We start from the raw sequence: 72,089 nt of genomic DNA, 5'->3' as shown, positions 1-72,089 counted from the left end.
AAGCCATGAAAGTAAGAAGTGGGTCAATTTTGTTCTTTGGCAAGTTCTCTGCTTTATTAAACTGCCTGGTACACAGTAAGAAGACCATGTATATTTGGTGAAGAAATGAATTAGTAAACACTCAAGAATAGCCTGGATAGTTGAAGGTTTGAAATCAAATTCTCTGAAGACCGAATTTACCTAAATTTAATTTTCTTTAATTTTAAAAAATCAAAGTTGTGAGAGCAGCCTTGCTAGTGGTAAGAAGAGCATAAAAGGAGTATCAAGAAACACAGTATAGATTAGGATTGACATGTTATAGATACCATAGATACTGGGAACTGACTTTAATATGTTCTACTGAAAAGTGCTTAATGAATGGATGTTTTCTCTACCTATTCCAAGTTCAGTGTTTTTTCTAATTTTTCATAAAATGAGAAAGATCTTGCCTTAATGAATTTTCCCAGTTTAGTGTTCTCTGATTAAACCTGATCCTAGAGATGATAAAATGTCCAAAGAGTAAGTAAAAAGAATTCCTGGCTTGCATGAATAAGGGCACCTGTAGTAACTCACAAAATGTGACATCAGACTGGTTTTGTACACATAAAGCAGGATATACTGATTCAGCAAAAGACATCTGCCTGAGAAATATATGACAGTAATGAAATTAGAAGTTCTGAACCAGAATTCACTAACTGACAAATGTCAATTCAGTTGTGTGCTGGTGGAATATTTCTTATAAACTACCTGATTTTTTTTTTTTGCTAATTCCCTGCCAATAAACTGCTTATACTGAGTAAATAGGGAACCATGAAATTCAATATCATAAATTAGTACATATATTTATGTACATATATATATATACACATGTACATACACACACATACATGTATTTATATATTAATACTCTGAAGTCAGAGGAATTTTTGTACCTTGAATTATATGCAAATTTCTTAATTTTCCCTGTGGACACAGCCACCATAACAATATACCTTGTCACATAAATTCTGCTGGAATAATATAACTAAATTAACACAGTGCTAATTTCACTATAATTTTGACAGCTTTTGAAGTAATATAATAGTTCTTAATCAACTCTCTTACCTAACTTTTTCAAATCTTTTATAGAATGAGTCAGAGAAGAAGTATTTAAAATAACATGCTACTTTATTTTGTTTAATGAACATTATAAATGAGGTCCTCACTAAAATATATAAATCATTCTGCCTGGTGAGTCCTAAGTAGGTTTCTGTTTACCAGATGGAGGTAAAAGACAACAATACATGCAACATGTGCACCAAATCCTGCTGTCAAGATCTTCATAAATGATACACTTCCAAACATTTCACCAGAGCCCAGATATGTTGGGTCTGACCTTCAACAAATAATAAAAACAACTAACTGCAGATGCAGGCAGGAATCTGTTCTTGTTTCTTCATGAAGTCTGCTTGAAACTTCTTAATGATAAATAAAATAAATAGATAAAACAAAATAAATAGGACAGCTTTCCAGAATACAGAGTTAGAGAATATCTGGATCTGCCCTATGCTCAAAATGGCAGGTTGTTCTAAACTTCAATAATTGTGGTCTGGAAGTAAGTTAGTGTGAAATCAGCCATGTTAGGTTTCAGGACTCCTGCCCATCAGAGAGTGAGATCTAGAAAGCCAGGTAGCATTTCCCTCATACAGTAACAGTACTGTAACTGTGTGAGGTAACAGTACTTTCACAAACCTTCTTTAACTTATTTTCCATTGCAATTCTGTGGTATAGATATTGCTCCCATTTTGCAAATGAGGAAAATAAGGCCCCAAAACCCCAAAAGTATCATCACTGCTGCTAAATGACAGAGTCAGCTTTTGCATCCAATTCTTCATAACCCAAATCTGGTGGTTTTCCCACAATATCACTAGCACGTTATACTTACCAAGCTTATGTGCTTAAGAAAATGCTGAATCTTGTCATTATTTACATAGATCACATTTCTCAGACCAGATTAACACTCCTATCAAGAATGAATATATATTAGTGAGTGTGAATGGTGGACAGCATTTGTAGCTGATAATTAATTGGACCATCCTTTGTAGCATCTTCAGCCCTGAGACACACTCTAGGAAAGGAATATGACCTTGACTAAACAAATGTAATTTGCTGAGCCCCTCCAAGAAGATGCAATTTTTGTTTCATTTTGTTAAATTTTTTTTCATTTTTTGATTCTCACAGCTCTTTCCTTTTTCTGTTCTTTACTTATTAAAATCTAATCTATTGTCTTAAGTGAGTCCAGTTACAATAAAATGAAACTAAAATCCAAATACTTTATTCTAACATCACACCCTTTATTTCAATCTGTCCTTTAGAAATCAGATATAATTTTATATTTTTCATAAAATCTTTTCCCATGACTGATATTCTAAGAATTAAGGAGAAAAAGTCCACCCTTGTCTGAAGAACATCAATCTTGGTGTTACACCTCCAGCCGGCATCTCCACTTTACGTTAAACAGAGAAACCAGGAGGGCCCCGGGGCCACCAGTCACCCAAACCCAGACGGCTTGGGAAGACGCAGACCAGGTGAGCTTTGTGGTACTGCGGTACTCCCACAGACAAGCCTGGGCCAAAGCAGCATAGCCCCCTGGACAGACTGACCTCCACCCGGGGAAAAAAGAGAAACTGAGTAATAAGCAATAAGAACAATAAAGACACGTGGGAAAGAGGGTGGGGCGCACTGAGTGCCAAAGATTGGGGGAAGGGAATCCTTCCCAGGACTGTAAATAAACAAGCTGGGCAGGCCAGAGAGGCTCTGGCAGGAGCAGGGGCACATGCCTAGCAACCAGGAGCAGGAAAGCTTGTGAGAGTGGTGGAGGGAGGAAAACTCCACAGGAGAGGAGGAAAGACCCACTTCCCACGTGAACTGTAAACAAACATGGCGGCTGGCAGGAGCAGCAGCACCGCCCAGTAATCAGAAGCAGGAAAGCTTGTGAAAGTGGTGGTGGGAGGAAAACTCCACAGGAGAGGGGGGAAGACCAACCTCCCACATGAACTGTAAATAAACATGCAGGCCTGAGAACACGGGTGCAGTGTCACCTTTCCCAGTGCTTGGAAAGGGGAAAGCTTGTAGCAGAGGCTCCCAAACAGGAGAACTCTGAGCAAACAAAGCCTTCAGGGCTAGGTGAGTGCTAAGGTCATGCCAGAGATCTGCATAAATAATGCCACCAGCAACAGCAGGCTGACGGCAGTGGGCAGGCAAGCCACAGCTGCAGTTACCATTCTCAGAACTGTCTCCAGACTCTTTTTTTTCTTTTTCTCCCTACCCTTGATGAGAGAACAACTGAATTACACCTGCATGCTGGAAAACTTACTGAAACTGTATTGCATTTGAACTTGGAACACTTGGTGGGGTTTTTTTTTGTGTGTGTGTATCTGTGTGTGTGTAGTTATGTTCTACTTTATGCATCCCCTTTGATGAGACAACTACAGAACAACATCTGAGGCACCATCTCCAGGACTGGAGACTGAGATGGACACCCAAATTATTAAGACTGAAACTTCATTGCATTTGAACTTGGAGGTTTTTTGGTTTTTTGGTTTTTTTTTTTTAATTTTCTATTTTTCATTTTATTTTAATTCATTTTTATATATAGATATTTCTTTCATGTACTTATTTTTTATTTTTAGTCTTATCTTTTTTTTAATTTTTGATTTTCTATCCTCTCTCTGTCTCTCTAATGTCTCTTCAGCTTACTGTCAATTAGTACACTAACGCTCCTTGTTCATACCTTTGAAACTTTCTTATCTGATACCTTGTTCTGTTTTCTCCTTCTTGTCTATGTATTTGTTTTCCCCCTTTCTTTAACTTCTTGCTTTCCATCTCAGCTCACCCTTCCATTCTAAATATTGCCATTGTTATTATTACAAGCTAGAAAATACTTAATTGCACACAGTACAGGGACAGTAACAACACCAACAACAATGATGGGAAGACAGAAAAAACAGGGAAACCAGTTTCCCCACAGAAAAAATTAGTACAGGAACCAGAGGGGAATGAAGAAAACAGATACTCAGATCCAGACTCTAACAAAATGAAGATAAACTATGCCAAAGGACCCAATGAAGCCCACAAGAATAATTTAAAAGAAGACATACTACAGGTACTCAATGAGAATTTTATAGAGATGATACGGGATAGGGTCAACCAAAATGTACAGGAGACACTCAAGAAATTCCAAGACAACAAAAATAGAGAATTTGAAAAAGCAAAAGAAGAAATAAAGGAAACCATAGAAGCACTGTGTAAACACCAAAGTGAAAGAGAGAACACAATGAATAAATGGATAAATGAACTCAGGACAAAAATAGACAACATCAAAGAGGAAGCCACCCAGGATATGGAAAACCTCAGAAAAAAGAACGAAACAGAACTGCAAAACAAAACAGAAGGCCAATCCAGCAGAATAGAACAAACAGAAGACAGAATCTCAGAACTTGAAGATGAAATGGTAATTAAAGGAAAAACCGAAGAACTATTAATTAAACAACTCAAGACCTGTGAAAAGAAAATGCAAGAACTCACTGACTCCATCAAAAGACCAAATTTGAGAATCATGGGCATCGAAGAAGGAGAAGAGGTGCAAGCGAAGGGAATGCGTAATATATTCAACAAAATAATAACGGAAAATTTCCCAAATATAGAGAAAGATATTCCCATACAGATGCAAGAGGCCTCCAGGACACCAAACAGACCAGATCAAAATAGAACTACCCCACGACATATCATCATTAAAACAACAAGTTCAGAAACTAAGGAAAGAATATTGAAGGCTGTAAGAGAGAAAAACCAAGTAACATACAAAGGTAAACCCATCAAAATCACAGCAGACTTCTCAACAGAAACATTAAAAGCAAGAAGAGCGTGGGGTGAGATCTTCCGGGCACTGAATGAAAATAACTTCAACCCCAGGATACTCTACCCAGCAAAGCTATCATTCAAAATAGATGGAGCAATAAAAGTCTTCCATGATAAGCAGAAACTAAAACAATATGTGACCACAAAGCCACCATTACAAAAGATTCTACAAGGGATTCTGCACACAGAAAGTGACACCCAACTTAACCATGAAAAGGCAGGCAGCACCAAACCACAGGAAAAGAAAAAGCAAGATAGTAGAGAGTAACATCAAGTTAGGTACACACAATCAAACCTTCAAACAACTAAGACAACAAAATGGCAGGAATCACCACATACCTATCAGTACTAACACTTAATGTTAATGGACTTAATTCACCCATCAAAAGACACCGTTTGACAAAATGGATTAAAAAAGAAGATCCAACAATTTGTTGCTTACAGGAGACTCATCTCACCGACAGAAATAAGCACATGCTTAGGATGAAAGGCTGGAAGATTTACCAAGCCAATGGCCCCAGAAAACAGGCAGGAGTAGCAAAATTTATCTCTGACAAAGTAGACTTCAAACCTACATTGATCAAATGAGATAAAGAAGGACATTCCATACTAATAAAAGGGGAAATAGACCAAAAGGAAATAATAATTATCAACCTGTATGCACCCAATGTCAATGCAGCCAATTTCATTAAACATACCCTGAAAGACCTAAAAACATATATAAACGCCAACACAGTGTTTGTGGGAGACTTTAACACCCCATTATCATCAATAGATAGGTCATCCAAACAAAAAATCAATAAAGAAATCCAAGATCTAAAATATGCAATAGATCAAATGGACCTAGTTGATGTCTACAGAACATTTCACCCAACTTCTACACAATATACATTCTTCTCAGCAGCCCATGGAACTTTCTCCAAAATAGATCATATCCTAGGGCACAAAGAAAGTCTCAGCAAATATAAGAAAATAGAAATTATACCATGCATACTATCTGATCACAATGCAGTAAAAGTAGAACTCAACAACAAAAGACAAAAAACATGCAAACAGCTGGAAACTAAATAACTCATTACTTAATGAAGAATGGATCATCGATGAAATAAAAGAGGAAATTAAAAAGTTCCTGGAAGTCAATGAAAATGAAAACACAACCTACTGGAACCTATGGAACACAGCAAAAGCAGTCCTGAGAGGAAAGTTTATAGCCATGAGTGCATATATTAAAAAGACTGAAAGATCCCAAATCAATGACCTAATGATACACCTCAAACTCCTAGAAAAACAACAACAAGCAAATCCCAAAACAAATAGAAGGAGAGAAATAATAAAAATAAGAGCTGAAATCAATGAAATAGAAACCAAAAAAACCATACAAAGAATTAATGAAACAAAAAGTTGGTTCTTTGAAAAAATAAACAAAATCGATAGACCCCTGGCAAACCTAACTAAAATGAGGAGAGAAAAAAACCCAAATTAGTAGAATCAGGAATGCAAAAGGGGAGATAACAACAAACACCATGGAAGTCCAGGAAATCATCAGAGACTACTTTGAGAACCTATATTCAAATAAATTTGAAAATCTTAAAGAAATGGACAGATTTCTAGATACATATGACCATCCAAAACTGAACCAAGAGGAAATTAATCACCTGAATAGACCTATAACACAAAATGAAATTGAAGCAGCAATCAAGAGTCTCCCCAAAAAGAAAAGTCCAGGACCTGATCTGATGGATTCTTTGCTGAATTCTATCAGACCTTTAAAGAAGAACTGATACCAACCTTCCTTAAACTGCTCCATGAAATAGAAAGGGAAGGAAAACTGCCAAACACATTTTATGAAGCCAGTATTATACTTATCCCCAAACCAGGCAAAGACACCTCCAAAACGGAGAACTATAGGCCAATCTCCTTAATGAACATTGACACAAAAATCCTCAAAAAAATAATGGCAAACCGAATTCAACAACACATCAAAAAGATTATTCACCACGACCAAGTAGGCTTCATCCCAGGGATTCAGGGGTGGTTCAACATACGAAAATCAATAAACGTAATAAACCACATTAACAGAAGCAAAGACAAAAACCACTTGATCATCTCAATAGATACAGAAAAAGACTTTGATAAGATCCAACACCATTTCATGATAAAAGCTCTAAGAAAACTAGGAATAGAAGGAAAGTACCTCAACATTATAAAAGCTATATATGACAAACCTACAGCCAGCATTATACTTAACAGAGAAAAACTGAAACCATTCCTTCTAAAATCAGGAACCAGACAAGGATGCCCACTATCTCCACTCCTATTCAACATAGTACTGGAATTCCTAGCCAGAGCAATTAGGCAAGAAGAAGGAATAAAAGGAATACAAATAGGTAAAGAAACTGTCAAAATATCCCTATTTGCAGAGGACATGATCCTATACCTTAAAAACCCAAAAAACTCTACTCAGAAGGTTCTAGACATCATCAATAGCTATAGCAAGGTAGCAGGATATAAAATCAACATAGAAAAATGATTAGCATTTCTATACCCTAACAATGAGCAAACGGAAAAAGAATGTATGAAAACAATTCCATTTACAATAGCCTCAAAAAAATCAAATACCTAGGTGTAAACCTAACAAAAGATGTGACAGACCTCTACAAGGAAAACTATACTCTTCTGAAGAAAGAGATTGAGGAAGACTATAGAAAGTGGAGAGATCTCCCATGCTCATGGATTGGGAGAATCAACATAGGAAAAATGTCAATACTCCCAAAAGTAATCTACATGTTTAATGCAATTCCCATCAAAATTCCAATGACATTCATTAAAGAGATTGAAAAATCTACTGTTAAATTTATATGGAAACACAAGAGGCCACGAATAGCCAAGGCAATACTCAGTCAAAAGAACAATGCAGGAGGTATCACAATACCTGACTTCAAACTATATTACAAAGCAATAACAATAAAAACAGCATGGTACTGGCACAAAAACAGAAAAGAAGACCAGTGGAACAGAATAGAGGACCCAGATATGAAGCCACACAACTATAACCAACTTGTCTTTGACAAAGGAGCTAAAAATATACGATGGAGAAAAGACAGCCTCTTCAACAAAAACTGCTGGGAAAACTGGTTAGCAGTCTGCAAAAAACTGAAACTAGATCCATGTATATCACCCTATACCAAGATTAACTCAAAATGGATCAAGTATCTTAATATCAGACCCCAAACTCTTAAGTTGATACAAGAAAGAGTAGGAAATACTCTGGAGTTAGTAGGTATAGGTAAGAACTTTCTCAATGAAACCCCAGCAGCACAGCAACTAAGAGATAGCATAGATAAATGGGACCTCATAAAACTAAAAAGCTTCTGTTCATCAAAAGAAATGGTCTCTAAACTGAAGAGACCACCCACAGAGTGGGAGAAAATATTTACCAACTATACATCAGACAAAGGACTGACAACCAGAATATATAGGGAACTTAAAAAACTAAATTCTCCCAAAACTAATGAACCAATAAAGAAATGGGCAAGTGAACTAAACAGAACTTTCTCAAAAGAAGAAATTCAAATGGCCAAAAAACACATGAAAAAATGCTCACCATCTCTAGCAATAAAGGAAATGCAAATTAAAACCACACTAAGATTCCACCTCCCCCCTATTAGAATAGCCATCATTAGCAATACCACCACCAAAAGATGTTGGCAAGGATGTGGGGGAAAAAGGAACCCTCTTACACTGTTGGTGGGAATGTAGACTAGTACAACCACTCTGGAAAAAAATTTAGAGGCTACTTAAAAAGCTAGACATTTATCTACCATTTGATCCAGCAATACCACTCTTGGGGATATACCCAAAAGACTGCGACACAGGTTACTCCAGAGGCACCTGCACACCCATGTTTATTGCAGCACTATTCACAGTAGTCAAGTTATGGAAAAAATGTGTTTAAAAGGGCAAGAGTTAGATGGCAACTAACTTTTCAAGAATAACAATGAAAACAAGAAGACAATGCACAGATAAATACGCTAGACTAAGAGAAAAGTCGAAAACATATTTCTCAGGAATGTGAATGAAACTCAATTTCAAAGCATACAACAGAGTTTCACTGTAATAAATTCTCATTAAAGGAAATTTCTGACAGAAAGAAATTATTCCCAGCTAGAAGGTGAAATATGCAGAAAAGAAGGAAGAATAAATAAAGTGACAAATCTAGAAGTAAATATAATTCACTTTTTCTATGTAAGACAATAGTAATTACAATGGTATGTGAATATTTAAAAGTTAAAAATTCACAACAGCAATAACTTAAGAGTGAGATTGAGTTAAGGTTCTGAGGTCCTTGAACTACCTGAGTAGAAAATAAAAAGAACTAACTTGATAGGTCTGGAATTCATGTTATAACTCCCAAGGGAGATTGTTTATAACTTCTAAACTAGCCAAAGGACACATAGACTGAATTTTTTAAAGCTAATTCAACAGACAGTAAAAAAGGAGATTAAAAGAAACAAGTGGGATAAATACAAAACAAAAATTAAAGACAGTTTCTATAAACTCCCAAACAAAGATTAACTATACTAAATGAAAAGGACTAAATGCTCCAAGTAAATGACAAATGTGTCAATGTGGATTTTTTAAATGCCTATAAAGTCTCTTTATAAAACATTTTTAAGCTATGAAGAAAAAGAAGAGAATGGAGCATGGAGAAAAGTGAGCCATGGAAAATATTTATGAATGGAAATCTGGTGGAGCGATGTTATTGTCAAATAGAGTTTAGTCAAATTTTCCTAGAGGGGGCTGGTGGAGTGGCTCAAGTGGTAGAGCACCTGTCAAGCAAGTGTGAGGTCCTCAGTTCAAACCCCAGTACCACCAAAAAAAAAAAAAGATTTTCCTAGAAATAAAGTCTATATCAATTCTCAATTCTTATATATAGTCTAAGAATAAATAAAGCAAAAAATGACAGAACTAAAGAAAAAGACAAAGTCATTACAGTGAATTTTTGAACAGTTCTTTCAGTTATTAAAAAATAAGCAGATAAAAATTAGTAAGGATCTAGATGACATCAACAAAATGATTTCAAAACAGAAGGGATGTATTATAACTGCATAATATACTTTCATTTCAAGCATATAATTCATAATCATATAATTCACAGAAATTTGAAATTGAGTTCATCTATTCTAGGTTAGTCATCATATATCATTGGGCTGTATTGTCTGTCATCTATCAGAACACATTTCAAGAAATGAAATGATGTGTAACTTGCATTGTATATGTGTTATTATTATTATTATTATTATTACTATTATTATTATGTACCAGATGGGGTTGGGGTGTGACTCAAGTGGTAGAGCAGCTGCCTAGTAAGAGAGAAGCCCTGAGTTCAAATCCCAGTACAAGAGACAGAGACAAAGAGAGAGAGAGAAAGAGAGAGAGGAAAAATAGGAATTACTATCCTTGGAAATTAAGATATATACTTCTAAATAATGTCTTGATATATGAAAGAATTATAGGGGACTGGGGCTGTACATAATTCAATGGTAAAGCACTTGCTTAGCATGAGAAGATTATGGGTTCAATCTCCAGCACTTCCAAGGAAGGAAGGGAGGGAGGGAGAGAAGGGGGGAGAGAGGAAGAAAGGAAGGAAGGAAGGATAAAAATTTTAAATATTTTAGTTGAGCAGTAACAAAACTATTAGATACCAACATGTGGAGATACTGCCAAAATTGTGAGTAGTTTATTTTGATAACCACATAAGAGTACATCATTTGAATGTACCAAAATATCTATTCTCTTTCAAGGGACATTTGCATTTTTAAGACTAGATTGCTGAATTGTATGGATTATGAGTATTTAATATTACAAGATAAATGCTGAACTATTTTCTGAAGTAGATATACTAATTTATCGCCCAACAATAAAAAATGCTTCATGTCCTTTCCATCTCTTGAGTTCTTAGACTTCTTAATATTTGCCAATTAAATTAATATGAAATTCTAAGCGTATTGCAAGGTGCATTTGAATTGCCTTTCCCTATCACAACTGAGATTTAATAATATTTCAGGTGTTGATTAGTCTCAGTTTTTCTAGTTCATGGTTTTTATTCCTTTTCCACTGAGCTGTTAATACTTTTCTTATAGTTCCTTTTATGTTATTGATGTAGTCCCTTGAAAGTTATATTTGCTATAAATACCATCTCCCAACTTATATTTATTTTTTATTTTGGTATAAAAATACATAAACTATACCATTTTAGATAGTTAAGTGTACAAATGAGTAACTGTACTTATTCACCACTATCCATCTCCAAAACTTTTTTATTACTCCAAACTGAAAGTCTATTAAACAATATTTTCATATACTCTCTCCCTCAAACCCCTAATAACTAGTTTCCCTTCCTGTTTCTATGGTTTTGTCTATTGTAGATACCTCATTTGATAGAATCATGCAGCATTTATCTTTTTATATCTAATTTATCATAATGTTTTCAAAGTTCATAGATGTTGTATGATAACACTCCATTGTATGCATATACCAGTTTTTATTTATCCATTCACTTCTCAATGAATATTTGGATTGTTTCCAACTTTGGGTTACTGCAAATAATGCTGCATGAACATTGGTAAACAAAAACTTGTTTGAGTCCCTGTTTTCTTTAATGTTTGTTAAAGTTTATTGAAAAGCAGACATGTTAATCGATTCCTATCCAAAAAAGAAGACATTTACCTATATATTTTTCATGTGGCCATATGAAATAATGCACTAGAGTTATTAGCTCCAGAATAGTTTATGCAATGCAATATCTTTTTAATAAAGTTATAAGCAGTTAAATTTTAAAATACTCCTTGAATGGGATACATATATACAATATAATAATATTTTTAAAGATTAAAGAAACAATTGATTAAAAACAGATTTAGGATAGTGGTAGCCTTGGGAGAGAGTTGTCAGAGGCAGAAACATGGAGTGAGGTAGGAAGACATAGAAAAGTGAATGTTAGAAGCATAGGAAAAGAAGAAACAAAACTGTCATTATTCATAGATGGTAAGATCTTATGTGTGGATAATATAAAAATTAAAATTATAAGAGTTAGAGTTTCTCAAAGTTAATGAATATAAAATCCATAAACAAAATTAAGTAGATTTCTATGTATCAGCAGCAAAGCTAGAAAATGGTATTTTTAAAAGTATACCATTTAAGACTACAAAAATATGATAATCACAGGAAGATATGCAAGGTATCTATAGAAAAACTATAAATTTTACTGAAGGACCATAATTAGAATCACACAAAGACTGGGAAAAATGGTATTTTAAAAATGTCAGTTCTTCCTCAATTGATCTATAGACTCAAAGCAATCCCATTTAAAATCCTGAACAAACTGAGTGTGTGCATGTGTGAGCTAAGGACTTGAATAGGCTAATAGTGTATAGAAATTCATAGGACCAAGAACAACCAAGATCTACTAAATATGAAAAGTATTTTAATGTTGTAGTGATTAGAACTGTAGGGGACTAAATAATTATATATTAAAAGATGACAGCACAGAATACAAGCTACTCAAATTATAATCTAGTTTCTATATGCTCCTTAATATATTTTTATTTTTAATATGACATTAGGCTGTTTCTGTTCATTGATACTGACTACACAAGAAATGTTGATGGATGCTAACTTGAAAGGAAGTTACAATATACAGTTCTGCTCCTGGGCTTTTAATATTTAATATTCCTAGTAAAAAATAAGAATAAATAAAATGTGTCTTGACAAAATTATCTTGACAATCATTTTCTTTAACTTTAACAATAATTTTCTTTAACAATCTAAACAATTAGTTTCTTTAAAGTTGCATATACTAGACAATTTATAAAACATTTCATAGCCATAATTATATTTATCTTTATAACAAACTTATGAATTAAGGATGATTCCAGTTGTAATAAATTAGGATCTATTATTTCCTGAAGACAATTGGTCGTAATGGCCTGAATTGGGTTTTAAGATGAATTATACAAATAAAAATGGAAGGAATCTAGCTTAGTAAAGTACTTGTGCTGTGCCATGTGTCTCTTTTTTTTTGCCTAAAAATAAGTCCCACAAAATTTTTCTGTAGAAGGCAAAAGTCTAAATTCCCTTTTTAGTATCTTGCCCAAGAGTGAAGAAAGGGGCCGGGGCTGGTGGAGTGGCTCAAATGGGAGCGCACATGCGTAGCAAGCATGAATCCCTGAGTTTAAACTCCAGTCCCATCAAAAAAAAAAAAAAAGAGTGAATATTGGTGGTTAAAAAGTACCATGGAGGTTATATCTGAACACAAAGGATGACATACTTTTTTGCCATGCTAGAGACTGAACCAAGGGCCTGTACAAGCTAGGCAAACTCCTTATGAGCCCCATAGGATCAATTTTTATAATAAAAATGATAGGTGATGAAGGTTACTAGTACAAGAATTAGAGACCTGAAATGATCCTTTTGTTTCCTTCCTTTCAAAACACACAATTGTCTCTTATTCCTGTACAGCTCTATATTATTCTCGGACGCAAATCTGAATTTCCATAGTGAACATTTACCCTCCAATCTATTAGCCCATACAGTGTCCAGATTTTGAGAGGGACCAGGGAAGTAGTTTTTAGTGACTACTTTGGTTTTGTACTTTTTAAAAAATCCCTCAAAACACTAAATTATTCTACATACATATCCTCATAAACACCAAACCTTAAAGAGGTCTACAGACATACAATGCAAGATGTCTTCATTTTGTACAAACCCCAGATTACTGCTGGACAGTCGTTCATGTTTTTGAATGACTGAAAAAAATACTAGTTTCTAAAACTGTAGTTAACTATTGTTTACTTAAGCTTCAGTCATTAAATTTGATCATGCACCTCTGAATTTATTAATATAAACTTATATTTTGGAATATTAATCACAGAATATAATCTATAATCCTTGTGCACACAATTATAGTAAATTACAGTTCACAAAACTGCTGTACTAAGTGGAAAATAGAAATTGTCATAGATTTCATAAAACAAACACAGTATTCCTAAAATAATTACAGAGTTGTCACCTTAAAAATATTCAGTTGTTTCTCAAAAGTAATCAGTATTAAGTAAAGACACTGTCATCCCATATTATATAACATCAGCTTTAGGGTTACCAAGTCCCTTTTGGGGTTTTTTTGTATTTATTTTAGAAAAGTTAGTTCTTGTTCTTTCTTCCGAAAAAGTAAGTAATATATGAAAAAGAATATAAAGACACAGATGGATATATTAATTTTATTTATAGAGAATTATATGCCACAAAATATGACTTATTATATTTAATAGTTCTAGTTCAACAGAATTATATTTATCACTAATCAGTAATACAACCCACCTACTTGAGACATTGATAGATTTTAAAACTGAAGAAATAAAGTCATTACTTTATTAGTTTTCTTTAGTTTTTGAACTAACATTCTCTCCAGGAAGCTAGTCATAGGAAACAGACACTTTGAGTGAACCTTCACTGTCTCTTGCTAATAATATTTTTTAAATAAATTATCTGTGCATACACAACTCATTAAGGTTCATACACACTCAAAGTTAGTATGTATTGAGTTTGTATCAGGACACAAAGGACACATTCATTTCTTAACCTAAGACTGAAGATAAAACTAAAATCTATGTATAGTCCTGAACAACTGAAGAAAAGATGACTGCTGGTATCTTTCTGGAAGCCAGCAAGTACACAAAGATGGAAATATGAAATTACCTTTGGACTAAAATTGTAATCAAAATGTTAATCAATAAAAGTCTACAGGTAGTTGGGTGGCAGTGGCTCACAACTGTAATCCTAGCTACTCAGGAGGAAGAGATCAGGAGGATCATGGTTCAAAGCCAGACCAGGCAAATAGTTCTCAAGACCCTATCTCAAAACACACCCATCACAAAAAATGGCTAGTGGAGTGGTTCAATGTAGACCCTGAGTTCAAATCCCAGTACCACACACAAAAAAAAGGTTTGTAGGTATATGTCTTAATGACGTACAGAATTAACTAGAAGTGACTCAAGTCTGATTCCAAACATTTTACCTTCCCCCACTAAAAGTTCACCCAAAGCTGATGAATTCAATGGCATATTTGGTGCTTTATATAAGCCCAATGTACAGGGCAACCATCACAAAGAGCTGATTTTTAATGCTAATTTTGATTTCTAATGCTTACAATAAATTAAGTCAACTGCTTTCTAAGTTCTGTACTGCCACACATGATCTAAACTGTTTGTGGGGATAAAACACTTGAGAAGTTTATAATTCCTACAGAGTGTTTTGATTATTTTATACAAACTGAACTCAAACAGCAAAAAATTTCACAAGGAAAACTGCTATGTGGTTTAGGGCCACATAATCTGGTTTCAGCTCTTGTCTTTGCCTTGAGTTTAAGGCATACTCATTAACTTGAAACAATAAACTCAAACCTTAACATTTCTGGAGAAGATTCAATTCAGGATTTTGGCAGTTAGATGGCAAATATTACACACAGGCTCACTGTGATCTTATACTGGTATACAGGGCACATAGGTAATGTAGGAAGTGCCAAAATTTTAAATGAGTAACAGATATCTCACATATATATGTGTGTTGTGTGTGTGTAACCCCCCCCAATACACATGCAAAATTTTCTAGTCTTTATAGTTTCCTAGATTTATCAGTGCTAAATTAGAAGCATGGTTGTAACTTAAACATTTATTTAGACCAGAAATGTAGAATAGAGTTGGAATGGTATTAATTAAACATCACATTATGGAAAGTAGAACCATGCAAAAATACTCTTAAAATTAACTATACATCTGCGGTTCATAGTCAAAAAGAAATGGTACAAGTTAAATAACCAACCTCCTAACACCTTAGTCAGATGTGATGGAATAGGATAAAGCATTAACCTCCCCAAAAAAAGTAGAAAAAAAAAGTGAAAAGTATGAAAGTATTTTCATATACTTAGTATTTTTAAAGTTAAACTATCTTAACAAAGGAAAGACATTATCAATGAAAATGTCATTTAATTAAAAATGGATGTGCCAAAGAGACTCCTCTCATTCTAAATCAATCTTCCCAAATAAACACTATTTCTAAAATTTTACTGGATCATAAACAAAACATCCACTGCTTCCCCCCATCTACCCACCCACCCATGCCAGCTCCTGGCTCTCAATAGTGTGAAATGTGTGTCTGAAAACATTTTTGATCCAGCCTAGTCTTGCTATATTGTCTGGACCTGTAGATACTTACTCTGTGTGTGTGTGTGTGCATGTGTGTGTGTGTGTACCAGACACCAAGGTAGACCCACTTTCATATGTCTTACTTTGTTATTTCATCACTGAGAATAATATGTACCTATATTTCAGGTCTCCAAATGCAACATAGCATATATAATATATGTACTATATATGCAATAATAATGCAAAGTCTTCTACCTACAACTTTTCTACTGTACTCTCATTTACTCACCCATTTTTTACCAGTATTTATTAAGTTCCTATTAAGTGCCAAGCATTGGTATTGTAAATAAGACATTCATGGATGCTGGCCTTGAGGAGCTGACAGCCTAGCAGTGTATACTGATAAGCTTCAATATATTCTATTAATTATTAGGATTATGCACACTATTACGAGAGAGCGTATAAGAGCATCCATTTAATGGGATACACGTTAAGGAATCAAGGTAGACTTCCTGAAGCCTGAGACCAACAGGCTCTTGGTTGTGTGGAGGACAAGAGAAAATGAACTTCTAAGTTATCTCTTATATTCTTTCAAAGTATTATCAGAAACTAAAAGATTCTAAATTCCTTTGGTTTAGTTATACTCATTTATAGTATATCTTGCTTCAAAGTCTTGCTGTTCTGGTCATTTTTTTCCAATGTTATTTTTGTAACTAAAAGTAGTCTACCATCACCTTTTACCTTTTAAAAATATTATTGTCTAACATCAAGTGCTTAAGGAAGACTGATTTCTTGTGCTCAGTTTTTCCCACTATATCTCAATAATTGTTCTGACAACTTTATGATACAGGTACTATTACTGTCTTCCTTCCACAAATGAGGAAAGTGAAGTTTAGAGGGGTAGCTGATAAAATGATGGAGCCAGGGCTTATCTCTGTCTTATTTGAATCCTTAAACCTATATTCCTGGCACCACACTTGACTGCATCCTTCCTTGTCTGAGCTTCAAAGCACAGATCGACATCACTTACACCACGCATTCCTTTCTACGAATTTGGAGACGAACGCCACCCGGGACAGGAATAAAGCAACACTTTTTCTCAAGAAAAAAATAGAGTAAAAATGTTAGTCTGAGGCCATCATTATTCCAATATCAAAATCAGACAAAGATATTGCAAGAAAAGGAAAGTGCAGACCAGTATTTCTCATGAAAATACATGCAAAACTCCTCAACAAAGGTCTGGGGTAAGTGTAGCAATGCTTAGATTGTGCTAGGCACTGACCTTAAACTCCAGCACCAATTAAAAAAGAACAGACATCCCCCCAAAATATTCACAAGTTGAATTCAACAGATCTACAAAAGGAATTTCATAGCATGGCCATGTTGGACTTACTCTTGGTGTGTAAGATAAGCTCAAAATTAAAATCATTCACTGTAATCCATCATCTCAACAAGCTAAAGAAGAAAAAAAAATTACATGATTATATCAATAGACGTAGAAAAGCATTTGACAAAATCTAACACCTATTCATGATTTTTGAAAAACTCTCAGCAAGCTAGAAATAGACCATCATTAACTTCATAAAGAACATCAACAAAAAATCTATAGCTAACAACATACCTTCTGGTGAGAAACCTGAAGCTTTTCCCTGAAGATTAGGGAAAAAGGTAAATATGACCTCTTGTACTTCTGATTTTTAACATAGCACTATAAATACTAGCTAATCCAATAAGACTAGATAGAGAAATAAAATGTATACAGATTGAGGAGGAAGAAATAAAACTTGTCTGTGTTCACAGAGGACACGATTGTAAAAATATCAATGAATCAAAAAAAAAAAAAAAGAATGGGAATAAACCTCCTGGAACTAAAAAGTGATTATATTAAGGTGGCAGGATATAAGGTTAATATAAAAAGTCAATCATGGTAGTTCTCATTCTCACTCTAGAAATGTTCTATTTTTAGTCTATTGGAAGTGTACTCCTTTCCTAATAAACTTTGCTATCACTTTTACTAAAACAAAAAAGGTCATTTTTCTACATATCAGAAGTGAACAATTGCAATTTGACATTTAAAACAAGATTCCATCCAGTACAACAATAATATAATAATTTTAAGACGATGAAAAAAAAAAAGTAGCTTCCAGATAAAGAAAATAAGACTCCATTTACATTAGCATACCCCAAAATGAAATACTTAGATATAAATCTAACAAAATGAGTACAGTATTCATATGGGAAAAACTTTTTTTAAATGATGAAAGAAATAAAAAAAGAACTAAATAGAGAGAAATTTGATGTTCACAGACAGAAGGCTCAATATTATCAAGATGTCTGTTCTTTCCAACCTGATCTATACGTCAAACCCAATTTTATTTTTTATTCCAACTATTGCTCCTCCCATTACTTTTTTTATTCATTTATTCACATGTGCATACATTGTCAAACCCAATTTTAATCAAAATACCAGCAAGTTAATTTGTGAATATTGGCAAACTAATTCCAAAGCCATAAACTGGGAGAAAATATTTGTAAAATACAAGTATATCTGATAAGGGCCAAGTACCCAAAATTGGAAAGAAAAAAAAAAAACTTAAAACTCAACAATAAGAAAAAAAGCAATTCAGTTTTTTTTAAACATGGGCAAAAGATGTGGATGCCTCAACAAAAAAGGTATAAAAATGACAACTAATATCATTTGCAATCTAAGCTGCTCAAAATATAAGCCATTAGAGAAGTAAAACAATGAAATAGTGACACAAACCAATCAGAAAGACCAAAATCCAAAATACTAGCAACAGGAACACTTGCTTATTGCTGGCAGGATGGCAACATGGTGGCCATGTACAAGACTGAGCATACTCTTGCATAATATTCAACAATTGTGTTCGTTGGCATAGACTTACACACAAGTGAGCTGAAAATTTATGTCTACACAAAACCCTGCACACCATGTTTACTACAGCTTTATTCATAATTACCAAAACTTGAAGCATCCAAAATGTCATTCAATAGGTGAGTGGATAAGTAAACTGTGGGACCTCCATACAATGAATTATTATTCTGTGCTAAGAAGAAATGAACTGTCAATCCATTCAAAGACACAGTGGACACCTAAATGTGAAAGAAGCCAATTGGAAAAACCCACACACTATATGATTCCAGCTATACAATACTGTGGAAAGGGCAAAAGTATGAACAGTAAAAAAGATCAGTGGTTGTCAGGGACTATTTGGGTGGGAGAGGTAGAGATAGATGAATAGGGGAAATGAAGATTTTTAGGGCAGTGATTTTTACATTGGTAGATAGATGTCATACATTCATTCAAGATCATAAAGTGTACAACATCAAGAGTGCCCTAATGTAAGCCATGGACTTTAAAAAACAACAATTTGTCAATTGTCACAAATTTATCACTCTGGTACAGGATGTTGACAATGGCGGAAGCTACACATATATTGGGGGAGAGGATATATGGAAACTCTGCACTTTCTACTCTGCTCCTGTCAACTTACAAGTCTACCTAGGACATAGCTGATTCAGAGAAGACACCAAGAGAAAGACATGCAACCCAGGCTATAGAAATTCTATGACAAAATATAGAAAAAAGAACTCTTACAGTAAGGATGAAGAGAGATCCCAGGAAAACTGTAATACAGCAGATTGAGAAAGCAGTCATTCATATTGAATCATTAAGATGCAGAATACAAGGGTGAAATAGTTTCTAGGGGAAAAACATGAAACTTGTAGATTAGCTATGAAGCTTGACAATAATAGGAGACACTTTAGGGTTTCTATAGGACATTTGGGGTTAATTGAATATGAGGTACATGCAAAAGTAAGCAAAAATCAACACGAGACAGTTAACTCCAAAAAGCCAACTATAATTAAAAAGATTATTATATAGAGACCAACTATAATCAAATTTGTGTAATTTAATAGAAAATAAACATAATATAAATACTAAATTATTTAACCAAAAACCAAAACAAATAAATTCAGAAAATAAAACTAGAAGTTTAGTCATAAAGCACAAAAAGCTAAAGACTTGTTTTCCACAGAAGACATCAATATATGATTTCTAAAATTGAAAAAATCAAGAATTAACATAACATGTTTTTTGAGTAAACAGTTTTGACTGTTTACTCAAACAGTCCTGAAATAGGAACTCCCCAAATCTAAAATATAAAATGATAAGCAAGGAGAGTTAAAAATAGTTGCCTCTGAGCAGTAGAAATTGGGGAGCAAGAGATGCCACAGAAGGAGCAGTTACTTTTTCATCATAAGCCAAGTGGCCATGTATCCTAATGTATTCTCAGGAATGTCAGGCTTTATGTGTGTTTTCCTACTGTCCTACCCAGTTAGCAACCCCCTTTCACTCTTAGAGGATTCTGACACACTAAGTGTTGAAGCTAATTATAATATTTGTAGAATTATTTTACTTCTAAATTATGCACATCTATTATTTTATTAAAATAAAAAAATCTCTTTAAAATGTGGGACTCTGTGAAGTCAAAATAACTGAGTTAATATATGTCTTTTAATACTTTCTGGTTTGGGGCTAGTTTCCTAACCTCTCTGGGACTTCTTTTCCTCTTCTACAAAAATAAGGATTATAGTAGTAGGTTTGTTCTGAGGATTAAATGACCATTTTCAGTGTGATATGCATTTAATAGGTGCTCAATTAGATAGAGCCTATTGTTATAGTAAATGCCCATTAAATTTGAGTTGATTTGGAATGAATCAATGTCTTCATAACACATTTTCATCTAGGCATTTAGTGTTATAATTGGAAATTAGTGACTAGTTTAAAATTAAATTCCTTTATTCTCAAATCCAGGAACCAGATTAAATAGGATCCATAGATGATTATTTAGAGAAAAGGCCAAATTTGGATCTTTTGATTATAAGGCAAAGATCCAATTAAACTAAGTTCATTTAATTAATTTAAACTTTTTGAACCTTCAGATCATAACTAGAGAAATAAATATACTGCTTGTTTTTGAATCTTTTTTTCCCCTACTTGTTGATTAATCTTCATTTATGACTTGAGAATACTTTCTGAACAAATGACTGTGGCTGATCACAAGTGGCTAGCTAGTGTGGAAGATTGCCAGCTTTTCCCACTGAAAACTGCAAGATTTTCTTAGTCTTTGCCCTCTCTGGGATTCTGGGAACACAGCATTGTAAGGGATCTACAGTTAAAGGTTAGTCAGACTTGTGAGACCTCAAGAAAATGCATCTTAATGGACTTGGCATTGTTTCCAACATTATTTCATGATTCCTATCAAAAGTTAGTACTACTTTACAAGTGAAATGAGAAGTCAGGTAATAACTTGTAACATCCATGAGAAATCTTACACAAAATTATTCAATATTCTTATGATTATTATTGCAATGAACTGATTAAAGATGATGTTTAATTGGGTTGCTCTTGTGTTTTAAACTTAGTGTTCTACATTATTATGTTCCAACTTCCCCAGTTTTACTCATGTGAAGTCTTGCTATCTCACAGCTTTTTACAAGAGTCCTAGGAATATGCTCTCTTTTTATCTCAACTATCATTTTGACAATTGTTTTTATTCTGCTTTCCATTGTTCTATAAAAGTTTTATATGTGTAGCTCTCCCAAATTCTATGTCAGGAACCTTTTGTTTATGGAGCCATAAAGGAACCCAACTTCATTTTTAAACAATCCTTCAAAAACTTAACGCTTTCAAATAAATGTTAGTCTCTTTAAAGTAGTCACCCCAGGATTCAGTGTCTGCTCACACTGCTGCCATTTTTAATACTATGTACCTCAAGTACTTCTGAATATAATTCCTGAACAAGTAGTTTTGCAGATTTATTAAATGTACTTTCAGCCTCCTAGTGTTTTGACATTATCACAGATAGCACTGACTTTTATGTCATTTTAGGGATATTCAACTGTTTGTTTGTAGTCTCATAACTGCCCCTCTACTTCTCCTCAGTACCATGTAAAATGAAGACACATCATGGGCACTCAACCAATGTCTATAATATTGAAACCTCTGTGTCCTTCTGTCTGCAGGAGGTAACTAGCAATCAGAAAGAAATGTAATAAAAACCACCTGGGCAATTCCCACCAAGTCAGAATGGCTGGATTGAAATTAGTGGCTCACTTTTCATCAGAAATAGTTTTTTTGTTTGTTTGTTTCTTGTCTTCCATTTTAGAATGAAAGACCCCCATTCTGATATATGGTAAAAAATTCTAGAAAGCTCTGGTTTCAAGTTTCAGAAAAATAAGACAGAATGCTGGAATGCTATGCCCAGATTCTCTTGGCTTTGCCTCCTACAGTAAATACTGTGCTTGGTGAGGTGACAAAAATAGCTTTGTCTCCCTAAAGGCCTGACTTAAGGAGGCAAAAAACTGCCCTGGCACAGATTCTCAGACCCACTCTGTTACCGAGAGTCATCACATGACAAGTGAGTCTTTCTAGCCTGACCGGAAATGGCAAGGAGGCCAGTGGGGAGAGAGGAGACTGAAACTTGCTGACCTTTGCTTGAGACTCGCTTCCAGCTGTCCTCAACTTGTGCAATTTGGTAACCTTTCCACTCTTGCCCTGGATATTCCTGTGGGAATGGTGAAGTTCTTGAACCATAGTCTTACAAATGAGGACACATTATAGGCTCAAATAACCCAGAGATGGAGGGAGAAAGAGAAGGAAACGGGGGCGGGGGGGGGGGGGGGGGGGGAAGAGATGAGAAAAATGAAAAGAAACAAATTTTAAAAGGAGAGATAGAGAGAAATGGGAATATTGAAATTTTAAAAGAAGGCTGCAAAAAGGAAACAAAGCAGAAAAAAGAAAAATTAAAAAGAGCCCTTTCTATGTGACACATTGATAATACCAGGGTCCTAATGCCTACTAAGTACATAATACTAGGGAAGATAATGTGAACAAAATTTACCTTCTTTTTCCTAGCTATAAAATGGACACAATAAACTCAAATATTTTATCCTAGTTAAAGCTTTATCCCCAGAATAAAAGGGCTATATTAAATCCCATTAATAGAGTGATTTGGCCAGATACATCATCAAGATCTACAATTATCTTCATTATTCCCAATTTGTGCTTATATGTTCTAATCTGGCTTCTACCATTTTATATTATTCTTTTTATATTTTTGCAACTTTATGTCTGACCTCCTTGTCTTCACTTTCCACTTAATTAAGTTGACCTATGTTTCCACTGACAGACTAATCTCACAGAAACATTTTCTTAACATGGCAGCCTGTATTCAAACTCCCTCAGGGTGACTCCATCGTCTGTGATAAAGCTCAAAGTCCCATCCTGCTATTTAAGGCCCTACTGGATTTAGCCCCAACATACTTTACAGTCTTACCCCACACTATTCTCCTACTTTTCTTCTAAGCAGGTGGCATTAACCTTTACAAATCTTTTTTATCATATTACAAATGTCAGGGCACTTTGGCATTTACCAAGAAAAGAGGAACTACTTATTTGCTTTCCAATAAATAAACAAATGAATAAATTAAAATGCACAGAGCTTTGAGAGTGGAAGAGAATGAAGGGCCCTGTAGACATAATGCAAAATGGGTAGCTCTACAAGAACACAAGGGAAAAGTAGTGAATGCAGGACAGAAGCAAGACTGTCCACCACCACAGCTACAGAGAAACTCAGAGGTGCTGGCTCTACAGGAAAAAAAAAAAGTCATTCATTCATCCATTCTTTCACCCCACAAATATCCATTGGGCCATAGGCCAGGTAAGGCTAAAAAGATGAAAAAAATAATCCTCACCTATAAGAGGTATAGTAATCCATGTTCAGAGCAATTATAATGACATAAAAAGGCTTGAGCATGCTACCCAAGGGGAGTAGTAGATAATAAACTTGAACTGAAATATATGGGTTATAATTTGAAGGGTCTTAGAGACAACGCAAACAAGTATAGATTGTATTTTCTGTAGGTTTAGAGGAACAACTTAAGATTTTGAGCAGAAACATAATGAGATCAGAATTATTAATAGTAGAAACTTAGTCCTGATAGATATAGGGATGAAGAAGGTGAGGAGAAGGAGGCCAGTAAGGTGGTGATACCATAGCACAGGGAGGTTAGAGCCCAGACCAAATAAGGAAGAGGGATGAGAATGAAAAAGGCCTTGTGCAATGTGTGTGTAAAGGGGACTGAGGGATCTGAAAACAAATTTCCCAAGTTCAGGCTTAGACAAATGGTAGTGCGTGGGACTTTCACCAAATTATGGAATTCCGGAGAAACAGCAAGGTTCAGAAAAGACAATGAATAAGTTTAATATTCAGTATACTGCATTTCCATGCTTTTATGAAAAACAAGTAGAAAAGACTTATAATGAGGTGTACACTGATGGGAATGCAGAAACTCCTGAATGATGTACAGGGGGGGAGGAAACTGAAAAAACTCAGAAAAATGAAGATCTTAAGGATTCAAAGTTGGATAGAAGCTGACGTACTTATCAGTCATTCAGAATTCTTATGAATATGAAACAAAACAGCATTGCAAGCCCAAAGCCTTGAGTTTGATTCTCCATCAAACAAGAAACAACAACAAAAATGATACAAAAGAAAAAGTAGAATTCAATAGAATGCATTAACTCAATAAAGCAGAAAGGGAGGGGTTTCACGTAAAGTGTTAGTTGACGAATTCTCAGGAACAAAGTTCCCCAACATCTCCACTGAACTCCACTAACACTGACTTCACTGCTACCAGATTTTATGCCCAGCACTGCCCATGCCTCAGAAACACAACCTCACAAATACAGAAAAACTATTGCCATTGCTGCTCTTCCCACCTAGCCAGCAAAAACGGAAGCTCTGTTTAGAGTATCTTGCTGGAGGCCCTAAGTCAAAGGTTCCTTTTGGGAGAGGAAAACTTGAAATTTGAGTTCTGAATTTTCCATGTAAAAGAATTAAAAAAGGGACCATAGTAACCAATAGAACAAGTGGATCAGAGAGGGGAAAAAAGACGTTAGAACTTCAACCTATTATTTTTCAGAGAGGAATTGGCAAATATAGTAAGAATAAAAACATAAACATAGTTTAGCAACTATGATATACCAAACAATGTACTTTTTAATAACCCTAAATGACAGGTATTGCTATTTCCATATTAGACGTAATAAAACTGGAATCCAAGAAGTGTAATGACTAATTATCAGACAGCAAACAAGTGACCAAGCCTAAGTTTCAGTGCCCATCCATCTAGCTCTACCCTTCCCACACACCTCTATCAGAATGCCTGTAGTTAGGGAAATATTTCTACACAAATAATGTAGCAAAATTTATTTACACTTTGTGTATTTTAAATTTTCTTGAACAATTGCTTGATTTCTAAAACTCCTAGTCAATGACATCTTTCCTCGGTGTTGTAGAAATGCCTAAGCCCAGATGAGTTCTATGGAGCAAGAGACCCACTGAGCACCAAGCATGGAATATTTCACAAGGGATTTTAGAGTTGAAGGATCAAGAGATTCTGTTTGGCCTCAGAAACAAGATGGAGGTTCATCCTCCTGGGAATGGGAAGATAGGATCAGGCTGTCATCCCACTTCTATAAAACAAAAGGGGATTCTCCCTGATCCAGGAAGGCCCTGCAGAAGATACATGATAAAATATTCCTGCCATTTAAAAAAGTTCCACCACATTTATCGTCAAGACATGTTTTTACCTTGTGAACTTCCAACTGATTTTTCTGCCAAAGAGTTAAAACATAGGCTTCTGTGTGCTGCTGAAATTTATTTTGAGAAGGTTATAAAAAGCTCCTGATAGTAAATCCACGTGGGAGAAAATGAAGCGAGCAAGATGAATCTTTTGTCGATTTCACCTTATTTAAATTTCTCTTTCTAATCATCCTTAAAGATTTCAATAATATGGATCTATTTCTATACAATGTGATGGTATAAATTATTCCATTCCCATCGACAATGCTTTTATTCCCAAAATGAAAGCACACTAGAGTCATAGATTTAAAATATAAATTGCATCTGGTGACTCCTCTGTTTAAATCCCTTCAATGGCCTTCCCTTGCTTCCTTAGGAAAACCAAAATTCCTTGCTGCAGGAAAAGAAAGATGCATAATCTGGACCCTGTCAGCCTCCTTAACATTACCTGGTAATCTCTCTCCTTCTGGAACAGAATCTATTTTAGTCTCCTTTTGCCTTTTCAAGTACCAAGCTTTTACCAACACAAGACTTTATACAAATTATTCATCTGCTTGGAGGGTGCTTTTCCAAATTTCTCACTGCAGAAAATGTAGACTGCAGGTTGCTCAGTCTACCTGCTACCTGCTCCAAAAGGTCTTCTTTCACTACTATCTCTTTGTGTTTGTTTTTTGTTTTCTTTTGGTTCTAGTGGGGTTTGAACTCAAGGTTTTGAGCTTGCTAGGCAGGCACTCTATCACTTGAGCTACACCTCCAGCCCTTTTTGCTCTAGTTATTTTGGAGATGGGGAAGCTTTTTGCCCAAGCTGACCTGTACCTCAATCTTCCTATTTAATACTTCTCATCATAGCTGGGATGATAGGTACACACCACCACGCCCAGCTTTTTTCTGTTGTAATGGGTCTCCAAACTTCTCTTGCCCAGCTTGGCCTGGCTTGGCACCAGGATCTTACTGATTTCAGCCTCCCAAGTGGTTAGGATTACAGGTGTGAAAAACTAGAGTGCCACGCACTCGTTACTATCTTTTTAAAGGTCTCTTTCCTTATCCAGCACCCTGGCATTTCTATAGCAATACAAGGAATGTATCTCTTCCAGTACTAATCACAACTGTTTCATTTGTAGACTGACTCATTAGCATCTGTCTCATTCAACATGATATGGATCCATGAGGGCTAGAATATCATCTGTTGGTGCTGCTGTGTCCTCAGTAGGCTGGCAGAGAGTAGTTGCTCTGTATTCTTACTAATAAATAAAATAGCAGAAGAACAGAATTAGCATGGACTGTGCCTTCCGGTTTTCTAGTTTTTTATTTCTTGTCACATCTTGTTTTCCTAAGTCATATATAATAAACATTCCTATTGTTCTTGGCTATTTTTTAAAACTTTTCTTCTCTTAACAAGTAGAACATCTTGTTTGACTAGTTTGACTCCCTTTTCTATAAGGCTTTTATATCAGGAGCTGCTGAATTACCTCAATTGATTTACTTTCTCTGGACCCTTAATTGTCCAGAGAAAGTAAACCTAACCTATGGCCTATCCTTTATACAAGCTGTCATTCAATATACTCTGTGACATAATCTATTTGTTAGTGCTATGTAGCTATTGTTAGTCATTGGCAAGGGTCAGACATCCCTGACTTCCAGTTTCACTTATATCCCTGGTGCCACAGAGGTATCTCAGAAATGCCAGGGAATGATTTTAGAGGTACACAAAACAGCATATTTTGGAGTACCTTATTCATTTATTCTGAATAAATGCACTCCTTAGGCTATGAAAATTTCTAACAATGAAACAAAATAGGTTTTTATTCATATAGGTAAGGATTTTGTTTAGCTTGGCAAAAATCTTCCCCGTATGGCCCACTCCAGTAAAAAATTAACCACTGTGGCCATAATACCAGCCATAAATATTCTCATCAGGTAATTGTAGCTTTTAAATGAAAATATTTGAAATGTGATCAAGAAGAAGCTAAACTAAAGAGGATAAAGCAGAGTGATTGTCTAGTGTTTGAGAATTCTTATGCATGTATTTAAAGGTACATAGTGACATTGTTTTCCATGTAGTATAAACCTTATTTTCAAAATAATTTATTTAATTGCACTTTTATTGGAAGGGATAAGTTATACTTGATCCTTTAGTGCAAAAGCACACACAAAATAGGTATTCAAAAATCTTATGCAACACTTGATCTCTTACATTCTCTTTATGGTTCACTAAGAATTTGAAACACTTCCTCATCATGATTGAAAATATTTTAAAATTGTTATTAGCTAAAATATATGCTTTCCCAAGCAAATTCAGTGTTCTCTGCATTAATCTGTAGAATAAACAAAAAACTATAAAATACATGCTCTTTAAGTACATAGAATGTTTGTTTTTATTTAAGTATTTTTGCAGTGGATAACAAATGCTGAACATTTTACTCTGTGTCTCCTATGATGATTTCCAGTTTTGTCAGAGCAAAACATCAGTACTATAAAAATACATCAACATGTACCTAGTCCAAAAGCTAAAATGCCCTAAAGATTTTTTTTTGCACCCATACTGCATATATACCCAATCATTTACTGACACCTTAATCTTCTAAATGCAGCTATAATTCACAGCATTGTGTGGGTGTGGGTGTGTGTCTGTGTGTGTGTGTGTGTGTGTGTGTGTGTGTGTGTGTGTGTGTGTGGTGTCTGGTTAGATAATGATGAGCTATGCTTAATTACATCATTAGACAGGAGGCCACAGAACTCCTGCTGCCTTCAGGGACTGATTGGAATTTTAAAATATTATTTTCAATTAATGGGTTGTAAATTAAATAGATAAATTCCATTAAAAAATGTACTGTGGTACATTTGTTGTTGGTTTTTGTCTGTTTATAATTGTCCTGGATGCTGAAGTGCCCAATGGGTACATAATATATTCTGAAATTTTTACCATTTAGATATGATAAGCCTTTTCTTGCTGCACCAAAATATAATTTTTAAAAAGCATTTTCCCTGTTTTGCATCTCTAATACATTCCCATAACATTATTCTATTTTTCCCCAGTTGTTAGTGAATGTAAATCATTACCACATGGTGAATGGGCTTACATTTTTGTTTATATTTTTATATATTTATTTCAAGATGACACTCATTGCTCTCCCGGTACCATCACAATCTGTGTCAGTCAGAAGGCTGACTTACTCTGACCTGAGTTATTCTTAGCAGAGCTATAAGAAAGAAGACAAGAGAACTTACAAATCTGGGTTTTGGTCCTGGAAAGCCAAAATCGTAAGATAATCCCTCTTGGTATTCCTGTACAGTCAGATGACTTCTTGTTCATGTAAGCAAGGTTATAAAATTGTCTCTATCCTTCCTAATTAAAGACCTAAACATGAATTTTAGGTTACTTAGAGAGTCAGGGTTGGGTTTGAGGCACACAGGCCACCCAAGGAAAATCCAGCTGCATCACATTTGGAGCTGTCCTATCATAGTCTGGAAAAAAAATGCTCCAATCTTAAAAATATGTCCAAACTACTTTACTTCACTCCTATGTGATTCTTCCATGGAGGGGGAGGGGAGAGAGATGGGAAAAATGGGGGTGGCAAATGAGCATTCTAAATGAAAAGTCTTTTCTAAAATGAGCCATCAATCTATAAAAGTGCTGATACACAGCAACTGACATTATAGATCATATGTGTTCTCCCTTGTCAGTCTGTAATAGGGAGTTTCATGTGTACTACCTACCAACAGAACATGCAGGAGACATTCTTCTGATGGTTGCAGGCATGATTTGATAAGGACAGAGCATCTTTACAATGTTGTCCCTTTTTTTTTAACTTTTTCAGTATTGGCAATAAAATCCAGAATATTGCACATGCTAAGCAAGCACTCTCCCACTGAGCTACAACCCCAGTCTGACTTTTTCCCTATCAACATGCTCCTCCCTTGCAATTCTTAGTTTCTCCATAATCCCCAGGTCTCCAGATTCCAGTGCGCAAGAATTTGCCTGGGTATGTTCTCCCCAGCAGAACCATCTCCAATTTGGAATCATTCTCCATGATCAAAAATAACCCATGTTCAATTTATTATCATGCTAGGTAAATTGTTAACAGTTCTGTTTAGGGATAAAATGGTTTTGGCTAAAACTACTTAGGATCGTATAATCCTAAAATCTTGGATTTTTTGAAGGATGAGACTTCAAAAATTATTTTACAGATGAGTAAACTGATTTTCCCAAGAAATTGTCTAATTTCCTTGAGGTCACACAGATACTTAATAATTTATCTGGAACTAATGTCTGTATGTCTCAGTTAATAATCCACTATTTTTTTATCTATGGCATCTTGCTGCTTATTGTGTTAGATTTCTAAGGAAATATTATTATTTAACATAGACTTTTTAATCCTTTACACCCAAGTGAATAATAAGAGGAGGAATTTAGACTTGTACATAGTCTTAAGATGCAGTATAATCAATCCTCTGGGAACCATCTCTCTAAAACAGACTTTTAACTTCACAAATTAATTTGTTAATCCACTTGCATCCTGTCTATTTGTGTCTAGTAATGCCATCTCTTAATCTCAATAGAGGACGGGTTGCAGGCTTCCTTCTAAAATCCTGGCAATAACAATTCCCCTGGTAAAGCAGCAAAGAAACAATGATTCTGGTCTTCAGTTATGTGTGTCATTTAGGTGAGAAAAAAGGGACAGCCCAGATATCCCCTTATGCTGTTTTATTAACACACATGAGTGCAGGAAGATGTCATTAGGGTAAATGAACAGGGCTTGGCGATTGATCCTGTGGATCAATCCTGTTAAAACAGGAATCTCAACCTGTTAAATAGCCTTCCCTGTCTGGGAAGTTGAGCTGCCCACAGTCAGCAGAAACTGGCATGAGATCAAGTATGATCTTAAAAAAAAAAAAAAATCTGAGCCACGGGGATATTGTAAAGAAAGGATGGAAATAAATCTTTAAAGGGAGAAAGAAAAAAACTAGAAAGACTTACCAAATAAACATATTAAACTATCTTTCAAGACTTAGGAATATGATGGAGTGATTGAGTTAGTCCTAAAGAAAGTTATCAAGTATGAATGTGAAGAATTTTGCCTTTTAAAATATTCCTATCCTATGATTTGTCAAGGTTATATTGTTTGGAGATTTAGAATTCTTTTCAATGTGTAATTGTTTTCAAAATATCTCTGTATAATCATACCTGTGGCTTCCTTACAAAATGAAACACTGGCATGGAATATGGGCTATCTCTCCCAAAATCAATGCTGGAGAAACTACAGACATGAAAGAGAAACATGGATCTAAAAAGCTAATATAAAAACAAAAAGAGATCTCCTGTATAGAGTGCCAATGTATATGGGGGAGCATCCTGAGGCAAAGGGTTACTGGGTCACAGTATTAAGAACTGTTCTAGGCAGAGCTTTAGAATTCTGTTCTTAACATTCTTCCCAGATGACCATAGAGTGCTCATTATCTGCTCCATCACTAAAGAATCTACAATAACTTTCCAGGTCACCACCAGGGGAAAATATTAGAGTAGAATAAAAGTTCTGCTGTAGCAAAAATATGTCTGAACTTGCTGAGCTGGTGGTTTATAACCCAAGGGGACTGTCTTTGCTCTAGAATATGAAGGAGATGTCTGGTAGAGGGCCGATGAAGGAAAACATTCTATCAAATATAACATAACCATTAAAATGGGTTTAATATACTATTTAAAAGATAGAGATTCCATACTCAATTTCAAATTAAAAGAAAAAAGGAGTAACACTAGTTATAAGAAGCACCATTCATATAGGAGGATACAAAATGGACAGAAAAAGGTAACCCAGTTTCAAAAGAGAAAAAGAAAAAACTGGAATTTCACTCTTACCACCTGAAAAATTAAAAATTAATGGGAAAAATGTAATAAAGGACAAAAAAGTGACATTATTCTGATAAAGAGAACAATAAAGCAAAAGTAATTAGTCATCATGAGCACATTCTACCTAATAATATAGGTAGCAATATGAAGAAAGAAAGTAGACAAATCAAAACTATAGCTCAAAATGAGGCCTGGCAGTGAACTTCTATAATCCCAGAATTCAGAAGGCTGAGGCAGAAGGATGAGCCTAGGCTACAGTGAAACTCCATTTCAAAACAAAACATAGTTCAAGGTTGTAACATATTCCTTCAAAAACTGATATAGATTGAGAAAACAAAATTTAAGTGTAGCTTGGACAAGCTAGCTCTAGTTTTACTGCAATAAAACTAGCAATAAATAAAAATTTAAATCTCCCATGTCTGAAATCTACAAAATGTCTATTAGATAGCCTTTGGAAGTCACAAGAGAAATGGCAAAGTATTTAGAACTAAAAAAGGAAATTTGCAGATCACACCTCAAACAATATTTATGTGGAAATTTATAGCTTTGAGCAGAAAATATAATTATGCATTCAAACTCAAAAACATGAAAAAAGTCAGAGAGAAAATGTCTTCCAAAACCAAAGATCAAATAAAAGAAAGTAAGAACAGAAACTAACAGACAACTTAGATAGAAATAGAGAATTGTAATAGTAAAAGTTCATTATTTGGAAGCATCTATAATAAAATAAATCTCAGGCAGGACTGATTGCAAAAAACTGAGATGCAAATAAGATATAAAAATTTAAAATAAGGCTGGGCATAGTGTTATATGCCTGCAATCCCAGCACTTGGGAGAATGAGACATGAAGATTTTGAGTTTGAGGCCAGCATGGGCTACAGAGCAAGAACCTCTCTCTCAAAAAAAAAAAAAATGATTAGAACACAATGTGAATTTCTAATAATGATGAAAATTTATATTCAAGTAAATTTGAAAGCCTCAATGAAATGGATAAATGTTTGGGAAAATAAAAAATTCAAAAGTATATAAAGAAGAAATAGAAAAATTTGAATGGACCAATTAAAATTGACTTTAGTATCCAAAAATGTCTCAGGCCCATATGGTTAGTTTTACAGTTGAGTTTTACTAAACTTTCAAACATTAGTTAATCCTATAAATAGAAAAGGAAGAAGACTGAGCGGTTCACTTTATAAGGCTAGTACACTCTTCAAATTCTGTATAAGGATACTATAAGAAAACAAAATTACATATTCCACTTATAAGCATGAATGCAAAAATTCAAGACAAAGTATTAACTACATGAATTCAGTATAGCATTACCAGGAAGACTTTATCCTAGGAATGCAATGATGTTTCAGCATGAGAAAAATCTATTGATGCTATATTCCACATTAATAAAATAAATAATAAAATTATATATATTAAAATAAATACTGAAAAAAATGATGTTCAACCAATACTTTATAATAGAGTCTTTTATAAAACTAGAAGTTAGCAGAAGCCCTTCAAATTTCAAACACATTCCCTTAATTTTGAGAACAAAACCAAGATACACATCATCTCTTAATATTGACTGACACAGTACAGTGAAATATTTTTAAAAAATGACTGAACTCTCATTACTGGAAGATTTACACAGAAAAAAACAATGTAAACTTATAAAATCTATGAGCTATTCATCCAAAATTGCCATATTCAAAATCAATAACATTTCTTTATATCATCCATAAGCAACTAGAAAACAATATCATCCATAAAGGTAACAAGTACAAATTTCTAGGAATTAAAAAGTATCCAAAGTTTTATGAGGGAAAATCTTTTTGTAAAGTGGGAGAGCTTATTGAGACAGAAAAGTGTAAAGTGAGAGAGTAGAGCTCCCAAGGTTGGGAGGGGTCCCAAGAGAGGGTGCCTAAGAAATGACATGATCTGAGGTTTTTATCCATCCTCTCTCCAGGGCATTGCTCAATCTCTATGCTAATTAGGTCTGCAGAAAGCAGCATTTTAGTTGGCTGTGCCTGAAATGTTCTGATTGGTTGATACTGATCCTCACAGTGTCCTGCCTTTCTTCTTCCCACCCTATGAAGGGAAATTTTAAACTTTATTAAAAGCCATGAAAGAGTAGTAAAATATTCTATATTCTTGGAAGAGATGACAATAGCATCTTAAAGATACAGTTCTTCATGTTGATTTATCAATTTAGTGCAATCACAATAAAAATTCCAAATAGATTTTTTAAGATAAAACTTATTCTAAAAATAATTTCAATGGGGTAAAAAAATCTATGATTAATTATAGTCATCTTTGAAAAAGTAAGCAAATAATAAATAAAAAATTAATGGAGAACAAATCAATAATAACTAAGAAGATGATATGGTACAGTAAAAGACAACTCAATCAATGGAATGTAATAGTTCAAGATAGACACATACAAATATAAGAAAATTATATGTGAGAAATGCAGCCATACAAATTGTGGTGATCATGAAAATGATCCTGTTGGAGATGCCCTTGGTGGCCCCAGATGTTGCTGTTCTGCCTCCACTATCACATTGGTGCCATAATCACTGAACACAGAGGAGGTATCAGTTCTGGCCCATTCCCACAAGATATGGTTCTCCTTTGACAGGTTCCCTACTGGTATGGCCAAAACTTTCTTATAGCTGTATATCACTTGAGACTTGATTTAGACAAACCTCCTTCACAGATGTTAGATGTGCTTAATAGTAGTCTTTTTTGGTCTCCTCTTTATCCTTCACGGGTGTTTCCCCTAATTAATCTCTTGTACATCTAAATCCACTTTGACATCTGCTTCTAGGAGGACCTGAACTAACATACAAAAAAGAAGGAGCAGAGAGATTATTGAATAGAAATTATTGGAAAAATTGTCTCCTACATAGAAAAATATAATTACATCCTTTTCTATATCATAATTGCAAGTGGATCCCAGATGGATTTAAAATTAAATAAGAAAAGTATAAATAGAAAATTTAATGTTATCTAAGAGTAGTGGAAAACTCTTTAAACAAAATTCCAAAAGTACAAATAAGGCAAAAATACTAGTTTGAGAACATCAGAAATTAAGGAATTCGGTTCAAAAAAGGAAACTGAGGCATAGAGTACTATAAATATTTTCTCTCCTGTCTCTAAATGTGGGAATGTGGCCATCATGAATAGATACATTTATCAGCCTTCCTTGTATGTAGCTATGGCCCTGTGTCCTTTCTAGCCAATAAAATGTAAGCAAACTTTCAACAAATATGAGTAACTTCTGTGTTGTGTCCTTAAAATAAAGAAGTATTCCCTCTTCTACTTCTTTTCCCAGTAAATGGTGAGAGCCATCTTGCATTATACTGAAAAAAACAAGCAAACAAAAACACCGTAGAAGTGGTAGAAAAACAAGACAGAAGGATGACTTCATTCCTGACTGCTACTTAACAGAGAAATAAAGTTCTTTCTTGTTTGGGCCATTGTTAAATGCGACCCTAGTAAGAATGTCAAAGATACTTCTAAATAAACACCAGGAATAAAGTTCATCCTCAGGTCTAGATTGGGAGGGTCTATTGGCAATATCAAAAGATATAAAATCTAAATTATGTGAAAGCAAAAAAGACCCAAAACTTCATTCAATCAAATAAACAAGAAAATTAAATTAAAATAGGCAAAATAAGTAACATGCAATTCACCTAAGAGGAAATTTAAAAGACTGAAAAGCACTTAAGGCAATGCTAAATTTTATTAGTAACTAGAAAAAAGTAAATGACAATATATCACTTCTGTACATCAAAGTAGCCAATATTAAGTAATGCCAGGGATTACTAGTGATGTAAGGATATAGGAACATTCATGCATTTTTGGTAGAAATGTAAATATGGCCATCTTGAAAAACAGTCTGGAAGAGACTCATTAAATCAAGTATGCATACACCCGTTAGGCCAGCAATCCTACATTTGGGTAGACATCCGAGAAAAATCCACATGTAGGTCGAAAAGGAAACACATAAAAGACTGTTCATTTCAGGGCTGTTTCTGGTTGTAGGGACTCTTTAATTCTCTATCATTGAAGGAAAGTAAAAGTTGTGGTCTTAGAATGGCAAACCTGTTCTTTGGAAGCCCGTGACTCAATCCACATACCAACCTATTCTATTCTCTTACCTCCCTCCAAACTCTGCTTATTAATATTTTTAAATAATTTAAAGCAGTCCATGTTTTCTCCTGTCTCCTCCCAGAATGACTGATATACCAGGAATAAAGTCATACTTCAAAGGAAATACTGCCTTCCTTAAAAAACAACAAAAAAAGTAGTTTTAGTTTATATGCCTACCATATAGGATGGCCATATTATAATAGTGTATAAAATTATTTCATATTTATATTAGAAAATAACTATATACTAACAAAGACATTATTTCCTAACTGTGGAAATTTTTGTTTTCATTTTAAATACTCTACATTCAAACAATGATGTGTTCTCCAGGAATCACGAAGGAAGGTAACATGGGTTTTAGTGGCAATGCAAAGAAAGTAACATGTTTAAGCCTCTCTTTGGAAAACTGAAATTCCTAAAAGCTTTAACCTATTTTTTGAAGTCCTGATTGGTTTTTCTAATAAATATGATCTCCTTGTAAGAGTATTTGATGGTTTTATCTTTCGTTGGGTGTTATAGCTTGCTAATTTTTTAGTAATTGTTAGTTCTTCCTAACAATTGGTTGACCTACGGCTATGACAGACTTTTTGTACCAGCTTACATAGTAAAAGGCATCAATTTATAAGTTCTTTTAAGCTAGTAAATTCATAAATTTGGATTTCTCGGAATAGTGAATATTTTTAAAGTGAGCTTAGACGCCATCAATGATTACCAACTTTTTATTTTGTCAGATGCTGAAAAGTAAAACACACTAACAAAAGTATTCCCTAAAATAAGACCCATTTTAATACTGAAAGGAATCCTTTAACTGAACAAATTAAGCAATGAACTCACTGTGTTCATTCTTTGTGGAACTCTGAAGAACATTAAAAATCATCACTGGGAAACCTCTTCAATCAGAGGTTGGCAAATCTTTTAATTCTTAGTAAATGTTTGCCTCCAAATCTTTCAATTACTTTAAATATTTCTGTAATTTTTATGCACTCTTAGATATGACAATACCATACTAAATTTTAAGAACTTTAAGCTAAACATTTCATTCTTTTTTTTTTGTATTAAAAGCACTAAACAGAAAACACTGTGAAGTGCCATTTATTCTTTTGAGCTCAACCAGAATTTTTTTCTTGTCTTGTGTTCTTTGTATCCGAAAACAATAGAATGCCACATAGTTCATGTTAGAAATACACTATGGATTACATTTCATACCTATGTCATTACTTTATAATTAATACCCTAATTCGGCAAAATGAGCCCATAGTCTCATCTGTTGATATTACTATAAATGTCTTCACTCTTTCTAAGGGTTTCTTGCTTTCTTGTACCTTTGGTTCCTCTTGGAAATATATACTATGCACTGTATATCTCTATATAGAGAGATAAACACACATTTATATATATATATAATATAGTGTATATTTCCAAGAAGAGCCAAATAGATAGATGATAGATAGATAGATAGATGAAAATTTGTTCAGAATTTTAAAACTGATGAAGTTCCTTGCTTAATAAATGCTGTGTGCCTACATATCTTCTAAGCATAGCTGTTTAAAATTTGGTTGTTACCTGGGAAGGTAAACAAAACACTAAATAAAGTTAATGAGAAACTCAAACTTGACCCTCACCCCCATTGCATAATAATTGTTGTAAAATGTTATAAGGAATTTTATTATATTAAAACAAAGGACATTATTCTGGTAGCTCTTGGGTCAAAAAATGTAACATTTGACTTTCAAAGCAAGTAAATCAGCAGAGCTCCAAATAGCAGACTTAACCAACAAAGGATCATGAAGTTAAAAAGTCTCTGTTAATCAATGACAAATTTAGTACTTGTTGCTACAATTACAAAGATAATAGTTCCTTTATGTCAGTGCCTTTGGTTTTGCAGCTGTAAAATAGCTTTGAAATTCAGCATTTCAAGGAATAGAAATTAATAGGAGGTCATTTCTACCAGAGAAATTTTAGGGGCCCATCCTCTCTAATCATCATTAAAAACTAAATCCGTAGGAGAAGAGGCACTTTACTGATTGTCGAGTGGAAGCTATTATTCATTTGATGAAGCTCTTGGCACTGTGCCATTGATTCTGCACTACAGCCTGCTGCTTGTTCTCCTTCATCTCCTGCAATCAGGGTTGTTTCTGCCTGCCAGGAGCTATTTATAGAGCAAGGAGGGGGAGAAAAGCTGATATGTTCTCCTTCTTGAAAAACAACTTTCAAACTTTGTAAGTACAAATCTGTTTTTCTTGTCACCAGACCGTGTGTGCTTTTTCCCTGGAAGGAGAAGATAAAGAAGCTGACTTCAAGATGACTGTCCTTCCTTATAATGACAATGGATTTGGTGGAGTCAAAGGCTACAGTTTGGCTGCATCTGATTCCCCAGGTCTAACATGTGGAAACTGAGAACACTGTCATGAGTTCGAAGTGTAATTCCGTTGTGTCTATACTTCTGTGCTAGTTCCAGGTCTGACAGACACTCCCAGCTTTCTTATACTTATTAAAAGCAAATGTATTTGCAAAAACCACTTCAAAATATGAGTGTAAGACAATATCTTTTTAAAGACTGGTTCTAAGGGAATTAACAGTTAGGTGTTGATGAAATCATTCTTCCTATAATTGCAAAGGAATTTGGATTTTTCATAATAGACTGGTCATCTCAGGGTGATATAAAGCATTATTTATAATTTATTATACACATGATACGCACACGGTTTTCTCTTTCATTTCCTAGTGCTGCAGCTGTGAATACTTTTTAAAACTTAAAATCCACAATTATTTTTTAACATTTCAGGTACAAAAACCATTTACAATGTTTTGTACTTTAAAATAATAGGAAAAATAAAGCAATAGTGTGTTCTTAAAATATTTATAGCAATAGCAATACTTTGAATGCCTAAAATGTAATTTAATGAAAAGGAATTGTATTTTTCAAAATGTAAAAAGGCAAAAAAATGGTAATCTTAAAAATACATGAAAATGTCAAAATCATTTAGCTATGAATTGTCTGGTATAGTTTCTCTTGAGAAAGTTGATGATCTTACAAGTGTTGTTTAACAAATGTGGATTTTTTTAAGTAGCCATGGAGGGTCTCTAGCTAATGTTTGGTTACAAATATAACATTGAGGATTTCCTTAATCATTTAAAAATATAATAGAGGATCAGTCAGATGACTCTACAATTTGAGTTAACAGAGTGGAAAACAGATCAAGGATTTTGTTTGTTTTGTTTTAGCCTAATTTGTGAGTTTGTGTGTGTATGTCAGTGGTACTATGTTGCAAAGACTGTCCTTGAACTCCTGACCTCCTGTCTCAGCTCCCTGGTAGCTGGGATTACAGGTACACATTGCTAAACCCACAAGAGGGCCTACGTTTTAGCTACCCCTTTGGATTGTGATGCTGTAAACTCAGGCTGGTAGTGGGAACCAGAGAGGTACACTTAGCAGTGATTCTAGGGAGCCTTTTCTCCCCAAACCTACATGCCTACAACCAAAACAGTTATCTGGGAGAAGCCAAGATGACAGGAGATGCTGCTCTATTTTAGAAAGAAGCTATAGAATAGGAAGTGAAATTATGTATTGTGGCTCCAGGTATTTTAGACAGTTAGTTGGAGTAATGATAAAATACAAAGTCCTTTTAACTCTGAATTGTCAAAATAACTGTGTGATCTGTACTTCTAGAAAATTTCCCCTTCTCTTTTAGCTCTCAGAAAACTTTCTTAATGTCTTTCATTCTACACAATCAGAAAAGTGAGGCATATTTAAAGATATTTTATGAAATCTCTGCCACAAACTCAACTGATTACCACTGGAGTGCAAAAGGATAGACTGGTGGAACTAATCACCACCTTAAACATTTAATAATTCACTTAAGAAATACTTACTTTTCACCTATTATGTGCACCTAACTAGAATGTGTCCAGCATCATTCTAGTTGTTAATATTTATCAGAGAAGAAAAGCACACAAAATTCCTATCCTTGTCAACTCTATATTCCAAAGGAGGTTAGGCTAAAACAACACAAACATTAACATCACACACACTTGACTTTTATGAGCACAGTCCTCTTGTTTCTGGCAAATCCATTACCCTAAACTGAAAGACACAACTTTACAATTGTTACAATTTCCTGAACACTGGATGCATATGCTGAGTACTGTGTTAAACATTTTTTCAATCATTAGCCCACTTAATCTTATTTTATTATTTTTTTTGGTGGTTCTGGGGATTGAACCCAGGACTTTCATATTGCTAGACAAGCATTCTACCACTTGACCCATGCCCCAATCCTTTTTGCATTTTAGTTTTTCAGATAGGGTCCCATGCTTTTGCCTGGGCTGGTCTTTGACTGTGATCCTCCTTCCTCTGCCTCCTGTGATAAGAAGTATACACCACCATGTTTGGCTTTATTAAATCTTAGTCTTCAAAAAAAAAAAAAATCCCCATTCAACTGATAAAGAAATGGATATTTGAAAATAATATTAAAATAAAATATTTGCCCAGCTTACAGAGACACCAAGTAGCAGATTTAATACAGGTCCCTAGCAATTATAAGAATTTTAGTTAAGTCTTCCAGTGAGGACCAACTAGCATTCATTTAGCATAAATGAAATAGATATATACATATATATATATTATTTAATATTTATACATAAATATATATATATATATATATATATATATATATATATATATATATATATACCTGATATATGCCACTTGTTTTATAGTTGCACTGTTTTAGACACATGAACCAAAAAGGTAAAGATCCTTACTCTTGGGGAGCTTAAGTCCTAGTTGGAGCAGACAGATAATAAATATAAATATTGCAAATAAGTAAATGTACATTATGTTAGAAGGTTAAAATTAATTCACTGAGAAAAATTAAGTCCAATTTTATTTTCTAACAATTTGAGTTCATAAATATGAGGGAAAGAAATCTTACCTCAACTCTTATAATTAAAAACAAAAGAGGAGTTCAGGGACCTATAAACAACAAGGAGAGGAGCTGGTGGAGCAGAAAACCAGGGACAGAAAGAGGTGACTCCAAATTGAGGTAAACTGACACCTGTTTTCCACCACAGGAGAGATAGGTTTGTTTTAAAGTCTTCATTATTTTGATCATGAGGAGCATGCAAATAAGGGACCGAGCAGGGCATTAGTAATTGACCATCTGGAGTATAACAGACACGCATAAATCACTGGAAAATCACGTGCGGTTTGATGACATTTATCCACTTTGGTTTCCATTGACTGGCATGCCAAACCCCAGACACCAAAACGACTAAGGTTGGGGAATAAATACCCATCATTAAATTTCCAGTGGTTTAATAATTATCTCTCTTCCTGAGGACATGATTAAACCTCACACAACAGCAAAACTTCAACCAAGTTGCTGGGCATCAGAAGTAAAGGGAAAGTAAACATGAAAAAGAGAAACAGGGTGAATATAACAAAGGATAAAAAAAAAGAGAGAGAAGGAAAGGTAGAAACAACACAAGGGAGAGAAGGAATCTCTTTGATGGTCATTCTCAACCAATTTTTGGCTAAAGACAATCACCCCCAGGCACTAAACAAAGTAATTAAACAGAAGTATGGATGAGAACCTCACTCTCATTATTCCTGGGGCTGAGGCAAGTGTTCTGTGAGCAAACAGTGCAGCAACAGGAAAGCAATCCCACCCTCAGGCCAAGTCTTCCTCCTAGGGATAAGAATGAAGCAGATCTCTCATCTTCTCCTCTTCCTGGTATGCTAACTGCTTTTGGTCAATATCATTTTCTCATGAGGGGAAAAACTAAAATCTTACTTTTAATACACTATATGAAGTGATTCCAGAGTTATAATTGGTGTATGCCACAGTCAGAGCTCCTTATGACAGCTGAAAATTTCAGATTATCCTCACATCAGCAGAACTTCCAGCATAAACCTGGAGAAAATATTCCTAATTGCTGACTGAAACTAAAAGAAGTAAACTGTCTACAAGATGATGATAAATTCCCTTTGGGATATGGTCCCAGTGAGTACTTATTAACTGAGATCAAAGTCCGTGATCCTTAAATGGGTTTCTTCTTAATTTTTCCTACTTAGAAAATATCCCAGCAGGCCAACTTTAAAAACCATGTCTATTTTCCTCACCACTGTGTCTCTAAGATTGAGCACAGTACCTAATAAATAACAGCACTCAAGAAATAGTTGACCAAAAAAAGTACAAATACATGAATAATTTATTAGTGTGATTTTTCTATTTTATGGGACTCTCACATTAAAGTTAGTTATTTAGGCATCCTACAAAGTCAAAGGCAAAAATGACTGAAATTCATTACATTGTATGCTTCATTATTTACTTCATATATTATTTATCTTATTAAACAAAAATAACATTACTCTCTGGCCAACAACAGAGAAGAGTAGTTTTAACTGAAAACTCACTAGGTCTGGTATTGCCACATACCTTCATAACCATCATCTCATTTATTTCTTGGGGCACTCTGACAAAGAAGAAATTGTTAATTCCCTAAGCTTAGAAAGGTTAATCAAATGACCTAAGATTTTTTTAGCCAGTACTTGCAGAGTACAAATCCAAAATCAGGCCCTTTTGACTTTAAAGTACATGTTCTTTCTTTCTGGATATGGTTTTTCAAGGGAAAAAATATTCAAAGTGCAAAAGCATGTTTCCATCTGTCAGATAAAGAAATTTTCTTCAGGTAAGAGGTATGGCTGAGTTAGCACTTACTTGTTTTCACAGTGAGAATTTCAGCAAAGGAAAAAAATGTCAACTGAGTTCTAACACCAAAATAGCTTTTATTTTATAATATGCTAAGATGGTAAGGATAGTTTCATTCTAAGTGTTCATTTCTTCTTGTGCTTTATCTTGACTTACCTTTGTCAGATCAATCAAAAGTAAAAAGTGCAACTCAAAGAAAGTCACAGATGATACAGATAAGAAAATTGGAGAGGTCCTGGGCAGCATCCTGGTAAACCCACTGATGTCCACCAGAGAAGACATTAAAAGAAAGCTTTTCTTGATGAATACCAGTCTCCTAGAAGGGGGCAATTATGCTCTTCTCCTCCAGAAAGTTACTTAGAAAAGCCAGCATGACCTCTGCGTAAGTCTCCCATGAATAAGTGCTGGAAAACATCCATGGATGTGTAATCTTATATGAAATTGAACAATCCTGTAGCAATTAGATTGGTTGTGAATTTAAGTCTTAGGGGAAAGGTCCTACATCAGTGAGTGGAGTAAACAGTATTGGTGTTTAACCACTCATTTCACCTGCACATAGATATTGGGTACACCATTGGATTATCATAGTTTAAAACTAAACACTTCTGTTTATGTCTGTATGTATCCACATATAAAAAAGGCTCACTGGTCTGATATATATATATTTTAAAAACCCTTGCAATAAACATATGTTGAGTTAAAGAGGAAATCATTCAGCAAAATATGTAAATAAAAATCACCTGATAAACCTATGGTAGCCTCAGATTCGTTGTGTTTTGATTATCTGATCAAAGTTTCAACATTGGTACTAAAACTCTCTACAAGTAATACCTTGCCAACATTGATAATCAGAACCATAACTTATTTAAAAGTGTCTTATATTTTCATGTTGCCAATCTGTACTATGCCTCAGACTCTCTCACCATAAAATAGAATTTGCAATAAGTAATTCTTATTTTAAAAGAAGATATTGCAAACAGCATTAGTTCTTTAAATAGGCAAATGCCTATGTGGTTTATTTGGGGGATAGCAAAGGTCATGTATCACAAAATATACCATCTTTTCTCATACACATGCTGTTCTCAAACTAAGAAATTCATCAGTAATGGCACTTCTTTGTTCTAAAATGCAATATATAATAATTGTCCATATAGATATACACCTTTTTTCCTAAGAGCAGAGTTTGAGAGAAACTCAAACTCAAAAATTGGTTCTGTTTTGCTATGAGAAAAGAGAATAATTTGAGGTATCCACAAGAGGAAAAAGGTCTGATTTCTAAATACCAGTTAGATAAATAAAGATAACAAAAGAAATGATTATTGAAAGTTGGAGAGCTGGAATGTAGCTCAGTGGTAGAGCACTTGCCTAGCATGCGTGAGGCATTGAGTTTGATCCACAGCACCAAAAAAAAGAAATTTGGAGTAAAGGTAAATAGTTCTAACATAATAATATGAGAGCTAGCATAACAAAATAAGAGTTAGCAGCTCTTCTTACTTGGGAGATGAAATAAAAATATGCAAAGCTCTATGAGTGCCCTGAAATAGAAGCCACAGAAGCAGTAATTGTTGCAGCTACATTTTCCAGGACCTAAACAAGTGTTGGGTGCAAGCTTTGTTATCTCACTCACCTCACCTTTTTTCTGAAAAAACATTCCCACATGCTAGTCAATGAGCAGGCACAAGGATCTGATTCCATTCAAATTCAGCTTGGGCAGTATAAGAATTGGGTTCACATGTTTTTAGTGGGATCTTTCAGACAGTTAAGGGAGAAAGAGATTAATAAATTATCCCCAAATCGTGTCTCTAACATCTGAGGAATGAAAGGACAGACACCTGTCTAGGATTTGTGTTTCACAGGCATGTTCATTACATCAAAGCATCAGGGGACAGGCTTTGAGGAAAGGCAGACAAGATCAAGAGACTTGCACATTTTAATAAGAGGGGAAAATCACAACATAAAAAAGGATCAGGACCCCTCTTTGTTCATTTACAATTCTGAAGAAGCTTGGTAAGTTAGGCTTATGTCTAACTCTATGTCCTTGAAAAGATATGTTGTGAAAAGGAAATTTAAGGAGAAACAAATGTATTTCATGGGATTTTATATATTAATAAAAGTATTCTGCAAGGTGCTTTGAGATTCAGAGATTAAAGACAACTGGGAAGCCATATAAATATTGACATTCCCTAATGCTTTGAGAATGCAAGTGACTTTCTCAGCTGTTGTCAAGGAACGTTTTCTATATCTATTGTTTCCTGATGCTAGTTACACTAACAAGGCCAATAATACCACACACTTCAGTAAAGCTTTAAAGACTAAAAGGGAACCTGAATTTATCTTTTTTTTTATTCTAAAGGTAGTTATTTTATATTACTACAAATGAGGCAATAAGGGCTAAAAAATATTAGTGACTTGCTAAAGGTACACAATAGGTAAGTAGTAGAAATAACCATCAAATGAATGCCTTTGGACTCCATTCAATGGTATTTGCCTTACCTCCATTTACCTGCCAAGTAAAGATATGAACATCTCCTGTTTTCATTTTTTTCTGACTTCATAAGGAAGACATTCTAGTCAAAACTGTTAAAATTATTAAGTCAAATTGTATTATTAAGGGAAATTGCAGTAATTTTCATCAGCGATGGCATAGTAAAGGTGCAAACTCCACTTCTTTCAGATGATCCACACGAAGCAAGCTGATGTGAATCTTCAGATTGTTCCTAGATCTCCCTAAGTGTAGCCATTTTGCTTTTGCATAGGAGTTTCTTTATTTTGGACCCAAACCTGTGAAACTGAGTCTCTGTAGATTTCAGGATGTGTTGATACAATCCACATGTAGTGTGCATTAAAGTCTGCCTAAACCACATCCCCAGGGGCAGGTGACTCCTTTGATCTTTATGGTTGTAAAGGAAATATTTGGTAATCATACTGAAAAAAAAACGCCCTGCAGAAAAACAGGAAGGCATTTGTACAATGGCACAAAACTACTCTTTTTCTGCCTAAATCTCATTCTTCCAAAAACAGGAGAGTCTAAAGGAGAATCCTGGGAGAAAAGAAAAGCAGAGGCAAATGGTTCTTTTGACAGCAGTGAAAATAAAGATTAAAAAATCAAAAGTAGCTCTTTGCATCATAGCTTTTAATAGAAAGTCTCCATAGGCATGTATTTCTGTTAGACTTTGCTGAGTAACAAAACTACCCCCAAAATTAATGTCTTAACAGAATGTATTCCTTATCACTATTCTGAAGGTTTGCTTGGCTGTCTCTTCTGACTGTCTCTCAAGGGTGGGGATGGGGGTTCTTCTGTTGATGGGAGAATCACACCATGCTGGATTTGGTGGCCACTACCTAAAATACCAAATACTTGGGAGACAGATAGGAGATCACAGTTTCAGGCCAGCCTGCACAAAAATTAGTGAGACCAGTTTCAAAAACAAGCCAGGAGTAGTGGCACATGTCTACAATCCAAGCTACTCAGGAGGTGGAGGTAGAAGGATCACAATCTGAGGCTGGACAAGGCAAAAAGTGTGAGACCAGATCTGAGGAGCAAAAAAAGAAAGGACAAGGTAAATGGCCCAAGTAATAGAGTGCTTGCCCAGCAAACACCAGGCAGAGTGTGATCTGCAATACTGAAAAAAAATATCTGTGGACACAAGGAAGCATAATTATTTGGAGGATATTTTGGAACAATCTGTCTTCAAACTGCGATTTTCAAACTCAGCTGCACAGAGAATCACCTGGAACACTTTTAAACAAACACTAACTGCTCTTACTCCTAGAGACCCTGACTTAAGTAGTCATTAACATGTTTTAAAGGCTCCCCAGGTTACAGAAATTAAGCCAGACCTTAGAATGCCTGTTTTATGCTCTAGTGGTTGAATTTTAGTAGGTGCACAAGGAGAATACCTTGCAATAAGAATATAAGTGATAAAGCATAAGATAAGTTTTTTTAAAAAGTAGAAGACTAGCAAGGTGGCTGTACCCACCCTCCCACTTTGATGTCCCCAGGAAACAGTGGCCCTCCCGTGTACTCTCAGTCCCTGGAAGCTGAACCCAACTGTCACTGCCCAAGAACAACAGCCAGCCAGGCCAGCCCACCCTGTTGTATTGCCAAGAAGCAGCTAGTCAGCCTCTTCTCAGAGGCTCAGCCTACTGAGACCCCTAGAAATAAATAAGCAGTTGCATTCACCTATCCTTGTCCCTATGAAACAGTTGAGTAGGCCACTCTGAGCAGGAGAGCCACAAATGGCCCACAAAGTCATCAGCTCAGCCATCAAGGACTGTCTGGTGCCCTATTGGGCTCACTAGTGTGACCCAGGCCTTATGTGGCTCCCAAATATGGATAGACCCTGCACCCCACTACCAAGCATACTGTGCCACACTAATGTGGGACCCCCACACACACACCCAACCTGTGAAAACTGATGGATGGTCCACATGCACAACTTGACACAATGTGGCCAGAGCTGTCAGTGAAACTACCTCACCTAAAGAAGCTGCATCCCAACTTTCACTGCATCCCCACAATCCCAGTAACGTAGGCCACTGAGACACCCTCAGACAGCACAGTTGTTGGTTATAGCTGAAGAAACTGCACAGATACTATTCTACAGCACTCAGCTGGAATCAAAGCTAACAGTCCAGTTAACTGTCATATTGCCAGAAGAAAGTCTTTTACAACAAAAGATACCCTAAAAATCTGGTACAGTCACTGATCTGCTAGAAGCACAAATACCAAGTTAGGGATACAAAATGCGTGAAAAAAAAAAAGTAACATGACACCTCCAAAAGAATACAATAGCCCTTTAGTAATACATTCCAAAGAAAGCAAACTCAATGAATTGCCTGAAAAAAAATTCAAAATAATGATTTTTTAGAAAACCTAGTATAATGCAGGATAAAACATATGGACAATTCAACAAAATTAAGAAGAAAATTCATAATTTGAATGAGAAATTTTGCAGATAGTGATCATAAAAAAGAATTCAACAAATAAAATAAAAGTATAGTTGAGAGTCTCAACAGAAGAATAGCTCAGGCTGAAGAAAGAATTTTGAATCCAAATCTTGAATACATATGTCTTTTGAAATAACTCAAATCATATAAAAAAGAAAATTAAAAGGACAAAGATAACCTTCAAGAGTTATGAGACACCATTAATCAAGCAAATTCTTGCTTTATAGGTGCTCTGGAAGGAAAGAAAGAAGGGAAAATGGATAGAAAACAGATACAACAAACTAACTGTTGAAAACATTCCAAATCTTGAGAATGATACTGACTTTCAGGTCTAAGAAGTTGGAAAGATAACTTACAGATTATACAAGAAAGATTTTTCTTCAATACATAGTCAAACTATCAAAAGTACAAAACAGAGAATTCTAGAAAAAGTAAGAGATAAACATCAAGTCACATAAAGGAAATCTCCATTAGAAACAGCTGTCTTCTCAACAGAAACCTTATAGACCAAGAGAGAATGGGATGATATATGCAAACTCCTAAAAAGAAACTAAACAAAACTCCATAAACAACCATTTACCAACCAAAAATACTATACACTTCAAAGCTGCCTTTCAGAAATGATAGAAAAATAAATATTTTACAAGACAAAAACTGAGAGAATTCTTTAGTACCAGACTAGCCCCACAAAAAAAGCTTAAGAAAGTCCTGCACTGGATGTGACAGGATGATAATTACCATCACAAAGACACACAAAAGTAGAAAACTCACTAGTAAAGCAGATAAAAGAGAAAGAAAGAGAAAAGCTGGGTGCCAGTGACTCATGCCTGCAATCCTAACTACTCAGGAGGCAGATATCAGGAGGATAGTGGTTTGAAGCCAGCCTGGGCAAATAGTTCATGAGACCCAATCTCAAAAATACCCAACACTGAAAATGGCTGATGGAGTGGCTCAAGCAGTGTAATGTCTGTTTAGGAGGCCTTGAGTTCAAGACCCAATACCACAAAAAAAAAAAAGAGAGAGAGAGAGAGAGAAGAGAATCAAATTTTATCAATATGGTAAATCACCAAACCACAAAAATGAACAAGAGGAAGAAAGAAACAACAAATATATAAAACCAAGGGGAAAAAAATAAGAGTATTCTTTATTTAATAATAGCCTTGCATATAAACAGATTTATTTTACAATGAAAATATTCATACTGGCTGAATGGATTAAAAATAACAAAAAGAAGAACCAACCATATACTGGCTATGAGAAACTCCACCAGTGAAGATACATATAAACTAAAATTTAAAATTGAAGGGATGGAAAAAGATATACCATGAAAATGAAAATCAAAAGCTAGCAAGAGTAGCTATATTTACATCAGATGAAAAAGGTTTTGAGTCAAAAATTATAAAAAGAAACAAGATCACTACACAATAATAAAGGGATAAATTAAATAAGAGGAAATAACAATTGTAAATATGTATGCATCAGCCCAATTACACAAAGCAAACATTATTAAATATAAAAGGAGAGATAAACTTTACCACAAAATAGTTGAGGACTTCAACACCCTACTTTAACCAATAGACACTATTCCAGACTCCAAGGAAATAGTGGAGTTAAACTGTATTATAGACCAAATGGATCTAACAGACATGTACAGAACATTCCATCCAATAGCCACAATGCATACATTCTTCTCACAGGCATGGAACATTCACCAGAATAAACTGTATGTGAGTCTACAAACAAGTCTCAACAATGAAAAAAAATAATAAAATCATAGCATAAATCTTCTCTGACCAAAATGGAGTAAGACTGGAAATCAACAAGAGGAACATTAAAAATTGTACAAATACATGGAAACTGATTTCATTCCAAAGAGGAAATTGAAAGGGAAATTTTAAACTTTCAAGAAAATAAAAAGCACAATCTTAACAAAATGAAAATAGCACTAAGAAGGAAGTTGATAACAAAAAAGTGTCTACATCAGAAAATAGAAAAACTTTAAAACTCTACCTAATGATGGAACTCAAAGAACTAGAAAACCAAGAGCCAACCAAACCCAAACTTACTGGGAAGGAAAAATAAGGAAGACCAGAGCAGAAATAAACAAAATAGAGACTTAAAAATAGAAAGAAAAAAAAAAAGTCAATCAAATGGAGTTTGTTTTTGACAGCATATACAAAGATGACAAATCTTTTGCTGGACTAACCAATATAAAAAGAGAGAAGACAAATCAGAGATGAAAAATGTGACTTTAAAACTGATCCCACAGAAATACAAAGAATCTTTAGGGCCAATTATGAACAATTATATGCTAACAGATTAAAACATCTAGAAGACATGGCTTCAAAAAAAAAAAAAAAACCATTGTCTAGACACATATGACCTAACAAAATTGAACTATGAAGGCATAGAAAACCTGAACAAACCAATAACAAGGAATAATATTTAACCAGAAATAAAGTCTCCCAACAAAGAAAAGCTCGAGACCAGATGGATTTACTACTGAATTTTACCAAACTTTTAAAGAATTAACATCAATTCTTCTTAAACTCTTCCAAAGAATTGAAAGGGAGGGAACTTTTCTAAGCTCATTCTACCTGGCGATATCATCACAATAGTAAAACCAGACTAAGACACAATTAAGAAAAAGAAAACTATAGGCTCATATCCCTTATGAACATAGATGTAAAATTTTTACCCAAATACAACAAATAGAATACAACAGCACATCAAAAATATCATCCACCATGATCTATCCCAGGGATACAAAGATGGTGCAATACATGAATATCAATAAATATAATACATCACATCAGCACAATGAAGGGCAAAAACCATATGATCATCTCAGTAGATACAGAAAAAGCATTTAATACAACTGAGTATTTCTTTGTGATAAAAAAAATCCCCAAAAATAGGCATACAAGGAATGTAACTCAATACAAAAAAGACTGTCTATAAAAAACAATTGTTTCCTCCAAGATTGAGAACTAGACAAGGATGTCCACTTTCACCACTTTTATTCAATAGAGTATTGGAGGTCTTAGCCAGAGCTATGAGGCAAGAAAAAGAAACAGATGGTATCTAAACAGGAAATGAGAAAATCAAATTATTTGAAGACATGTTTTGTTTACGGACATGTTCTTATAGTGAAAAGCTAAGGACCCCACCCCATAAAAATGGTTACAATTAATAAACTTAATTGAGTAAGGTTTCATTATAGAAAATCAACACTCAAAAAATCAGTAGCTTTTTACATACAATAATAAAGTTGTTGAGAAAGAAATCAAGAAAGCAAAATTCCATTCACAATAGCTACAAAAAAACACACCTAGGACTAAATTAACAAAGGAAGTAATAATCCTTACAATGAAAAACCATAAAATATTGATGAAATAACTTAAAGATATACAAAAAATGGAAAGACACCCCATGTTCATGGATTAAGAGAATTAATATTGTTAAAATGTCCATTCTACCCAAACTAATCTATGGATTAAGTGCAATTCCTATCAAAATACCAATGTTTGTTTTCACATAAATAGAAAAACACTCCTAAAAGGGGTCCATAGTTACCAAAAACATTAGTCAAAGCCATCCATAGCAAAAAGAACAAAGCTAGAGACATTACAATACTTAATTTCAAAGCATACTATAATCCAAAAACTGCCCAAACCAGCATAATATTGGCTGAAAAGAGGTATAGACCAATGGAATAAAATAGAGAATGCAGACCTAAATCCATATATTTACAGCTAACTGATTTTCAACAAAGGCAGAAAGAACATACATTGGAAAAAAGAAAATCTCTTCAATAAATGGTACTGAGAAAAACTGGATATCAGTATGTAGAAGGAAGAAACTAGATCCCTATCTCATGTCATATACAAAACTCAACTCAATACCTGAAACTATGAAACTACTGGAGGAGAAAATATAGCACATTGGAGTGGGCAAGGATTTTTGGATATGGCCCCAAAAGCAAAGGAAACAAAAGCAAAACTTGACAAATAGGATTGTGCCAAACTGAAAGGTTTATGCACAGCAAAGAAAACAATCATCAGAGGGAAGAGACAATCTACAGAGTAGGAAAAAAAAATCTGCAAAGTATATGGCTGACAAGAGGTTAATATCCAGAGAATATAAGGAATTCAACTCAATAGCAGAAAAAAAATCTGATTTAAAAATGTGCAACTAGCAAAAACGCTATGTCTTTCTTATTATTGCTTATTTCTACTCCTCAATGGAACTGGAGAAAAGCGCGGAACAGGTTCTGCCTGGAAACGAGGGGGGAGGGGGTTGGAAGGTGAGAGTGGGGTGCAGAGGGGAGAAATGACCCAAACAATGTACACACATGTGAATAAACGAATAATAAAAAAAAATAAAAATAAACCATAATTATTGCTCATGACACAGGCTTAGATTTGTCATGAATGCCATGTGACACCTTTCAAAGAGAAAAAAAAATGTGCAACAGACATTTCTTGAAAGACATAAAAATGGCCAATAAGTATATGAGGGAAAAGAGTTCACCATTAATCATTAAGGAAATGCAAAAAAAAAAAAAACCAAAATAATATATAAACAAACCCTCAGCTAGAATAGCTATTATCAAAAAGACAACAAATAAAGGCTGGAGAGAATGTGGAGAAAGATGAACTCTCGTACACTGTCAGTGGGAAGGTAAACTAGTAGAGTCATTATGAAAAACAGTATGGAAGTTCCTCAAGACACTAGAAACAAAACTACCATATGGCTTAGCACCCCAGTGATAAGTACACAGCTCAAGGAATTGAAATCATTACATCAAAGAGACATCTATACTTGCACATTTACTGCAGTACTATTCACAATAGCCAAGACATGGAATCAACCTAAGTAGTCATCAATGGATGAAGGAATAATATGGTATATATAAATAATGGGATATGATTCAGTCATAAAAATGAATAAAATTCTATTACTTCTAGAAAATTTGATGACTATAGGACATTCTGTTCAGTTAAATAAATCAGGAACAAAAAAGCAAATACCTCACTTTTTACTTATATGTGGAAGCTAAAGAAAAAGTTGATCTCAAGGATATAGAGAATAGAACAGTGGACACTACCCTGAGAAAGGCTTGGGGGAGGGATGGATAATGACAGGAGTGTCAATGGGTAAGTGTACAGCTGGATAAAAAGGACAACTTCTAATGTTCTGTGGCACAGTAAAATAAATACGGATGATAGGAAGTAATTGAATATTTCAAAATAGCTAGTAGAGAGAATGTTTTAATGTCCCCAACACAAATCCATGATAAATGAAATGAAAGAAATGCCTATTACCCCAATCTGCTCATTACCCATTGTGTTTGTGTACATATAAAATGTACATATGCCACATGTATATATAAATACAGACATATATATCATATTTTATCCCATAAATATATATAATTACTGTGTCAATTAAAAATAAAATAAAAATATTTTTCAAAGATGAAAAACTCATGGAATACAGTAATCATGGGCTCCAAAAAAAAAAACCCACTTAATATCTAGATCATCATAGGTAAGTTGATCAAGACTTTAGGAACAGAGAAATCATAGTAAAAGACTGAAGGTTGATTAAAAGATTGTTAACTTTTACAGTAAACAAATAATACAAAATTGAAAAGACAGAGAAAACATGAACAAGCATAATATGCATTCTAAAAGCATGTCATTTAAAATATTTTCCATCATCACTATTACTAACTGTGGAAGAATTTCTGTGAAATAATGCCTTTTTTTACAACACAGAAACATTTATTTTATATCGAGGAGGCTACAACATACAGTTGCACTATGCAAATTTTTCACAACCCACTCCAAGAAACATGATTCATTCTGTAATCTAATGACAGTATAATGGCCTTGGAGTTTCACTTCAGCTCGTATTCTATTAAATTCAAATAAAACCATATTAAATGATCTTATTAGAGTAACATATTAATGGCCAACATATTTATCAAATTATTTCTATATGCATATCTATCACCTTATCAATGAATGTGCAGTGAGAGATATCTTAGTGTTATCCTACACTTAAAATTTCAGTATAATTAGATTTAACTATTTAATAACTATTAATTAAATCATACATAGAGAAAATATGCCAGTATCCTAGTTCTGGATCTCGTACATTTCCTTTTCTTTGGTCAGTCTGATTATTTATCTGTCATCCATTTTATCTTTTTAACATTACATTTGTCCATATATGCCTGAATCTTGGGGGCAGCTCAGCCTAGGTAGATGCACTGAGAATATTAATTTGTCCCACACACTTAATTCCTTTCTCTGCATTTAATTTTGCTCCGAGAGTTTATTAGACAAGGATGGACACTAGGTCCAAACCTAGTGAATGAATGAATAACTAACTTGAATCAAGGAAAAACAAAGACTATAGTACTTGATGATAAACCTTGAATTAAATAATCAGATTCAGACAGACAGGTTGAAAAGTAAGTAAGAGAAATAGCTGATTGCTAAAGAAAGGAAAGACTTGAATACTTTCAGAGAAGCATAAAGAAATGAATCTTGAAGAAAATTTGTGCAGAGAGATTAAAAAAGAATATGTTTCCAAAGCTCAAATATCTATAAAAAGATATTTCTCATTTCCTGTTATTAATTGTCCATAAGATCATCAGCTGTATCCTCACAAGAATTCTCCTTTGCTTGAGAAAGCTTAGATGGACTTCTATTCTTTCTTTAAAAAAACAAAAAAACCTTTAGTTGGACAAGTAAAGCACCAGTCTAGATAGTGTGTAGTATAGTTTGAGTCTTACAAATGCCTTTGATGATTAGGATTACTACTCAGGACAGAAGGGAACAGGGGAAACAGATACACAAATCCAAGCCAAAGGCCTTAGAGTGTGTGAAGGTCAAGCCACAAAAAGTAAGATAAGTAAACAAGATTAGAGTTCATGGATAGGGATGAATATGAGAATGGAAGAATACAACAATGGTAACTGGGTAGAACAGACATCCGCTGATGGTAATGGCCGATGAGGTTGTTTAGGATAAACCATGAAGAATGGCAAGAAAGGAGAGAAATGACTTTTACATATCAATTAGACAGTATTAGCGGCCAACAGATGGGGGCATAAAATCAAGAGAGACCGCAACAGAATTTGGAGCCACTTTTGCCTTGAAGCCAATGCTAATGCTGATGACAACACAGTGACTAAAAGCCCAAGAGTGCAAGAAGCTAAGCAAATCTTTCAGCATTCTCATGAATCAAGAGGACAAAACAAAGAGTTCAAGGATCTCCAAGGAGGTGGGGTTATAACAACCTCCAGGATTTTCTTAGGAATCTAAAATATACACTAACACATGAGAAGCAGAAGACCCCTCAAAAGAACCAAAGCCCAGTTTTGAATCACCTCAATCTTTGCTAGCATCAGATAATCATCTCCCTAACTTGATTGCTCCCAATAGTAAAAGTAAATCCTCTCTGGAGAAACATCATCTAGAACTTAAAGCACAATTGCCCACCCTTAAACAAAAATAACCAGGCAAAACGGAAAACTCTAAGATTTGAATAAAATAGGAAACAATAAATAAAAAGAAAATAAAAACACATATATAGATGTTGGAGTTTTAGATACAAAGTTATAAATCACCATGATTAATTAATATTGTCAAGCAATTTACTAGCAAGGTAGAGAATTCCACAAGATACATGGAAATTGTGAAACTGCATGAAAATTCTAGAATAAAAATAAAATTATTGCTGATTCCATGATTCCAAGATGGCAACTATGGGAGGAAGCAGAAAGTGTGCTTCCTAAAGTAAAATCTTGGAGAGACACTGGAGAGACACCTCACAGGGAAAACTACCGAGAAGAGGCAAAACTCTGACTTCTCCACACCCCCAGCCCGTGCATAACATCCCCACTCCATGTTAAACAGAGAAACCAGGGCTCCCGTGCTGCCAGACGCCAGCTCCTACCAGCTCAAGAGACACAGACCACCAGGTGAGCATGCGGTACTCCCACAAACAACCCTGGGCCAGATCAGCATAGCCCCCTGGACAGACTGACCCTCACCCAGGGAAAAAACCAAACTGAATAATAAACAACAACAACAACAAAAAGACACACAGCAAAGAGGGCGGGGCACCCTGAGTACCAAAGAGGAAGGGAGGGGCAATCCCTCACGGAACTGTAAATAAACAAGACGGCCAGAGAAGGCAGGAGTGGTGGCACACACCCAGCAACCTTGTAGAGGGAAAGCTTGTAACAGTGGCAGTCGCACCCAGGAGAACTCTAAATAAACAAAGTCTGAGGGGCTAGGTGAGTGTTAAGCTCATTCCTGAGATCTGCAATCCATAAAGCCTCCAGCAACAGCTGGCTGACAGTAGTGGGCAGGTGAGCCACAGCCTCAGATAGACATTCATTCACAAAGCTGTCTCCAGACTCCCCTTTTTTTTTTCTTTTTCTCTTCCTTTGATGAGACAATGACTGAACTATAACTGCATGCTGAAGACTTAATAAAACTGTACTGCATTTGAACTTGGAACATTTTGTTGTGTTTTTTGTTGTTTATTTGTTTTTGTTTGGTTTTTTTCCCCTTTGATGAGACAACGACAGAACTACTTCTGAGACACCATCTCCAGGATTGGAGGCTGAGGGACTAACACCAAAATTATTAAGACTGAAACTTTATTGCATTTGAACTTCGGGAGTTTTTGTATCCTCTCGCTGTCTCACTAATGAATGTTTAGCTTACTGTTGATTAGTATACTGTCTCTCCCTGTTTATTTCTTTGACAATGGATTTTTTGTTGTTTTTTTTTTACTTGTTTGTTTGTTTTTCCCTTTTTCTTTAACTTCTTTGCTTTCCCTCTCCTCTCCTCTCACCCTTCCAATCTAGATATCACCATTGTTATTATTACAAGGTAGAAAATACTTAATTGCACATAGTACAAAGACAGTAACAATAGCAAGGGCAATGATGGGAGGATGGAAAAAAGAGGGAAACCAGTTTCCCCCCAGCAATAAATTAGAACAGCAACCAGAGGGAAATGAAGAAAACAGACACTCAGATCCAGACTTCAACAAAACGAAGATAAACTATGCCGAAGAACCCAATGAAGCCAACACGAACACTCTGAAAGAAGAAATCCTGCAAGTACTCAATGAGAATTTTATAGAGATGATACTGGATATGGTCAACCAAAATGTTCAGGAGACAAGAAACTCCAAGACAACAAAAATAGAGAATTTGAGAAAGCACAAGAAGAAATAAGTGAAACCATAGAAGCACTGTATAAACACCAAAGTGAAACAAAGAACATGATTAATAAAGAGATAAATGAACTCAGGACAAAAATACACAGTATTAAAGAGGAAGCGACTCAGGATATGAAAACCTCAGAAAAAAGAAGGAAACAGAAGTTCAAAACAAAACGGAAGGCCAATCCAGCAGAATAGAACAAAGAGAAGACAGAATCTCAGAACTTGAAGATGAAATGGTAATTAAAGGAAAAACTGAAGAACTATTAATTAAACAACTCAAGACCTGTGAAAAGAAAATGCAAGAACTCACTGACTCCATCAAAAGACCAAACCTGAGACTCATGGGCATTGAAGAAGGAGAAGAGGTGCAAGCAAAGGGAATACGTAACCTATTCAACAAAATAATAACAGAAAATTTCCCAAATCTAGAGAAAGATATTCCCATACAGGTGCAAGAGGCCTCCAGAACACCAAACAGACCTAACCAAAATAGAACTACCTCACAGCACATTATCATTAAAACAACAAGTTCAGAAACTAGGGAAAGAATATTGAAGGCTATAAGAGAGAAAAAACAAATAACATACAAAGGTAAACCCATCAAAATTGCAGCAGACTTCTCAACAGAAACATTAAAAGCAAGAAGAGCTTAGGGTGAGGTCTTCTGGGCACTGAATGAAAAAAACTTCAACCCTAGGATACTTTACCCAGAAAAACTATCATTCAAAATAGATGGAGCAATAAAAGTCCTCCATGATAAGCAGAAACTAAAACAATGTGTGACCACAAAGCCACCACTACAAAAGATTCTTCAAGGGATTCCATACACAGAAAGTAAAACCCAACATAACCATGAAAGGGCAGGCAGTACCAAACTACAGGAAAAGAAAAAGCAAGAAAGTAGAGAGTAACATCGATTTAAGTACGCACAATCAAACCCTCAAACAACTAAGACAACTAAATGACAGGAATCACCACATACCTATCAGTACTAACACTTAATGTGAATGGACTCAATTCTCCCTTCAAAAGGCACCGTTTGATGAACTGGATTAAAAAGGAAGATCCAACAATTTGTTGTTTACAGGCGATCCATCTCACCAACAGAAATAAGCATAGGCTTAGGATGAAAGACTGGAAGAAGATTTACCAAGCCAATGGCCCCTGAAAACAAGCAGGAGTAGTAATACTTATCTCTGACAAAGTAGACTTCAAACCTACATTGATCAAATGAGATAAAGAAGGACATTCCATACTAATAGGAGGGGAAATAGACCAAAAGGAAATAATAATTATCAACCTATATGCACCCAATGTCAATGCACCCAATTTCATCAAATATACCCTGAAGGACCTAAAAGCATATATTAACTCCAACACAGTGGTCGTGGGAGACTTTAACACCCCATTATCATCAATAGATAGGTCATCCAAACAAAAAAATCAATAAAGAAATCCTATATCTAAAATATACCATAGATCAAATGGACTTAGTTGATGTCTATAGAACATTTCATCCAACTTCTATACAATATGCATTCTTCTCAGCAGCCCATGGAACCTTCTCCAAAATAGATCATATCCTAGGGCACAAAGCAAGCCTCAGCAAATATAAGAAAATAGAAATCATACCATGCATTCTATCTCATCACAATGCAATAAAACTAGAACTCAACAACAAAAGTAAAGACAAAAAACATTCAAACAGCTGGAAACTGAATAACTCATTGCTTAATGAACAATGGGTCATTGATGAAATAAAAGAGGGAACTAAAAAGTTCCTGGAAGTCAATGAAAATGAAAACACAACCTACCGGAACCTATGGGACACAGCAAAGGCAGTCCTGAGAGGAAAGTTTATAGCCATGACTGCATATATTAAAAAGACTGAAAGATCTCAAATCAATGACCTAATGATACACCTCAAACTCCTAGAAAAACAACAACAAGCAAATCCCAAAACAAATAGAAGGAGAGAAATAATAAAAATGAGAGCTGAAATCATTGAAATAGAAACAAAAAAAAACCATACAAAGAATTAATGAAACAAAAAGTTGGTTCTTTGAAAAAATAAACAAGATCAACAGACCCCTGGCAAACTTGACTAAAATGAGGAGAGAAAAAAACCAAATTAGTAAAATCAGGAATGCACAAGGGGATATAACAACAAACACCATGGAAGTCCTGGAAATCATCAGAGACTACTTTGAGAACCTATATTCAAATAAATTTGAAAATCTTAAAGAAATGAACAGATTTCTAGATACTTATGATCATCCAAAATTGAACCAAGAGGACATTAATCACCTGAATAGATCTATAACACAAAATGAAATTGAAGCAGCAATCAAGAGTCTCCCCAAAAAGAAAAGTCCAGGACCTGATGGATTCTCTGCTGAATTCTATCAGACCTTTAAAGAAGAACTGATACCAACTCTCCTTAAACTGTTCCATGAAATAGAAAGGGAAAGAAAACTGCTTAACACATTTTATGAAGCCAGTATTACACGTATCCCAAAACCAGGCAAAGACACCTCCAAAAAGGAAAACTATAGGACAATCTCCTTAATGAACATTGATGCAAAAATCCTCAACAAAATAATAGCAAACCGAATTCAGCAACACATCAAAAGGATCATTCACCATGACCAAGTAGGCTTCATCCCAGGAATGCAGGTATAGTTCAACATATGAAAATCAATAAATGTAATAAACTACAATAACAGAAGCAAAGACAAAAACCACTTAATCATCTCAATAGATGCTTTTAGAAAAAGCCTTTGATAAGATCCAATACCATTTCATGATAAAAGCTCTAAGAAAACTAGGAATAGAAGGAAAGTACCTCAACATTATAAAAGCTATATATGACAAACCTACAGCCAGCATTATACTTAAAGGTGAAAAACTGAAACCATTCCCTCTAAAATCAGGAATGAGACAAGGATGCCCACTATCTCCACTCCTATTCAACATAGTACTGGAATTCCTAGCTAGAGCAATTAGGCAAGAAGAAGGAATAAAAAGATTACAAACAGGTAAAGAAACTGTCAAAATATCCCTATTTGCAGACAATATGATTCTATACCTTAAAGACCCAAAAAAACTCTACTCAAAAGCTCCTAGACACCATCAATAGCTATAGCAAGGTAGCAGGATATAAATTCAACATAGAAAAATCATTAGCATTTCTATACACTAATAGCGAACAAACTGAGAAAGAATATATGTAAATAATCCCATTTACAATAACCTCAAAAAAAATCAAATACCTAGGTGTAAACTTAACAAAGAATGTGAACAACCTCTACAAGGAAAACTATAAACTTCTGAAGAAAGAGATTGAGGAAGACTATAGAAAGTGGAGAGATCTCCCATGCTCATGGATTGGGAGAATCAACATAGTAAAAATGTCTATACTCCCAAAAGCAATCTGCATGTTTATTGCAGTTCCCATCAAAATTCCAATGACATTCATCAAAGAGATTGAAAAATCTACCACTAAATTTATATGGAAACACAAGAGGCCACGAATAGCCAAGGCAATACTCAGTAAAAAGAACGATGCTGGCAGTATCACAATTCCCAACTTTAAACTATATTACAAAGCAATAGCAATAAAAACAGCATGGTACTGGCACAAAAACATACATGAGGACCAGTGGAACAGAATAGAGGACCCGGATATGAAGCCACACAACTATAACCAACTTATCTTTGACAAAGGTGCTAAAAATATACGATGGAGAAAAGACAGCCTCTTCAACAAAAACTGCTGGGAAAACTGGTTATTAGTCTGCAAAAAACTGAAACTAAATCTATGTTTACCACCCTATACCAATATTAACTCAAAATGGATCAAGGACCTTAATATCAGACCCCAAACTCTAAAGCTGGTACAGGAAAGAGTAGGAAATACTTTGGAATTAATAGGTATAGGCAAGAACTTTCTCAATGAAACCCCAGCAGCTCAGCAACTAAGAGATACCATAGATAAATGGGACTTCATAAAAACTAAAAAGCTTCTGCTTAACAAAAGAAATGGTCTCTAAACTGAAGAGACCACCCACAGAGTGGGAGAAAATATTTGCCAGCTACACATCAGACAAAGGACTGATAACTCAAATATACAGGGAACTCAAACAACTAAATTGCCCCCAAATTAATGAACCAATAAAGAAATGGGCAAGTGAACTAAACAGAACTTTCTCAAAAGAAGAAATTCAAATGGCCAAAAAATGAAAAAATGCTCACCATCCCTAGCAATAAAGGAAAGGCAAATTAAAACCACACTAAGATTCCACCTCACCCCTGTTAGAATAGCCATCATTAGCAACACCACTAACAACAGGTGTTGGCGAGGATGCAGGGAAAAGGAACCCTCTTACACTGCTGGTGAAAATGTAAACTAGTACAACCACTCTGGAAAAAAATTTGGAGGCTACTTGAAAATCTAAACATTGATCTACTATATGATCCAGCAATTCCACTCTTGTGGTTATACCCATAAGAATGTGACACAGGTTTCTCCAGAGGCACCTGCACACCCATGTTTATTGCAGCACTATTCACAATAGCCAAGTTATGGAAACAGCCAAGATGCCCCACTACTGATGAATGGATTAAGAAAATGTGGTATCTATACACAATGGATTTTTGTGCAGCCATGAAGAAGATTGAAATGTTATCATTCGCAGGTAAATGGATGGAACTGGAGAACATCATTCTGAGTGAGGTTAGCCTGGCCCAAAAGACCAAAAATCGTATGTTCTCCCTCATATGTGGACATTAGTTCAAGGGCAAACACAACAAGGGGATTGGACTTTGATCACATGATAAAGCGAGAACACACAAGGAAGGTATGAGGATAGGTAAGACACCTAAAAAGCTAGATAGCATTTGTGGCCTTCAACACAGAGAAACTAAAGCTGATACTTTAAAGCAACTGAGGCTAATAGGAGAAGGGGACCAGGAAGTAGAGAAAAGGTTAGTTCAAGAAGAATTAACTTAGAAGGTAACACACATGTACAGGAAATCAATGCGAGTCAACTCCCTGTATAGCTATCCTTATCTCAACTAGCAAGAACCCTTTGTCCTTCCTATTATTGCTCATACTCTCTCTTCAACAAAGCTAGAGATAAGGACAAAATAGTTTCTGCCTGGTAGCGAGGGGTTTGGGGGGTAAGGGACGGAGCAGGGAGGGTAGGTGCATAGGGGAAGGGGGGAGAAATAACCCAAACGTTATATGCACATATGAATAAAAGAAAACATAAAATAAAATAATTAAATTTAAAAACAATTGATGGGATTAAAACAGAAATAGGTGAAGAAAGTATTTGAGTGAGATAATATGGCATAAGACAATATCCAGTCAATAGCAAGAAGAAAAAAGACATAAGGGCTAGAATATAAAAGTTTAATATTCATGTAACTGGAATTTCAGAATAAGATAGTGAGAGAATAGGCAAAAACATATTTCCAAATGTAATGTTCAAGAATTTTTTAAAAAAATTTAAGATATCAAATTATAAACTCAAGAAGCAATACAAACTCTATTCAGAATTTTAAAAAACAAATCAAACTATCTTATTAAAACTACTACAAACCACACATAAGGAACAAAATCTTAAAGGCAGGCAAGAGAAACTTTATCACTTTAAACAAAACAAGAAAAAGTCATACAATATAGCCTTTTAATAGAAATAATGGAAGCTAGAAGGTTATGGATAATGTCTTGAAAGCAATGTGGGGGGTCACCACTAAAAGAAGAAAGAGAATATAATAATGATATATATCAAAAGTGAAAATTAAATAATAAAAATTAATTAATTCAAACGAAAGAGAGGAAAATGAGCAGAAGACGTGAAAGAAATAGAAAAAAATAAGATCATAAACTTTTTTAGCCCAAATATATCAATAATTACATTAAATGTAAGTAAATACAAAATTAAGATGATTGTTAGACCTGCAAACATGAACTATATGCTGCTTATAACAGACATGCTGCTGATTGTAAGAAACACAATAAATTAAATTTAAGAATATGGAAAGTTGAAAGTACAAGTGAGAGAAATATTGGAAATGGAAGACACTAACCAAAATAAACCTAGTATGTCTATATTAATACTAGAAAAATTTAGATATTGAAGAAGGAAAAAAAATTAGGAAAAAAGGACATTTCACAATGATGAAAAGGTCAATCCACAGTTTAGTAGTTACAAGTTCTAAATTTGTATGTATCTAATGATATAGCCACAAATATACATATACATACAGCAAACAGACGAGAGAAATGTAAAGGAATAGATATGTCCATTTGTGAGAGAGAATGGAAATCTTCAGAGGCTTTTATGGATCACATTTAGAAGTAATATACACCACTTCCACCCACATTCCATTAGTGTTAAGGTGTCCAAGCAGTAGTGATTCTCAGACTACAGGATTCAGATATCAATCAAGAGATGAAATAATTTGAGGAGAAACAGGACTCAGTGCTAGAGAAAGTGGGCAGCTGAATCCCACTGGGGTAATGATGATCTCTAGCCTCTCACTATCATTCAAGATTGGATTTCCTATTCTGAGGAAGAAGAAACAATGAGGGAAATAGGATATCCTGGTACCACAGCCACTGAGCAGACTAGTCACATACAGTGGAAGTTAAGCAGGAAACTACAATCCAGGACCTTAGACAATAAGAAAACACTGGAGTTTCTCTTTTGGCGCCCTATTTGTAAGTGTACAGACTCTAAATCTGACCAGACTATGATGGCCAGTGATGAGCATGCAAAACACACATAATTATAGACCATGGATGAAATAGGAAAGCAGGTACTGATAAATGCAGTATTTCTTCTGAGATAAGTGCTACCTGGAAGACTTTCTCCCCACAACTCAAAATTCTTTTCTCCCAAGGTGGTTTCGTGTCACTGAACTCTTCCCCAACTCTTCCACTGTAGCTGAAGTCTTTTCTCGTCACCAACTTCATTCTTAATCTACGTAGGCTACAGAATTTGTTTTGAGGGTAGAAATATGGGGGGGAAAAGAGACCTTGGTAAACTCTATGCAGAATACAAAACCCAGAGTAAAACAAAAAGTGATTAGCTATGAGAATAAGATAGAAAGAGAAATCACAAGTGACGTCAGCATGATTGATTCATCAAAGCCTTAACCACACAAAAGTGACAAATATCTGAGATGTAAGTGCAGGCCATAAGCTCTAAGAATTTAGCAACCAGTAGTTTATTCTGGAACAATTATTAGGAAGGGAAAAAATGTGACAGTTGGCTGGACCTGTAAGCCTACGAATCAAAAATACTTTCACACAGCATTAAGAAATCTATGTTTATGTGACTTGACAAATTTTAAAATGCTATGTCAATCATATGAAATTTTGGATAGAATTTATTCTTGTGGGTAGGGAATTGAAGTTCAAGCTGAACTTTCATGGGAAGAAATTGGCTGGAATTCTTTACCTTGGAGCCAAAAGAGGAATGAACTTCAGATATGCTGATCACTAACGTATCTGTCGAAAACATGAATCTAATGAATTTTAGCCTATTTTTATATGTAAAAGGCCCATACAAGAGTTAGCTTAAGTAAAAAGGGTAAATTAAAGAGCTTATGTTTTGCAATCTTTACATCTCCTTGTATATCTCACTACCTTTCTCCTCTGTACGTGCCACCCTCAATACATCAACCCCAAACTGAGCTCCATAAAGGCCTGTATTCCCTCAAAATGCCCTATCTTCCTCATTTCTTAGCTCCACTTTACAGACAAAAAAGGAGGCTTGTAGTGGTTAAATGACTAGCTCAAGATAATACAAATTTTAAAATGGTAGGATCATCTAGGTTACTCTGACTTCTTTCCCTTATTCTCTTTAACAAATAAGAACAGACAGAATGCTGTGTGCAAAACATCTAGCTATTACATAGAGCCTCCTAACTTTCTCACATGCATTCTTCACTTAATCCCCACGATAACGCTCTAAGACAGATGTGTTATTAACTCCATTTTACAGATAAAGTAATTAAGGTTCAGACTGCAAATACTTTGTTTTAGGTCACTGGATTTAAGTGTCATGATGAGTCTTGAATCTAGGATCTCTAATGAAAAATTCAAAAGAACTTCCCATTAATCAATGCCAAGGATGCAAAGAAGATAACATATTGTTCCCATCTTCATAAATTTGATCTAGTTAAAAAAACCCAAGACAGACTAAACAACATAAAGTAGTATAGGCATCATCAAAACACAGTGCCATCAGGCGTTGGTGGCTTACGCCAGTAATCTGAGCTACTCAGGAGACAGAGATCAGGAGGATTGAGGTTTGAAGCCAGCAGAGGCAAATAGTTGGCAAGACCCTATCTCAAAAAAACCCATCACAAAAGAAGGGTTGGTGGAGATGTAAGCCCTGAGTTCAAACCCCAGTACTGCAAACACACACACACACACAGTGCCAACTAAGTTATTACACAAGGATTAAGTGCCATGGATTCAGAGAAGAGAAGGATCACTGGTAACCGAGGGATCATGGAGTGTTTCATGAAAGGCACAAACATTAAAATGGCCTTAAAATATTAGAAGGATTTAGACAGAAAAGGAGGGAAGGCTATTCTTGCATAATGGATGATATGAATAGTAACAAGGAGGTAGAAATAAATACACATGACATGTTTGAGAAACACTAAATAGTGTATAACATTGTACTCATAGTACAACAATAATAAATAAATAGGTAAAAAGAAAAAAATAGTTACCACTCATTGTAGGGGAATGTGGCTTAGTGATTAAAAGTGGGGCCACTGAAGACATATTCCCTGGGCTTGAAACATTTTTTTGTCCCTTATTAACTTTTAACATGGTAAACTGATTAGCTTCTCTACACCTCCATTTTGCCATCTATAAATCTGGGATACTATTACCTATTTCAGAGGATTGTTATATGATTGAATGAGCTTACAAACACTAAGAAAGTCAAGTTAATTAAACACAGTTTTTCAGACAGTGTAAATATACTCCACTCCAGGCATTGTAGTAAGCACATTATATTATTTCATTTAATCTTCATCATTTTATCAAACACATACTATTATCCCCATGTTACTGGTGAAAAAATTAGAACTAAGAGAGTAAAATTTCTTAAGACCACACAGCTGCTCATTTGAAAAGCTAAATTCCAACACAACTACAAAGCCTGTGCTCTTAACTACTACACTATGCTCTCTGAGTAGAGACACCAGTAGGAAAATAAAGAAAAATAGGTGAGGTCAAATTACGGAGGGCCTTGAAACCACCAGGCTAAGCATCAGAATATACGCTACAGACAGTGAGGAGCCAATGAAGGTTTCTGGGCAGTGATGTGTCTTAGATTTATCTGACCACAGAAGTCTAGGTGGATTCAAGAGCTCTGGGCCAAAGGAGTATCAAGTAGACACAAACATTTCCCAAATGAACTTGCAAAACTAGGCCAGTTTTTTTTTTGTACTTTAAATTTACTCTTAAAGACTCATCCATCTCTATGGCTCCATTTAGTCTCACAACCATAATAAATAATAGTTTCAACACCAAATAACCAAGGAAAAGTTGAGACTTCTGTTGGACAATTCTTAAGTCCATTTAGGTCAAAATGTAGTGTAACATTATACTGTCTAAATGTATAAGTTACAAATATCCATGTATATCCACATTCTTTTTCAATCTACAACTAAAAGGAATTTAACAGTCTGAACTAGCATATGAATCATATGTATTCCTCTACATTTAATAGCCCTATTCATCCCCCATTTGCAATGCCCAGCTATAAGGCAAACCGCACAACTATGGCTGCTACTACTATAAATTCATGATCTTCACCCTCAGCCAGGCCTGGAAAATTGCCAGGCAATATTTCTAGGCAGCTCTAGTCAGGTATCTCTCCTATTCCCTTCAGTGGATACTCCAAATGTTTCACCAATTCTTCCCCTTCTGCTACCATCAACATCTCCTATTCCACCCACAGCTGCTCACAGATTACTTCTGTGGTTTGCTAGCAAAATAAATTTAAATTCCATCATGAAGGAATTTCTCAGCTCCTCACTTGCCACCATCATGAATTTATCTCTAAACCTACTTATTTTTGGATCAGTAAAAAGGTACCTTTCCCTATGTCTGCAGTTAATCTTTTCATCTGTATTCTAGATTCCCTCCTGATTTATATTACTCCCCCAACAATTCCTCTCATTCCTAAATGTTCAATCTTCCCTCTCACTGGCTCTGTCCATTTAGCATATTCCCTTAAAGAACTCTACCATTTAAAATCCTCTTTTAAGGACCAGGGATATACTTCCATTATTACATCCCTAGTATACAGGGATATAGGATATACAGACATATTTTTATATGCCTAATATTTGTGAGACCCTGGATTTGATCCCCAGAACTTGTAATTCACAATCTACCTTCTTCTCTTTTCCCTTTCATGACATACTCATCATCAGTTTATACATGGTCCACTTTTAATTGTGCAGACTGCTTGCTGTCTGCCCTTTCCTGCCCTTCCTTACTCTTTACCTGACAGGTTCTATTCTAAAGAGTACTTCCTTAGTGAATCTCAAGACTTGAATTCCTGCCTCAGACTCAGTTTCTGGGAAACCTGACCAAAGACACTAAGAATGATAGAACAGAAAGATAAAAAAAGAACCTGAAATACTGGTGGAAATATGGAATTACCTCACTAGTCCCATACTATTTGACTCTGAGCCACCTGTTAGGTAAGAAAAATAACTTCTTGTTTGGTTAATACCCTGTAGATGCATTCCTTGGACTTGTACTTGAATACAGTCCCAAAATCCCAAACCCATCTTCTCCACTCCATATCATTCTTCTAAATTCCAGGCATAGACATGTAAGTATTTCAGTAAAATCTCCAATTAGTACTTGAAATCCACCTCTCCCCAAACTGAATTCATAAATGTTCTTCCAAAATCACACTTCATTCTACATTTTTTTTTGCCCCTATAGGGATTGATCCCAGGGACTTACACATACTAGACAAGCACTCTGCTACTTCAGCTATGTCCCCAGTCCTTTTGGTTTTTAGTTTTGCTTCTGAGACAGGGTCTCTCTTCCATTTTTGCAGGGAACTTCTGCCAATTGAGCAGCTAGGATTGCAGGTGTGTGACTCTACTCCCTGCAATTTGCCTCTTATCTTGATCCTCTGCAATCTATTCCTTATCTATGCTTCCACCAGAGGGACTTCATTTTGGCAGGAGACAAAAAGGATTCTTTTCTCTTCCCATGAAGATTCTGCGTGGGAAAGTAGGATAAATTTGCAGTGATCATTTCCTGAAGACTAAGAGAGAAACAAAAAAAAAAGAAAGAAACTGAATTCTATATCTTATTTCATGAGATGATGATTAAGGATCTGAGCAAGGTAAGAGAATCCATAAACTAAAGTAATTCAGAAGAAGCAGAAACTTTGAGAGAGAAAGGTCTAGGAAAACAAATAATTCCTTCTCTTCTTCTTCTCTGCTCTTCAACCAAATACATAGGGAAACTAAGAGGGACATAGGACTTCCTACACCTGTAGTTTAAACTTAAATGAAAATCAAATTTCATTAAACTTTGAGACAGCCTGTCCATCTCTGATTGCTGTTACAACCTAAATCTGACAAGTAGCATTCTTCTACTTAAAATTATTCAATGATTTTCTACCACCATCAGGAAAAATGTCAAGCATCTTAGCCTAGCCCTATGATCCATCTGTAGTAAACCACAAAGTTTACTACACTACTGCTCTGGTCTGAAAGTTTGTACCCTTTCCCCCTTTCTCCAATTCATATGCTAAAACCTAATCTCCAATGTGGCAGATGATTAGGTCATGAGGGTTCTGCCCATAAGGAAGAAACTCTATAGAGCTACTTTGTCCCTTTCACTATGTTAATATTCAGTGAAAAGATAGCATTTATGAGTTGGGAAATGGATAGATCTGCTAGTACCTTGGTCTTGACTTCTCAGCTTCTAGAGTTGTGAGAAATTTTTGTCATTTATAAGTTTCACAGAAGTTTAGCAGCCAGAAGGGACTCTGAAAACTATACTACCAGGCTTACTTCAGCAGCACATATACTAACATTGGAATGATACAGAGATTAGTATGGCTCCTGCATAAGGGTATTTTTTAAAGAAAAACAAAAAACCTATGTTACCAAGGTCATATTGTCCCATCTTTCCATACTATTTTAGGTGCTGTTCTCCTTGGCTGGCACCACTATTTTGTTCTATCTTTCTTCTTCATTGATAAATTCTATTTATCCTAGTCAGAGCAGTTCAGGTCTTTTTTACCTTCTGAGTTTAAATGCGCTTCAATTGAACTTCAAAATCACTTCAGGTAAACTGCCAGAGCATTTCTAAAACTCTCTAGAGAAAAAAAGTACAACTTTATTCTTAGAATAACTCCATCTCACATATGGTAACTATCCCTCCCCAAAGTTAATTTAAATAATTTTTAACCCCATTTTCTAAGATCTTGCTTTTTTCAGACTCTTTATTAAGGTTTCTATGAGTATTTTTTTCAATTTGCTAAAAAAGAAATCCTATGAATTAAGTACTACTACTAAGAGGGAAAATGAAGTACATAGAGGTTTAGAGATACATCCAAAAACACATGAGTAAACAACTAAGTGTGTATTGGCAATCTACAACCAGATTAATAATAACAAACATTTGAAAATGCTTTGAAGTAAAAATAGCTATATGAGAATACCTTCAGGTAAGCCAAAAACTATATTATTCATTCATTCAAAAAATATTTGCTGAAAAATTACTAAATGTTAGATGATTTTCCAGGTGCTTGGAATGCAACAATGAGCCAAAAAGACACTGCTCTCATGAAGATTACATTCTAGTTTGTGGAGACAGACAAGAAATGGTTATAAAATTAGAGAGAGAGAGAGAGAGATTTTCACTAACTACTATAAAGGGTAAGGGATCTTAAACAGATAGAGCTGAGTGAGAGGTCTGCTTTTTCTGAGGTGATCAAGGAAGGCCTTTCTGATAAAGTATTTTTGAGTAGGGACCTGAGTGAGATGAAGGAGTTTTAGATATTCATATGCACTAAATACCTAGTGTTACAGGTATTAACAAATGAGGGAATAACAAATGAAGGGCTCTGAGCTTTCTGGGTGGGTGGGTGGGTGGATGGGGGCACAGAGACTAAATGGCAATTTAGCTGTAGTGCTGTGAGTAAGGAGAGAGGGTTCATGCAGTATGCTCTGCATTTCTCCAAAAAAGCATCTTTGCTCTTTAAAACAAATTTCCAAAATAAAGTGATTACGCCCCCATCTTTCCCTGATTTCTTTTTTTTTTTTGCAAGTATGTTGCCTAATAGCCTTGATTTCTTTGTATGTTGTTTTCTTGTAAGTGTGTTGCCTAATTTCCTTTAGGTCTACAATGACTTTACTTAGTCTCAGGCATGCAGAGGAGATGTGATATTCACATCTCAATTGAAGTCTTGCATGTCTTTACTGAAGATTACATACTTGCATTTATTTAAAGCAAATATAAGGTAATTGGTGAAGAAAAGGAAGAAAGAAAAAAATGAGGAAAAGTTCATCATGCATGAAATATCTGAAAAGTTAAATAGACATGTTAGTCTACTGAAGAGGAAAAGCTAAAATTAATTAAAAGTAAAAATAATGCACTAAAATAAAAGCCAAGTAAATACCAATTTTGAAGGTCCCAAATCTACCACTCAAAACAGCCCAATATCAACTGAAATGGACGTCCAGTCCAAATATATAGGAAAAAGTGTGTGCATACAAATAACATTTAGTCTAAAGCTGAGTGCTCATTTGCCAAGCAGACAGGCCATTAAAAACCTGTGGTTTTTGGTGTTCTCAACTGAACTTGAATTTTCAGATGCATAAATTAGTTTACCTCCTTGGAAAGACATGATTTCCTGTTTTCAAGAGAAATACAGGCTTCTAAAAGCTTATTTAAAAGGTTCAAAAGGCTACTTGGGCATCAAATAACTATTAAAAACAATATTTTGACTATTTAAGTGTAAACGAATCAGAAACATATGGATTAAATTTCCCTTAAATTGCACATGCTCCAAATTTAAGAGTAAAAGCATGGGTAAACCTGTTTTGGATTTCAGTGAGCCCAAAACATTTGAAAAATCATCTGAGATGTTCAATGAACTCAAAAGTACAGCTGGATTCACCCACCCCTAATTCATCTATCCTATGCTTCTGCTCTCAATATAAATAAGAGTGTAAGTACACAAATAGCTTCAAGATAAAATGTCTAGACCTACATTTAGAGGGGATGGAAAAAAAAAAGAGTGAAGAACAAATTTTGAAAATCTTTTTTAAACTGGTGTTTAAATAGACTTTCTATTTTAAAGAACATCTAAACTGTTCTTTGGACTCTATATAATTTTCTCTTGAGTCTTTTTCAAATTAATGAATAAACTTATAACATTCTATGATAAAGTAAGGTAACTTTTTGAGCTTCTGCTATGTTTCAGGCACTTTCAGTCATTATTTCCTCATTCCGTCTCAACAAAACCTAGCCCCAGGTCTCCAATATGCACAGAGAAGATAAGACATTTGTATTTTACTGACTTTATTCTCTTCACTATGAATTGTCAGCCAGTTTACAATAAGCTGCCTGAATGTAATAGATGAAATAAAAAATATTAAATTTTTCTTATCAAATTAAACTCATTAAGAATTAAAGTTTTGGGCTTCTAGTAGAACTAGATAGAACTGAGAGAAAACATAAAAAGGAGTTAAGAGCACATGCTTTGGGATAGTAAATTACTCTTTTGTACATGCCTTTCATATTAATACTAATATGATTTTCATATTACACCTTGAGGAAATAACACTTAATTCATAAGATCATTATGAATAAAAAATGAGTTGTATGTAATATTCCTGAAAGTAAGTGCCTGACTGAGGTGAGCACCTTGTGGGATGCCATGCTGGCTATGAGGAGACTGAGACTGTTCCCTCATATGTTAGGTCAGAAGTCACCTGTGCCAAACAGCAGGGCCTGCCATGATCCATCTCTTGCTGACAAAGGTACAGCACCACCTTGCAGAAGCTTCCCTTTCTCATCAAAATCCAGCTGGCTCCTCTACCACCAGCTAAGGGAGGTTCTGGCCTCCAGGCACCCATAGATCTTTCTCACGTACATCTTAACTTCTTCATTCTGCTCACTACTCACTGAATGGAGAAGCGAGTACAGCCTGATAGACAAGCGTATTCATGGTAGCTCAAATAATAATTATTCATGATTCTGAAAAAAAGACTAGAGAACATTGACAGACCCTCCCTCCTCATGCTTTCTTATCTGACTCCATGCCTCTGCCTCCCTATGACTGCCAACTTTTGCTCAAAGAAGGAGATGGAAATGGGATGGTTGTGAAGAGTTCTCCGT

At 34.9% G+C, this 72,089-nt stretch overlaps 1 pseudogene; it reads left to right on the top strand.

Moving 5' to 3' along the window:
• Nucleotides 1-68,748: 68,748 nt before the first annotated feature.
• On the top strand, nt 68,749-68,843 carry LOC141425260 (U6 spliceosomal RNA; annotated as a pseudogene).
• The last annotated feature ends 3,246 nt before the right edge of the window (nt 68,844-72,089 follow it).

This window comes from Castor canadensis, chromosome 7 (genome assembly GCF_047511655.1).
Source record: "Castor canadensis chromosome 7, mCasCan1.hap1v2, whole genome shotgun sequence".
In the NCBI taxonomy this organism is placed as follows: Eukaryota; Metazoa; Chordata; class Mammalia; order Rodentia; family Castoridae; genus Castor; species Castor canadensis.
The sequence above is the reverse complement of the archived record's forward strand: the minus strand, read 5'-3'. Positions and strand labels throughout refer to the sequence as shown.